Genomic DNA, 72,089 nt, shown 5'->3' on the forward strand with positions numbered 1-72,089 from the left:
GTCTCCAACGTATCTATAATTTTTGATTGTTCCATGCTATTATATTATCAACCTTGGATGTTTTATATGCATTTATATGCTATTTTATATGATTTTTGGGACTAACCTATTAACCTAGAGCCCAGTGCCAGTTTCTGTTTTTTCCTTGTTTTAGAGTATCGCAGAAAAGGAAAAATCAAAGGGAGTCCAATTGACCTGAAACTTCACGGAACTTATTTTGGACCAGAAGAAGCCCACGGAGTATCGGAGTTGGACCAGGAGAGTCCCGGGCTGCCCACGATGGTGGGGGGCGTGCCCACCCCCCTGGGCGCGCCCCCTGCCTCGTGGACAGCCCGGAGGTCCACCGACATACTTCTTCCTCCCATATATACCCATATACCCTAAAAACTTCGGGGAGCACAATAGATCGGGAGTTCCGCCGCCAGAAGCCTCCGTAGCCACCCAAAACCAATCTAGACCCGTTCCGGCACCCTGCCGGAGGGGGATTCCCTCAACGGTGGCCATCTTCATCATCCCGGTGCTCTCCATGACAAGGAGGGAGTAGTTCTCCCTCGGGGCTGAGGGTATGTACCAGTAGCTATGTGTTTAATCTCTCTCTCTCTCTCTCTCTCGTATTCTTGAGGTGATACGATCTTGATGTATCGCGAGCTTTTCTATTATAGTTGGATCTTATGATGTTTCTCTCCCTCTACTCTCTTGTAATGGATTGAGTTTTCCCTTTGAAGTTATCTTATCGGATTGAGTCTTTAAGGATTTGAGATCACTTGATGTATGTCTTGCGTGGGATACCCGTGGTGACAATGGGGTATTCTATTGATCCACTTGATGTATGTTTTGGTGATCAACTTGCGGGTTCCGCCCATGAACCTATGCATAGGGGTTGGCACACGTTTTCGTCTTGACTCTCCGGTCGGACGCCCAGCCCAGAATTGCTGTTTTTGCTTGTTTTAGGGTTTCGGAGAAAAGGAATATCAAATAGAGTCCAAACGGAATGAAACCTTCGGGAACGTGATTTTCTCAAAGAACACGACCCAGGAGACTTGGACCCTACGTCAAGAAACAAAAGAGGAGGCCAACGAGATAGGGGGGGGGGGCGCCTACCCCCACCAGGCGTTCCCTCCACCCTCGTGGCCCCCCTGTTGCTCCACCGACGTACTCCTTCCTCCTATATATATCCATGTACCCCCAAACGATTATATACGGAGCCAAAACCCTAATTCCACCGCCGCAACTTTCTGTATCTACGAGATACCATCTTGGGGCCTGTTCCGGAGCTCCGCCGGAGGGGGCATCGATAACGGAGGGCTTCTACATCAACACCATAGCCTCTCCGATGAAGTGTGAGTAGTTTACCTCAGACCTACGGGTCCATATTTAGTAGCTAGATGGGTTCTTATCTCTTTTTGGATCTCAATACAATGTTCTCCCCCTCTCTTATGGAGAACTATTCGATGTAATCTTCTTTTTGCGGTGTGTTTGTTGAGACCGATGAATTGTGGGTTTATGATCAAGTCTATCTATGAATAATATTTGAATCTTCTCTGAATTCTTTTAGCTATGATTGGTTATCTTTGCAAGTCTTTTCGAATTATTAGTTTGGTTTGGCCTACTAGATTGATCTTTCTTGCAATGGGAGAAGTGCTTAGCTTTAGGTTCAATCTTGCGGTGTCCTTTCCCAGTGACAGTAAGGGCAGCAAGGCACATATTGTATTGTTGCCATTGAGGATAAAAAGATGGGGTTTTCTTCATATTGCATGAGTTTATCCCTCTACATCATGTCATCTTGCTTAAGGCATTACTCTGTTTTTAACTTAATACTCTAGATGCATGCTGGATAGCGGTCGATGAGTGGAGTAATAGTAGTAGATGCAGGAAGGAGTCGGTCTACTTGTCTCGGACATGATGCCTATATACATGATCATACCTAGATATTCTCATAACTATGCTCAATTCTGTCAATTGCTCAAAAGTAATTCGTTCACCCACCGTAGAATACCTATGCTCTTGAGAGAAGCCACTAGTGAAATCTATGGCCCCCGGGTCTATCTTCATCATATTAATCTTCTAATACTTAGTAATTTCCTTTGCTTTTTATTTTTCTTTTATTTTACTTTTCATCTTTATCATAAAAATACCAAAAAATTTATCTTATCGTATCTATCAGATCTCACTCTCGTAAGTGGCCGTGTAGGGATTGGCAACCCCTTATCGCGTTGGTTGCGAGGATTTATTTGTTTTTTGCAGGTACGATGGACTCGTGCGTAGCCTCCTACTGGATTGATACCTTGGTTCTCAAAACTGATGGGAATACTTACGCTACTTTGCTGCATCATCCCTTCCTCTTCGGGGAAAACCAACGCAGTGCTCCAAGAGGTAGCAGAGATCCCAGATCCTCTTGTTGATCCACTGGGCTATTCATTAGTTTCTGAGTTTATGATGCATGGCCCGTGTGGCGACATGAATGATAAGTGTGTTTGTATGAAAAAAGGTGTCTGCTCTAAGCATTTCCCTAAGAGTTTTCAAGATATGACAACCATAGATGAAAATGGATTCGCTTTGTATAGGCACCGTGTGTTTAAAAATGGTCACTATCTTGACAATAGACATGTTGTTCCTTATAATATGACCTTACTTAAAAAGTTTCAAGGGCACATTAATGTTGAGTGGTGTAACAAAACACAAGTTATGAAATATCTATTTAAGTATGTCACGAAAGGCCCAGATTTTTCAAAAGTGGTTTTGGAAAGAGCCAATGCTGAGAGCAACGATGATCATGCTTCTGCCTCTGATGGAGTGGATGAGATTAAAGAATATCGAAGCTGTAGGTATATATGCGAGTATAGTGGTTTGTGGCATATATATGGTTTTATTATACACGGAAAGATTCCCTCTATTGAGCGTTTGGTTGTTCATTTGCCAAATATGAACTTTGTTAGTTACAGTGCCCAAGCAAAACTAGAACCAATAGCTAATTCTCACTTCCTAAGAAAAACAATACTCACTGAGTGGTTCAAAGCTAATTTAGAGTTTGAGGAAGGTTTAGGATTGACGTACTATGATTTCCCTACTAAATTTACGTGGGATAGTGCTGATAGGTCATGGCATGTTAGAGAGGGCTGCCAAAAGATAGGCTGCATTTACTATGTTTACCCAACAGGTGGCGAGTTATATTACTTGCGGATGCTTCTTATGATTGTAAAAGGAGCAACGAGTTACGAAGACCTTAGAACCTTTGAGGGTGTTGTTTACGGTACTTTCAAAGAGGCATGCGCAGCTAGAGGTTTACTGGGCGATGATCTAGAATTGTATCGTGCATGAAGCGTCCATCTGGGGTTTTGGGCCAAGCCTTCGACAGTTGTTTGTTACTATGCTTATTCATTGTGGGGTTAGGGATGAGAAATTGTTCTTTGAGCGGTACTGGGTTACGCTTGCTGATGATATTAAACATCGTGTTAGGCTTGCCATGGGTAATCTTGAATATGAAATGCCAATTGACCAACTTAGAGACCTGCTGCTTGAGGAGCTGACTGATGTGTTTGTTAAAAATGGGGCTCAGATAAGCAACTTTAATCTCCCTCCTAAAACATCCTTTGAAATGACTTTCTACGAAAATAGGTTGATCCATGAGGAACTGTCGTATGACTCTGAAAAACTTGCAAAGGAAGCTATAGTTTTGCATGGGATGCTTAATGTTGATCAGCGAGCTGCTTACCAGACTATTGTTGACTGTGTTTTACAAGAAAATTCTGGTGTTTTCTTCGTTTCTGGGTATGGTGGCACTGGGAAAACTTTTCTGTGGAATGCTATAATCTCTCTCCTCAGGGGACACAAAAAATTGTTTTGACTGTTGCGTCTTCGAGTGCTGCGGCTTTGTTACTTGCGGGTGGTAGGACTGCTCATTCTCGATTTAAAATACCAATTTTAATAGACCAGACCACCCTGTGTGATATCAAAAGAGGCACGCACTTGGCCAATCTTATAAGAGATACCTCTTTGATCATCTGGGATGAAGCACTTATGACAAGCAGAAGATGCTTTGAGTGCTTAGATCGAACTTTGCGTGACCTTCTGTCCTGTGATGATCCTTTTCTTGCTGATGTTCCATTTGGGGGGAAATTGTCGTCTTAGGAGGTGACTTTAGACAAATATTGCCTGTTATTGAAGGTGGGTCTAGACCAGAGATTGTCGATGCAACCATAACAAATTCTCCTATTTGGAAATCTGTTTTGGTCCTGCGTTTGTCCATCAATATGCGTCTCTCAATGCCTGGTGCGGATCCTGTGTTACAGCAAGATGTGGCATTGTTTAGTAAGTGGGTGTTAGATCTTGGAAATGGAAAACTCCCAACAACCAAAAGGGAAGGAGAATCTGAAACCACATGGATAAAAATACCTGATGACCTCTTGATTCATACTGACGGAGATAACATTTCTGCCATAGTTTCGTCGACTTATACAAATTTTCTTGCAAACTATGATAAACCTGGGTACCTTCGTGAGCGAGCTATTCTAACCCCAACCAATGAGGTGGCTGAGAAGGTTAATATTTATGTGATGTCTCTTGTGCCGCAGAGTGGTCGAGAGTACTTAAGTTGCGACTCAATATTTGAAGCCGCTGATACTGTGAAAGAAAGCAATGTTTTTTATCCTCCAGAGGTTTTGAACGCGGTTTCTATGATAAATTTTCCTGAGCATAGAATATTCTTAAAACCCGGTGTTCCTATCATGCTTCTTAGAAATTTGAGTCAAGCCAACGGCCTATGCAATGGGACTCGCCTGATTGTTAGAGAGTTGGCTGATCGTGTGATTCAGGCTGTTATTATGACGAGTTCTCATATAGGAAACGTTGTCTACATACCCAGAATAGAATTGACAGGGAAGAAAACCAAATGGCCTTTCATCTTGAAGCGACGACAGTTTCCTATTAGATTGTGCTATGCGATGACGATAAATAAAAGTCAGGGTTAGACCTTATCTTCTGTTGGAATATATCTGAAGCAGCCTGTGTTTACTCATGGGCAGCTTTATGTTGATGTGTCACGCGTCACGTCTAGGAAATCCCTTAAGTTTCTTATAGAAGATAAAGACGAGAAGTACGCGTCTGAGACTCGAAATATCGTCTATCCCGAGGTTTATGCCTCGGCTGGTTCCTTTTGATCTTTCTCGCGTTGATCCTGTAGTGGTTACATATGCCTTTGCTTTTGTTCGGACTGTTTGTAACACTTTATGTTTTCCTACTATGCCTGATTAGCATGTCTGCAATCACTACTGCATGTGCATATTTAATATCGTTGCCTTACTCGTCGTGATACTCTTTTGCCACGCTTCAGATAAACTTGCTGGCCCTGCAGTGTGAATATGCTTTTGGTCATTTCCTTAGGTTCTCTTGTCCTGCTCGATGTTGTGTTTTGAGTGTGCCTGTCCTGTAACCCAGGACTTGGGACATGTCTCGTGTGATCCCGTCCGTCCCTATCGCTGTATCTTGCAGATGATTTTTTTTTCTTCATGCAAGGTTCTTTTCTATATCATTGTCAGTTTGTGAATGTGTGCCATTTGATACCCTCCGTTGCTGTTTTTTCGGCTTTATATATGCTTTCCTTGATGCTCACTCCTTTCAAACTACTGTTTCCTTTTTACAGATGGAGTTTAGCCCTTTGTCTCAGCTTCGCCAGGGTACCACCAACTGGCACATTCGTGTTTACGTCTCTAGGTTGTGGCAGCATCGTGGTGGAACTGACCACGGCCCTATCAAGCATACAGATATGGTCCTTTCGGATGCACAGGTATAGTGTCCACGCCCCTTTTTAATGGTTGTCGTTGTCCGCAGGCATTTACATATCCTTGTTTATATGGTTACTTATACTCTGCTCCTTCGATTGATAGGGCAATCACATGTACGCTGAGGTCCCAGAGAAGAACGTTGATAGCTTTATCGATCGTATTGAAGAGGGGAAGATCTATGACATCCGAAAGTTCCTGGTTTTCCCAAGGAAATACGTTTTTAGACCGGTGGAAGGTCATTCAATGATAAAGTTTACAAAGCGCACTGAGCTTGTGGAGAGGACTGGAATGGAGGCGGAGTTCCCCTTCTGTACGTATGCGCTTACTCCAATAGCTCATCTCCCCAGGCCAGCAGACATGCCTGAGCGCTTTACAGGTGATTCTACAAATGATCAGCTTCTGTCTTCTGTGTTTAGTTGGGGATCTTCGATAACCTCTTTTCCTTCCTTAGATGTCATTGGTTTGATTACTGGAATTTCTGAGGCTGTTTAGTATGTTAGTGCAAGCCGGACTGAGCCTTCCACTAAACGAGTTATTCATTTGAAAGATCTCACGTATGATCCCGATGTTTCCTGTGTCTTCAGAAGCATGTACATTTTGCAAATGGTTCCCTGTACCTAAGCACGTATTGGTTTAATTTACGCAGGGGCCATCAGATCATGGTCATACTGTGGGGAGAAGCAGCCCTGAATTTTGAAGCTGATGAGGTGATGGAGCTCGACAGCACCGACCCTGTCATAGTCATCCTTGTTGGTACATTGGTCAAGACTTATGATGGTGAGGATACTTGATTTTGCTTAGCTAGGTTGTCACATCTCATATTTGGTACCTACTTTGGTTTCTCAGTATCATACAAACAATTGTGGGCTCCTCTTTTAATATAGGTCACAGGGGTGTGAGCGGCAGTGCTGCCTGCCGATGGTACATCAATGAAGACCTTCCTGATATCCTTGACTTCCGCAACAGGTGATTTAGTTTGTTCCTTCCTCTGCATCCAATATTTGTCTGTATGCATGCCTACTGATCGCTGCTCGCCCAATCTTCTTGACCAACTTCGAATGACCAGTGATGTGGGTCATCTATGTTTTAGAACATGATTCTTGTTTGTCGTTGACCTGTAGGCTCCGTGACAATTTCACTGCTATTCAGCATATCAATTTACCTGGACAGACAGCTGCTGAAGTGGATGTGCAGGTTAACTTAGAGACAAAAACGGTTCGAGAACTGGCTAATCTGGATATGTTTGATAACTGGGTAATTAATTTACCATACTGGTCTTTCCGTTGAGAACCGATTGTTCTTCGACTGTTTTTATCTAACACATTTCCCTGCTTTGGTTATAGGATGCCCGGTTCTTTTGCACGACTGTTCTCAGCAGACTTAATCCTTCTCAACGTTGGTGGTTCTCTTCATGCACTACCTGTCACAAGTCTTCCCTTCCAGATGGTACTGCCTACAGATGCTCAGATCCAGCTTGTGCTGGAATAGATGCAATACCAAGGTAACTATCTGTTTGGAGAACCGTGCCTACTACCATGTGAGCTATTTGTTTTGGTTTGTTGCTTTTATTGAGATACATCTTTGCCTTGTCTTGAAGGTACCGGATTTGTTATGTTGCAAGAGATGATGATGCAGAGGTCAATGAGCCTGGCGAGGCTGAGTTTATCTTCTTTGACAGAGTGGGAAGGGAGCTGGTTGGAGCACCACTTGTAAGTCTTTTACGCCATGGGCGATCACCTATTGCCCCGCTTCTAGAGATTGTCCAGTCTGCCCGCGGAGACCCTGTCACACCACGAGAGCTCTCTGCTGTTATCTCAAGGAAATTCCATTTCGTTGTCTCCATATCAAGCAAGTGTTTCACCAGTGATGATGATGAGCTGTCATTCCAGGTGCTTAGGATTGACACGCCTCTAGGAAAGCAGCCACAGTCTTCAGTAGCGTATCGAGCTTCAAGTGTAACAACTGGAGCAACTAGCTCGGGATCTTTGCCAAATGAGAGTCCTCCTCCTTTAACAGCGCCATGTGCATCATCCAACAGTCTACCCCCTGGCAGTTCCACGCCCCCACTTTCGGTTGTCAACACCCCTGAGGTTCAACTCCATTCTTATCGCGTTTGCTCTTATAGATTGGTTATTTGCTCTGTTTCTTTGCTTTGCCCAGTCATTTGATCAGTTTTTCCCTTTTCGATAAGAGCCAGGCTCTGCTTTCTGCTTTGTCATCCCTGCCTTCTGTGACGAAGCCATGTGTGGCTAGGTCAGTGCAGTTACACTCAATTTAACATTTTCCTTTTGTGCTGGTGATGCACCTTTGTGTTTCATACATTTTCTCTATCTTTTACAGCGGTGTGGCATCTCAGGTTAAATCAAAGGCTCAACAGGGACTTTTCAAGGACAATACGCCTGTCTCGGCTGCCCCTGTGATATCTGATCCAGTTGACAATCCTCTTGATGATGAGGACTGCGACGGCTTGGTAATTTCCCCATCATCTATCTTTGCAAATATCTCTTGCCGATCTATACTTATTTATGTGTACATCTTTCCTCTCACAGGGCAGCAGGTCTGTCACTGAGCAGGAGAGATCACCCCTGCTTGCTGGTTCCACCGAGACAGATGCCCTGCCAGTACCTGATCAGGCTTCTGGGCAAAGAAGTAAGCTCTCTTTCTTTACTTGTGTCCGGGCATTTTGCTTCCATTGCAAAACGATTTAATTTGCCTTGCTGTTTTCAGGCCTCGCCTGTCTGTGCCTGCTGATGCTCGAGGCAACCCGAGCAAGCGGGGGAAAAAGAAGTAGGAATACCGCCTGGGTAAGCACATAGCATTCTTTTTCACGATTTCATTTTAGGTGTCTTGTGACCTGCGTTTACACCGACTGTTCTCATCGATGGTTTCCTATTTTTCTGGCTGTTGTTCCAGGAGGCAACGCAACTTTTGGAGATCCAACGCTTTTGGGTAGTGTCATTGTAAATTGGTGGTTCCTTACCGGTATGCTTGTACGAGCGATTCCCCTGCTTGAGCTACCGCTCGCAGGCACTTAACACCACATCACTTGGTTGCTTATGGGTGACAATGACTGCGATCAGTCATGTTGCTGTCCATCCGGACTGTCATGCTACCTGGCTAGAAACCGTCTTTTTGACAGGTTTGGATGACTTGGCTAACTCTCTACAATTTCATTTCCAGGTTTACATATGTATGATGTCTTGTGCTTATTACTTGTCCGTTGCATCTGTCCAGGATACATGATCAATGCATCTGTGCATGCCCTGGACTCGGCGCCTGAGGTGAAATGGGAAGGCGAGTGGCTGGACATGCCCTGTGAAGTACTTTTGGCCCTGTTGTTCCAGTTTCGGTCATGGCAATATCTGTGTGTGGAGGGCAGAAGTACTTGTGTCAGGATTATTACCTTTGTAAATCAAAAGGCGATTGATACACTCTGATCACATCGTCGTGGCTCTGCTTTGTACTCCAGATGTTTATGAATCGTTGAACCTAATCTATGCCCGTGTTGTCTTTCTTATTTTAATTTGTGTAAGCTTTATCTCTTGGCTCCCGTGTGGGTTGTTTCTTATGTCTTGCTCGATTCTGGTGTTAACAGGTTATCCTGATAAATTATTTGGCAAAGTAAGCACTCTGTGTTATCATGTGTATCATGTTTGGTACATCCTCATAGCCCCTCTGGTTCATACCCCTCCTGGAGGACCTCTGCTTATGCAAGGTACCTTGTATTAGCTTTTGCTTCCAAGCAATTGCACCACTATATAGGCAGGGCTGTAATCGGTCTGAACCATGGCCAGGTTCAGAGCTATATAAACTTCTCATGTACTGCCGAGTCTGAATTTTCGACCTACCTATTTAGTTTGAGTAAGTGAACTAGCTGCATTCATCCATATGATAGTATCTGTTTTCTCTTTTGAATTTCCATCATGATATTATAAAACCGTGGCCGATGCATCAACGACCTGCTTGCTATTACGTTGTTGTTTTTTCCATGAGAACCATACGAAGCTTTAACCCTCTCATGGGCTTCTGATTTGGCCCACCTGTATATCGGTCTGCATATACTGCCCGTCTGCTCCGTTAGGTTTCCAGCTTGGTTTTTCCCCCTCCGGTCGGTGGCACATCTAGGGTTTCGCCTTCTCATCCTTCTGGTAAGATTCTTCTTGCTTCCATTCTCCTCTCCTGATGTAATGGCGTGCCACCCCATACTCCCAATGTCCAGGCCTTGTCATTGCTTTCCTCGACGTGCCATTACGTGTTCCTAAGCTTCTGCGTGCCTTCAAAAATCTCCTTGCACGTCTTTTTGATTTTGATTGTATCGATCTAGAGTACCCACATGTTCTTTGCCTTATTCTTATCGCATCTGGAATCTAACAACGGTTATCTTGGTGCCGTTCTTGTCAGATGGCTTGTGTTGCTCTGTCTGACCTGCACGCCGGCTGGGGCGAACAATCTGTCTGTGTCCATCTGTCACGCCTATGGCATTACCGTGGTGGTTTGGAGAATGGACCTGTCAAAGTTGTGCACATGGTTCTTCTGGATGCTCAGGTACAAATTAAAGCTATTTAGAAGTATATTCCTGATGCTCGGCGCTGCTGTCTGTTTAGGATAATGCGTTACTTTTGTAGGGTAACCATGGTTACGCAACTGTCCCAATGGATATTCTTGCCGCTCATATTAACATGCTACATGAGGGCGTGGTGTATGAATTTAGTCGATTTGCCGTGCTTCCTCGGCCAATCATTTTGAACCCCGTCGACGCACCGTTGATGATCAGGTTTACACAATTTACAGTCATAAAGAATTGTTTCCACCTAAACAACGAGTTCCCAGAGTGGACGTTCCACTTGACTCCAATTAACGAGCTGCCCCCTACAAATGATACTCCTCAGAACTACATAGGCGATGGAAATTACACCAGTGGTTCTTCTTATGTTCTACAATCCATTATTCTGCAAAAAATGTTGTCTGTTAAATAGTAGGTTCGCATTTGCTCATGTAGATGTTATCGGAGTCATCATGGCAATCTCTCCTGCCAGAGCTATTCGGGTGCCTCACACACTTAGACAAGTATTTAAGCGACGTGTACTCCTATCTGATCATAAGTATGTGTTCTGGTTTCTTATCTTCATGTATTGTTTTATTTTTCTACTGGCCATTTTTCATAGCAGCTCATCCTATCGGTACCCTTCTGTTCTCATATTATTTTAGTGGCAACGAGCTTGGGATAACCCTCTGGGGTGAAAGAGCTATTCGGTTTAACGGAGAAAGTGTTCATTTCATGGGCCAAACAGAACCAGCTGTAGTTATCTTTGTTGGCGCCACCGTTTTTGTTAATGAAGGTTCGCTAAGAAACAGACTGATGGATTGGTGCACTTCTTTCTTATTGTCTTTGTGTGTTTGACAATTGTGACGTTTTCCATAAGCTAGGATCTAAAGAGTTGTCTGGAGGATGTGCCTGCAAATGGTATGTCAACCATGACATACCAGATATAAATTTATTTAGGAGCAGGTAAGGAGTGTTGGGCTATTCATATGACATTTCTTCTTTCTGGCTTATACTTATGTACTATGTCGTCTTTGTTTGTCAGGCTCCCACCCTCATTCCCAGCAATTGAGCGCCTTCCTGCGCCGTCTAGCATTATCCTCCAGGCCCAACATGCTGATGTCCTTCCTACAGCATTATTAACCCACCTCATGAACATTAATCTATATCACAAGGAGGTAACAATGTAGTCCCTGATAGTATTAACTGTCTTTCTATATAGTGTTTATGATTTATGCATTTGCAAGAATGCTACTAATACACCGCCTTCCTTTGCATCATAGGCAGGCACGTTTCGATGCAATGTGATAATTACAAGGGTTTCGCATTTGAAAAAATGGTGGGCCACCTTCTGTACGTCCTGCCACTATATGTCCATGCCAGCTGCGACGTCGCTCACTCAGCCTGATGTATATACATGTGGGCGCCATGGTTGTTCATCTACCAGTGCAACAATAGGGTAAAAAGAACTCGTATTTACATTGGTTCATAGTATTTCTTTTGCTTCTCTTATAGTTTGTTTGCTAATGACCAGGTACACATTATTTGTCCTTGCAAAAGACCGAAGCGGAGAAGCCGAGTTTGAATTGTTTGGATCGAAAGGGCAACAGATTGTCGGTCGATCTGCTGGTCAGGTCATTCGCAATAACATGTGTCATGACCCTGCTATTCGCAATGTTCATGTGGCGGCCTCGATGCTCAGGAAAACCCCTCCTGGACTTTTAGGCTTGCTTGGCATGAAATGCACGTTTCATGTTCGTGTCGTCTGACGGTTTCTTTGGAAGGTGGCCGGCGTTTCATGTCGATGCTATTGAGTCATTCGAGGCTCTGAAGACCAACCTCTCTGTCATGGATCTGCTTACCCCGTCGTGAAGCCACACCATCGTGCAACTGCTCATGAAATTGATGTAGATATTCCCTGCAGTTGATCTCTGCCCTGCTAACTACCCTCTTGGTCTTTTGGCCTAAACCTTTTTAGTACGATGAATGTAGATACACCAATATGTATGGACCATGTTATATTAGCTACGCCTTTGTTATCTTTTGCCTTAGGCTCAGGCTACTCTCAAAAAGACGATAAGATAAGACGTTTTTGCACATTCCAGTTGGCTAGCTGATCAGTCTATTTTCCTAAATGTACGTCTGCTTGTCCTCATGCTATGTTGATGCTCATCTAAATTGTAGGTTTGTGATGCGACCGTTATATTGTCTACTACTGATGTGATCGGTTATAAGCAATTTATACCATGCCTTTCCATTTGTTTTGCCATTGCATTCTTCGTTGCAAGTGGATTTTCATGAGGTTATAACAGTTTAGACCACGCCTCCAGCCTTGGTTTCTGTTGTACTGGCAGGTGCTATTGATTTTCCCATGGAGGGGCGATGCTCACAAAATAACATTTTTACTTCGGTTACACATGAATTTAGTATCAAGCCAAATCTAGAATGCAAATCTTGGTTAGCGAGTTGAAAAAATGTTCATCACTCTCAAATTTTATTCATCAAATATTAAAAGTTGTTACTCGTTGTTAAAAAATGCTCGTATAAATTTGTTCGTCAAATTAAATAAAATGTTTATTCTCATTTAAAACATGTGCCCTCTCTTGCCATAATGACCGCTTCTTTTACATCGTCCAGTTTTGTTAATATTTTTAACCTTCTTAAATGACGAGTTACTCCTGAGAAAGAAGATACATAAAATCAACAAAAAGCGAAGAGCAAAAGTAATAGAAAATTAATTAAAGAAATTGAAACACTCAGCCTCGTTCATGGCCTGGCCCAATAGGTATTCGGCCGCACGGGATAGGCTGATTTAACATGCAGAGACGCCTGACGCAGTGAATAGGCATGCAGCCCATTTAAATTCTTTTGGGCTTCCATTCGCCAGACCCGTAAGTAGAGGCTTGCTGTATTTCCTTCTTTGCTTTATCCAAACTAGGTCACACCTCGGTCATTTCGTTCGCCTTCTCGACTGCGTTTTGCCCTGGCCTCTTGCCACGCCGCCGCCGCCTGCCATCGAGCCTCTGGTCTGCGCCTGCACTTCCCCCTTCCTGCCTCGACTTCTCTGTGAAGGTACAACCACGCTTCGATTGGCAGATGACCTTGCTTCCTTTTACCGTTCGGTTCATGCTTTCGTCTTCTTGATCTCCAAGATCCACCGATTGCACTTTCAAGTTTCTATGTCTGGCCAGGAGCCCCAAGATCATGGCTCTTCGAGATCGGCTGCCTCCACCAACAATAATCTGCGGGCGCTTGCCCAGGTTGGTCCGGCCATGCTCTTTCCTTTGTTTAGTTTCCATGGTAGGGGCAAAACATTTTCTCTTTGATAGATATGTAGACGACGATATGTACCCTGGACACAGGTTGGGCTAAACGAAAAAGAAACTGAAGTAAGAAATTGGATTTGTGTAGATAGGCAGTTTGATTAAACAAAAATCCATGAATTTTGATGGATCAGACCTTTTAGACTATAGTTAGGTATGCTACCTATGAAAGGTTACACACAGTTCGATGCACCTGCTCTGTCCTTTCCTTCTTGGCTGATTAAGTGTTATATAGTTTTCTTGATTTAGTAAATCGAACCATATATTGACCGCCTTGATATTCTTAAAATCATTCCTATACATATAATAGTGTCCTGCTATTCATCCGTTGGTAATTCACATCCTGTCGTACTGCAGGATGCTACAAGGGTGTTCAAAATCCCACACAAGGTGATACTTGAGATGCTCCTTGCAAACCTTGGCCTAGGCCCACCCCAGTACGAGAATGCTATCCATGAGGATAGTAAGGTTCGCGTTACAGTTAACTTCAGCACTTCTGGTCTGGATCCTGGAGGCTCAATTGTCGACGTGTCTGTGCCAGGAGAGTATTGCATAGACGAGGTCACTGCCGAAGATAGCGCTGCTATCAAAGCAGTCAGATACATAGAGACTATGACCAACACGGTTGTCAGAGACATAAACTATGCAAAAACAAAGTGCCAGGAAAATCGTATCGCCTTTCTTGAAAATCGGATCAAAGAATCAGATATCAAAGGCAAGAAGCTTAGCAGAGGTTGGCATCTATCTACCAGATATATGTACTACTTTTCTGAACAAATGCGAAATGCGGCTGCGATGAACCTCCCTTTTGGAGATCTCCCAGATGTAGTTGAATACAGGAGCGGCCGTCTCGCAAAGGCGCTGCAAAGAAGAATGTGATGATGAATATCCTTTACCCCAGGATATCACCAGCTGCATTATCCGTGGAAATATCTTCTAATTCTGTGCATAGGATGTGCCCGCTTTTGTTTATGTGCTGTCACCATCTAGGTTAAACTAGGCTCTATCGAACATGCCCTTTATCGTTTAATGAGATGAAGGCAGTGATTCCCTCGTTTCGTATTTACTGTTATGTACCATTTTTTACACTGTCATTTGTGCTTGATCTCTACCATGCTTCCTATGCTCAGCCTATTTAATTATGCATGTCCTTTGCCTGACAGAATTATCATAGCTTCATCCTCACCCACTTAATTTCTCTTTTTCATAGATGATGATATGGAGATCGTTGAGATTTCGGGTACATATCTACTCGGAGGTATATTAGATAAGCTCGACCTTCCAGCACCGCGCTATCACTCTCAGACACATCGAAGGGGCCAGTTTGTGACTGATGTTACATTTTATCCCTCGAAAGAGCATCTGCGACACCCGCCTACACCGGTCCAGCTCTCGAGCTCTCCCCTGCATAACTTGCAGAACACAATAGATGTAGTTTCTCAAAAGGCAATACACTATATGGAAGATAACCAAAGCAAGGTTTTGCAAGACTACAACTATATTGAATTGAAAAGATCAGAGGAGGCCAACTTACAGCTTACTGACCTACTAGTTGAGAAAGATGAAACGATCAAAGGGCTAGCAATGACCACTGGTAACTACATAGGTGCTGTCTTTTCAATCTGTGATCGGATATCTTCCTTGGTTGTATCTGAGTCACTTCCAGCTGGGCCCGCGCTAGCCGTTGAGTTGGCTAGGAAGATTTCAGAAGTTGAGCGTGCTGTTGCTCGGCTGAGCAAGCTTTCACATGACGCTCTTCAGCTCCTCAGGGTTGCATTTGGTTATCCAGAGGAACAAAACGATGGTGACTCGGATGCCCACATCCTCGACCTTTAGAATTTAAACGACCAACTATGAAGACAATTTACCTATTGTCCTTTTGGTTCACGTGCTGTAATCCCGGTGATTTGGTGTTGAACTTAATTAGTACATGCGCCTATATAACTGCCTTATTCTATCCTGGGTGTGCTGGGCTAACTCTCTCTGTTAAATTACATTCCTTTAAAAATATCTCCTTCTCCATCGCAGTTGGTTATCGTCGGCCCATCCCAAAAGCATCTTAGATCAGAAGGATAGATACAGCATATTAGCGATGATGGCATTTTCCTTTTTCCTACGTGTTATGTGCTATTGTGTTAAATCACTCTCGCTGCCCGGTGGGCTTCTCTCGACTGGGCCCACCGTATCCCAGTGGATGGGTAGGAGTCCTGGTACAAAAGAACCGGACGATCACTAGACCACCGGTTAGATCACCATCACCAGAAAAGGACACGTGCGGCCTCCCTCCTTGGCTGGAGCGGCGGCTTCTACTGTTCGTCATCGGTGCGGGAGGTGATTCTATTCACTCACCGTCTCACATACGCATCCAACCACTCGCTCTGATCCCCTTCCTCCACTTCACTCCCCTGCTTCTCTCCTCGCAGTTCCCCTCAGACGCATACCTAGATCCACGCTACTGCTCAAATCAACGAGCGGTGCGAGATGAAGAAGAGCACATCTAGCTACGATTGATCTTTACGGCAGGTATTTCTCCTCCCGCCGTTGTATTTCGATCTGGTTCGTCTATGGACATGGGTTTGCTAGGTTTCCTAAGTGTTGTTCCTCCCCGTCTTGCAGCCTGAGCTCTTCCCTTCGATTCGCCGCCTCTGAGAACTCTAGGCCAGCTAAATCATTCGCCAACGCTCGGTTCTTATCAGAAGGTAATTTCTAAAATCTAACCCTGCTTACAATAGATAGGTGTGAGTTAATGGCCCTGAACTTGATGCGAACAGACATGCACCTAGATAAAAAAACAGATCCTATAAATAAAGACACAAATTTGCAATGCCATATGCATACCCACATTTAAATATTATTTGTTTATCCCCTGTCCTTTCATCATTACTGAACCACATCGTCTTGTAGAAATAGTATAATCACCGGCCCTTTTGCATGGTTAAGAATACTGTGAGGACTAAATTAACCGTACTTGCATTTTATTCCAATCCAAGCCCTCTGCTGAATGAGATCCTAGCTCTCACTTCATTTATGCATACAAAATTACAAATAAAGCATTTATAATCCATTGCCCTTCCAAAGAAGGTATCTCATTCTCCATCTTGTTTTGTTAGTACTCCTCTTCCAAGCACAGCCTCGAACCTAACTACATTTTATAAAGTACATACTTGTTGCCTCGCTGAATTTACTGCATGCGTTGATTTCTCTTTCTCACAAACTACAGCAGACAACGAATAAGAATCATATGTTCGATTGCATCCAAAGCATTGGCTTGCTTGCTTACTCTTCCATTTTAAAAATAAGTGTTGTTTCCGATGTCATACACTCTTACTACACTATTATTTTTGGACCATGTTTCAACATGAACCCTGTGGACCTTCCTTCCAAAGTCATCCTGGATGCTATGTTTGACAAAGTCGGCCTTCCAGCGGCCGCGTACTCTACACGTGCAGTTCATCGCGGGTGCCTTGAAGTCACTGTCGCCTTCCATCCAATTGCCAGTGAACTGGAGCGTCCTATTAGTCAGACATATATTTCAACCTCTGCTTTCACTGATCTGGAAGAAGCGTAGAATCATGTTGCGCATAAAGCCATGGAATTCATGGAGCAGGAACACAGTGTGGTCCCAGGTGATTATAACTATAACAAACTTCAATCTGGTAGGCTTAATAACAAGTCACTGCGTGAGCGTCTGAAAGAAAAGGATCGTAGTATCGAAACACTGAAAAAGGTCAATACATCTCTGGCGCAGCAACTGGAAGAGAAGAACAACACTCTTGACTCCATTATGAAGACAAACAAAGACATGATGGAGAAGGTGGCTGAAAGAGATGATGTCATTGAATCCATTAAAAATGTCAATCAAACACTACTGAAGCAGCTTGATGAGAAACAAGATATAATAAAGAAGCTCAGCAAAGGCTGGGATAACTCACTGGATACCGGATTTTCAGCAACCATCCAACTTCAGTGTCTGATTGACGAGGGCATGTCCCCTGGATCAACGCAGGCAGACATTGAGCTCAATACGACTCTCCAGAATGCTCAGCACATATGTGAGTACCTTGAGCAGAACACCATCCTTGCTGTTGAGTACCTGCAGTCCATTGGGACATATCCATATGACCCAAAGTCAGGCTTTACTGATGAGGAAGACAACTGTTCAGTAGACCCCGAACCCGTGCCACTAGAGAATCCACCCTACATGAGAAGCTGGCTGGATGATGAGGAGATCTTTGACAGTGAAGGTAATTGCTCTGCAGACTTCGACACTTTGCTCGAGGAGCACTTCTGATGCAGCATCGCCAACTTGCCGACGCAATCCTCTTGAGGATCACTTGGTGGTATCAACTTGCTATCTTTTACTACGTGGTCTGTGCATCTTACATATGTGCTACGACCGTTGCTCTCCTATGCAATTCCCTACCGAACTTATTATCTATGTAAGCTATGTGGCATGTGCTGCACTACTCTACTCTATTATGCACTACCCCAACCCACTCAACTTATCTATGTAAATTATATGGTGTGTACCAGGGATGTACTCGATTAACTCCCAGCCTATCGAACTTAACTATGTAAATTATATTTGTCGTCGTGCTATTCTGAGCTATGCATGCAATCCTTAATTTGAACATGCTCTGTTGTATGGTTTGCATCAATGCTATGCCATCTGTGATGTGAGGCACTGCTTCTGTTTAATCATGCGCATTGACACTGATTGGCGCTTATATTCCCATCTAATTTACCTTATCACCATTGCCATTTTTTTGACTAACAGCATATAGCATCAACTATTTTACAGGCCACTCAAGGCACCTAGCCCAATGCACAGGCAGCCCACAAGCCACAAGGACGATGGGGCGGCCCATCAAAAGAGGCCCAACCAGCTAGGTTAACTATATACCAGCTCTCTTTGCATACCGTGTTTTCAGATCTGTTTCCCTCTCATTTCCACGACCCTGTTCTTCCAGTCCAGACGCCGCCATGGATGAACCCTCCTCTGCATCGACAACCTCGTCCATCAAGCTGCCCACAGATGATGAGCTGCTGGTCAAGGGCTTTCCTCCGGTTGGTTCCAGGCTGTTGTCATCTCATTCTCCACTTCATTCATCGATTTCATAAGCCTTTGCGGGCTGACAATTAAGTTCTACCTTTTGTTAAATCAAAGCAATCTCCTATCTGTGTCACCATCAGCAAGCAATTCATTCTTGAACAAGCAATTGAAAGAATTGGTGGCACAATCCATCCATTCACTTTCGCGGACATAGGCAGTGACGATGTGGGCATCTCTGTCTCTATTGACCTGCCCCCCGCACAGCAAAAGCCTGTCAAGCACAACAAAGGAATTTCATGGACCAAGCATTGAATCTACATGTGTTGCCGCCCTTGGATACCTGCAGAAAACAGGCATAATCATGGTAGATGATGCAAATTTCGCGGAGCTGAAAAAATGCAAAAGAAAACTTCAGGCTGGGGAGTTCTGGTCGTCGACGCTCTACAATCAGGCCAGCGCCCTGCATAACCAACTCTCTTCGCTGACCGCAATCAACCAGGGTCCCCAACCTAAGCCTAAACAAGAAGCTGATGTGCTACCTTCTACGTACAAGAATACTTCACGGGCCAATTACCAAATCATGTTGTCCGAGGTAAAACCGCACGCCAAAGTATCTTCATTATCGTGTGGTAGCACGTACTTCACGCTCGTTTCTCTTATAAGTTGCTTGCCCCCAGGATACCAGTGAAGAAGAAAGTGCGTCAATCCCAGTCACAGCAAAAAATAATAGGTGCTCTCCATTCCATCTTCTTATCGCTGTCTTCACATACAACCCAGCTGTGGCTTTTGTGTCCTAACTACACAATTACTCATTGTCAGCATCTATCGTCTACCTTCTAAAAGTAACAAGAAGATGAGGACCGCACGTCGCGCACTATTCCCTGGAAAATAGAGCGCCACACACCCTATTGCAGGTAGACATACATCATCTCCTAGAACCGTCTCAAACAACATCACATATTATTGTTCACAATTTCATATGTTTTTCAGGCTTCCATCATTACAACAACATGATGGAATAAGCCATTCTCCGAGTCTACGTTGCATTGAACCTTGCTAGATTCAAGACCCGTCGCTTTTGTCATACACGCAGCTTGATCTTGCAACTATATAGCACTATGTATAAATGCATGAATTCCTCTGTTATGCTACTCCAGATTAGATGCAAATCACATGCTTTTGTACCTCCCCACGTCTTCCTGTCATGTAATGGACATATTATGATCATATCATATATCTATTTACGTCGAACGAAGGCAGTTTACATTCAAACTTTATTGCCCCTGAACAATTAACATTATAATCTATCTTTTCAGCATGTTAGGATCATCTCCATTTAGGGCATCTCCAGCCACGCCCCCAGGAAGGCCTCCTCAGGCGTTTTTTTGCGCCGCCGCCGAAAAATCGGCCCAGTTGCGCTCCCAGGAGCCCGATTTTCGCCGGCATGGGCCGAAAACAGCGCCGGCGGACCCAGACCGAACCCGGCGCGCTGGGGGGCGCCCGGGGGCGCCGGGGCGAACTGTTTTGGCGCGAAACAGCCGCGGGTCCGCCGCGTCAGCGACTCTACCCTCTTCTCGCCCCTTCGTCGTCCTCATCGCCTCGTTTCCCGCGGCGAATCAATGCCAAAGCTGCCGCGCTGCCGCGCCGGTCAGCCTGCGCCATCGATGCCTCACGGGCGGCGCAGTGAAGACCGGATGACGCGCGTCCCTCGCCCTCCCTCGCCCGCCACGCGTACTCACGGCGGCTCACGCACGGGTGGCGCCTCGGCCTATATAAAACGCGCCCCAACGCACTCGGCGACTCGTACTCTCTCGCCGTCGTCGTTCCTTCCTCTCCTCTCTCTCGCCGTCTCCAGCACCCATGGCCGAGCGCTTCCCAGGCGACGGCACGGCGGCGAACGGCTTCGGCCGCCGCCATCTTCACGAGAGCGAGGCTCGCCTCCTTTTCGAGGCCGAGTACCCGGTCCTGCCGGACATGCGGGTACCCGGGGCGTGGAGGATCAGCGCCGGCGGCGTGCCGGTGCCCCCGATACTCACCGGCGCGGCGCGGCGTGCGGAGATCGCACGCATCCGCTCGTCCCTGCCGCGTGCGGCGAGGGAGGGGCCACGGTACGTCCCCGACAACCCGCTCTGGGAGCCTTACTTCCGCCGCCGTCACGCCGAGTAGCTCGAGGCCACCAACGGCGTCAAGCCCTCCGGCAGGCTCAACGCCGTCGGCCGGCGTCGGTGGTGGGGCGTGCCCGGGCGCATGTTGGAGGCCGTCCTCGAGTACATCGAGGGCGGCAACACGCCGCGCCTCGAGTACCCCGCTCCCCCGTCCTTCACACGCCGTCGGGGAAGCTCCTGGACCCCGAGGCGCATGGAGACAGGGGGGTCCTCCTCCTCGTCCGGCGGCTCCCCCTGCCTCCACCTCCGCCCCGTCAAGCCGGAGCCCCAGGGCGCGCCTGTCAGCGCGCGCACCCGCAGCTCCGGCGTCCGCATCGGCGACAACGCCTCCCCCACCGGCCGCTTCGTCCTCGTCGAGCCCAAGCCGGAGCCCAAGCCGGAGCCCGGCCTCCCCGTGGAGTACGAGGAGATTGCCCGGCGTGGCTTCTCCGATGAGGACGCCCTGCGGTGGGCGCGGGACGACTACCTCCGCGACAAGATGGTCCGGCAGCGCCGGGCCCTGGAGGAGATCGCCGCCCGCAAGCGTGGGCGCGAGGACGAGCACGGCGTCGTGGTTCTCAGCGACGACGACGACGACGCCCGGACCGTCCAACCCGCCGCGCCAACCGGGGGAGGGATGCAGCAGGAACGGCGGAGGCGTCGGCGGGGGTGACGACGACGGCGGCGGTGACTACACGCGGTTCTACCGCCTCCTCGGCGTGTAGAATCGCGTGGGCGGGCGGCGACGCGGGCGGCGAGGGAAACGGCGGGGTAGCCCGCAGTAGTTTTTTCCGTTAAATTTGAGTCGTGTTTGCGCCGTATTTGACTTTTTTAAAAATCCATGGGGACCGCGACTAGGAGGCATCACGTCCCCAGTGCGCGATTTAGCGCCGGTGCGTTTCCAGGAGGCGATTTTTTGCCTCTCCTGAAAGGCCAACGGCTGGAGATGCCCTTACATCTCTGTGTGCTGTCGTTTGCCCCGTCGTTCGGCGGGCAACGCGCGGCAAGCCGCGCCCCCTATCTAGTCTCGTATGAAGCGAACGAACGAACAAACCCCATGCGCTTCAGCTGGCTATAGCTAGCCCAGGTGTACGGAGAGGGGCGATTTTTGCAGTATTTATTCATCTCTTTCCACTTGGTAAAAGTGGAACGCGGCCATGGATGCTGGAGTTACCGGCACGTCTAGGGGTGGTGTGCCGGCCGCACGTTCGCTCCGTTGCTTGCCTCGCTCGTGCGCTACTGGGTAGCGGTAGCCAGCTTCGTCCGGGCGCCGGTGGTCCACGCGAACGCGCGGCGCCGGGCCGGCTCACGCGGCCGAACCCGCGCCTCCCGGCCGGGCACGCGCACCGCCTCCGGGTTCGCCGGGGCGACGCGACGGGCTAGCTTTGTTTATGCCTCCCTATGCGCTGTTGCTGCCGTGCAAGGAGCGAGCGGTTGAAAATTCCCAGCTACTACTACCCGCGACCGTCACGCCGCACCCGCCGACTTGGCGCACTCGCGCGCGCGCACCCACCCCGGGGAAAGCTCCACCTGTCCGCTCGGCGCCAGCGCGACGGCTGACCGTGCTCCACGTCGCCTCCGCGCCATCTCTCCTTCAAACCGCGCCATCACTTTTGACGAGCGGAGGACGACCTGCACTTTCTTTCGATTAAGAAAGCGATCTCGGCTAGTAAGATCTTTATAAAATCTTGGATTCTTTTGCTGAAAATATACTGCTATTGGAATTCGTTTTTGGGAGGGAACTATGAGCGGAAGCGAGGATCTCGCGTGAGAGGAGCTGACAATTTGGGCGCTGCCAGCAGAATGGTTTATTCTGTGCTGCACTAACTTCGTACATGCACATTTTTTTGAAAGGACGAGATCTATCACAGAGATTCACCGAAAATACATAGCGCCTCAAACATAATAAAAATTGCATCGAGGTTCATACACCTCCGAACGATCACTTCCGCCATCAGAACGAGTTGTCGACGCACCGTTTTCATACTGGAGTCGGCCTGCCATTATCAATGATAGCGGAAAGTTTTTGTGCATGTGCCCCAAGAAGGAGCCCCCGAAACATCAATCTTCGTCGTTGATCTGAAGAACCTGACACTAAATTTTGAATCGATCTAAAGAACCTGACACTAAGGGCCCGTTCGGAAGCTCGCCGGCTTCCAAAGCTAGCCAGCTTCTGAAGGGAGCCAGCGTAGCAAGCTTCCCACGGGAACCAAGTGCATTCAGCGACAGAAGAGACGAGTTGCACGGGGCGGTGTGGTCAGGCCCACCAGGCTGGTCTTTCAGCGAAGAGAAAAACATTTTGACCAGTACTTCGGGGTGGCATTGGGATGTAATTTTGAGGAACTTCTACTTCTGCCTTTTTCGAAGCTAGTCTTCTGTCGCTCCTCAAAATTGCACTGCACGATATTTTTCTCCGTGGAGTGGGCTTCTTGGAGCAGGAGTGTTGGACTGGCTTCATGCCGTGATTTTACGAAGCTGACTCGTGGAGCACTTTCGAACGGGCCCTAAATCTCGCCGTCACGTATACACAACGAGAAACCATAGCTTCGCCGCCCGAGGAGTTGACGGGAATCTACGCCGGAGCTCTGTCTCATCAGTCCCGAGAGAAGAACTTGACGAGGATCAAATCACCAAAAACTGACTCGAAAAAGAAGCGTCGCCATCCGTTCGAGCGTTGCTCTTGCGAGCACTAAAACCCTACCTATCTACTAGTTGGAGCCAAGGCACCAGAATTCCCCTCCATGCCACCGGACGCATGAGTGGCAGGCGGAGAGGAGAAGAAACAACGGACTCGCTGGAGAAGATTGAGGGGAGGAATGCTTTCTCCTAACCGCCTTGCAGAGAGGGAAAAAAAGACATGATTTCCCTCCCCGCCATCGATGCAGGCATATGGACCATTTTCTTGTATAGCATGTATGCCCTTGGGAGATAGAAAAGTTCATTTGGAGCAAGGGCACTATGAGCCCCCTTTTTTAAGTTCAATTTTTTTATGGCTGAAACTTCAAAAAAATGTGTACATGCATATATGGAGGTGCAGTATAGCTTATACTACACAAAATTTCATCAATATATGTGCTTGTATGTGTATACAAAAAAAGATAATGTGTGCAAAAAATGGGCTTTTGTTTTGTTGATTTTGGGCATTTTTTTTGTGCTGCGTATAATACGACGTATTATTGAACGGAAACTAAAATATATTTGGAACACATGCATATGTATTTGTGTAAAAAAATCAACATTTTTAACAAACTTTTAGGTGCATTTTCTGAGCTGCTTCAAAACCGCGCTTCATTGCTTTTTTCAAATGCTTTGAAAATAAGCCATTCCAGAGTGTTATTTTTTCATGAGCACATCAAATGTTACTGCTTCACTAATTTTTGCTTGAGAGTACAACAATCAAACATGTATGTTACAAACAAATAGAATTTTTATTTTTTACTAACTTTTTAAATTTTATTGTTCATCTAGGTGCATGTGCACGAGCAGAAACTCCATGTTTGATGAGAGATAGCATATTCACATGAAGGTGTTTTTAAAGAATAAGGAACCATCATGACCAATAAACTTCTTTTGAAACAAATATTGTTAAGATAGTAATTGCAGTGCACGCTCATACAAAGTATAGTCGAAAGTTTCATGTGGACTTGCTTGTGAACAATCTAAAGCATGGATGGAGTATTTTTCTTCCGAATAACATTATAGTTTCGTGGCATCCAGCCAAAAGGGTAGGAACCCTTGAAGAAAAATGATAAGGGTGACATGATTAAGTGATCATATTCAATAAAAAAGGACATAGTGGCAAGGTTATATGCGTTGTTATTACAATATGACTTCTATGGTTTTAGTAAAGTTTTGAAATATCAGTTACTTATGACAAAACAAATCTAACATACACAGGATGAAAAATGTATAATCGTGCAATAAATCATTCGGCTTGGAGGATTTTTAGAGGGTTCCACTAAAAGAGAAGATGTCTCCTCTGGTTTAGTTTAGTTTCGTTCACTTGGACATCATGGAATCATAACAAACTTGTGATTGCCTGTGAACATCTACGACAAATCGACTTGTGATTGCCTGTGAACATCTACGACAAATCGACAATGCTACCAGCGTGATTTTTAAACTCATTGCTTTCATGCAACAATGGTTGTTGCTCGCTGGACCCAAGGGTCGGAACTCCACCAACTCATTTGTCAGCAGGCTTCAGGGAGTGGCTCATCATCTTGCGTATGCTATTTAGCGACTTTTGTCTGTTTAATTTGCCTCCTCGGGTCTGTTTATGCTATGACTTCAACGGATTTTGTTTGTGTTGAACCTACTATCTATGTCCTATGTTTAGATCTTGTGGATGCTTGCCTTATCTATAAAGCGGAGTCACACATGCTACTATGAATTTGTTTGGACCAACTAATATGACATATTTTTTTGGAAGGAGAATAGGTAGTGGTACAAATTATATCCACAACGAAACAATATGGAGAATGAGAAATACAAGTCGGCTACTTGATTAGCATGTATAGCTGCTTGAGAGTTGGCAGGGCTAGGTTAAATATTTTAAACCCTTTCTAGATAAAACACAGTCATACTTGCCAACAAGTGAACACTTTAATGTTAAGAAATACAACTCCTCTTGAAATACGCCTTCGTCTCACTTTATAAATAAAACGACCGCCATGTCTATACAAGCAGTGCAAGTGCAGGAAAGTAAATATGAGGTGTTGTGGTAAATGCACAAACAAACACAAAAATAAAAGAATTACAACTCCTATTTGAGATGAAATATACAACATGCAACCCAAAATGCTTTGAAAATGAGCCTTTTCAGAGTATCATTTTTTTCATGAGCACATCAAATGTTACTTCTTCTTTTTGCCTCAGAGTACAACATTCAAACATGTCTATTAGAAAAAAAACAGATTTTTTTTTACTGATTTTTAAAGTATTATTGTTCATCTGGGTGCATGTGCACGTGGGAGCAGAAATTCCATGTTTGATGGGAGATGCCATATTCACTTGAAGGTGTTTCTAAAGCATAAGGAATCGTCATGACTAGTAAACTTCTTGTGAAACAAATATTGTTAAGATAGTAATTGCAGTGCTCGCTCATACGAAGTATAGTCAAAAGTTTTATGTCGACTTGCTTGCAAACAATTTAAAGCATGGATTGAGTATTTTCTTCTGCACAACATTATAGCTTTATGGCATCCAACCAAAAGAGGAGGAACCCTTGAAGGAAAATGATAAGGATGGCAGGATTAAGTGGTCATATTGAACCCAAAAAAAGATCGAGTGGCAGGATTGTAGGCGCTGTTATTACAGTATGACTTCCATGGATTTAGTAAAGTTTTGAAACATCTGATTACTTATGACAAATAAGTATAACATACATCACGGGATGAAAAATGTATAAGCATGCAATTTTAAAATTATATAAGTACTTAGTAGAATATAAGTCATAGACAACCTTTAGGTCATTTGGTTTGAACGATTTTTAGAGGGTTGCTACACTCACTAGAAGGAGAAGACGCCTCCACTGGTGTAGTTTTGTTTCATTCACCTGGACATCATGGACTCATGACAAACTTGTCCCAAGGACCGGACATCCATCAACTCATTTGTCGGCAGGCTTCAGAGAGTGGCTTGTCGTCTATCGTCGGTGATTTAACTGCTTTTGTTTGTTTATTTTGCGTCCTTGGGGTCATTTTACGCTATGACTCCAACGGACTTTGTTTGTGTTGAACCTACTATATGTGTTGTACGTTTAGATCTTGTGGGTGCTTGCTTTCTCTATGAAGTGGATGCACTCTTGCTTTTATGAATTCTTCTGACAAAACAAACTAATACGACATATTTTTTTGGAAAGAGAGTAGCTAATGATACAAATTGTATGCAGGACGAAACCATATAGAGAACAAGAAGTACACGTCGGCAACTTGATAACATCTATAACTTTTTGAGAGTTGCCAGATCAAACATTTTGAACACCTTCTAGATAGAACTCAATCAGAATTGCAACAACTCGAAGACTCGTTGTTAACACCGCAAACGCTTGAATGTTCAGAAATACAACTTATCTTGAAATAGATTTTTGTCCGGCTTTATAAATAAAGCAACTACCACGTCTATATAAGCAATGCAAATGCAATAATAATGTTAATATAAGGTTTTGCGGGGCAAAAGCACAAACAAATCTAAAAGTAAAGAAATACAACTCTTATTTGGAGAGAGAAGTTAGTGAGCAAATTGAGCCCTGAGAGTATGTTGTCAATTTCATCTCCACGTGACCCCGCAAAAAAAAATTCATCTCCACATGTAAATTGTGAATGACTCCAGTGAAATAATAAAAGTGCTGCTTATAAAACAAAAGTACCCCTGGAGCTTTCTTCCTTTTGTGTGTGGCAAACTTATTTACAGCTGGTACACCGGCTCCCAATCCACCGTTTGCTTTGCTTGGCAACAGCCAGAGCTTTACGCAAAAAAGAACCCTCGAAATATGGCACAAAAGCTGTGCACGAAGAGACTCCAGCAATTGGGTGAAACAAGCCCATAATAAAAATACAAAATGCGAGGAGCCGGGGAAAAAATATCTGCCCTCCCAAGCCAAGCGAAGAGCCCCAGCCCAACCATGCTCCACGGAGCAGAGCCATAGAGAAGGCGGAGAGCAAAGCAAACGAGAAATAGTTTCCGCAGAGCCGTTAAGCTCACCTCCTTCGAGGCCGGCTGCTCCACCTCCACCTCCACCCAATCCCCTTCGCCTCGCCTCCCCGCCCACCGCCACCACCCGTCGATGGCGGCCACCAAGCCGCCGCCGCGTGACCCGTCGCCGCAGGCCGCGCGGCTGCCGTCCCCTTCCTCCTCCTCCTCCTCCTCGGCGGCGGCCAAGCGAGGCGGCACAGGCTCCCGCGGGCTGCTCATGGGGCGGTACGAGCTGGGCCGCGTCCTGGGCAAGGGCACCTTCGCCAAGGTGTACCACGCGCGGCACCTGCAGACCGGCGAGAGCGTGGCCATCAAGGTGCTCGACCGGGAGAAGGCCGTGCGGAGCGGCCTCGTCTCGCACATCAAGCGCGAGATCGCCGTGCTCCGCCGCGTGCGCCACCCCAACATCGTGCACCTCTTCGAGGTCATGGCCACCAAGACCAAGATCTACTTCGTCATGGAGCTCGTCCGCGGCGGCGAGCTCTTCTCCCGCGTCTCCAAGGGCCGCCTCAAGGAGGACATTGCGCGCCGCTACTTCCAGCACCTCATCTCCGCCGTCGGATTCTGCCACACCCGCGGGGTCTTCCACCGGGACCTCAAGCCGGAGAACCTCCTCGTCGACGAGGCGGGCAACCTCAAGGTCTCCGACTTCGGCCTCTCCGCCGTCGCCGAGCCGTTCCAGCCAGAGGGTCTCCTCCACACCTTCTGCGGCACGCCGGCCTACGTCGCGCCCGAGGTCCTCGCCCGCCGTGGATACGAAGGCGCCAAGGCCGACATATGGTCCTGCGGCGTCATCCTCTTTGTTCTCATGGCCGGATACCTCCCTTTCCATGACCAGAACCTCATGGCCATGTACCGTAAGGTTTACAAGGGAGAGTTCCGGTGTCCACGGTGGTTCTCCAAGGACCTTACTAGCCTGATCATGCGTTTCCTTGACACAAACCCAAGCACCAGGATCACCTTGCCGGAGGTCATGGAGAGCCGGTGGTTCAAGAAAGGATTCCGGCCAGTCAAGTTCTATATTGAAGACGACCAGCTGTACAACGTCATAGATGCCGAGAATGATATGCTCGACTTGGGTCTCACCGACCCTCTTCCTCAACCATTGCCGCCTCCACCTCCATCTCCATCCCCACAAGAAGTTGATGGAGACGACTCAGGGTCAGAGTCCGACGCATCAGTCGTGTCCTGCCCTGCCACATCGTCATTTGAAGAGCGCCACAGGCTCCGCGGGCCGCTCCCGCGCCCCGCTAGCCTTAATGCGTTCGACATCATATCATTCTCAAGGGGATTCAACTTGTCGGGGCTGTTTGAGGAAAAAGGGGACGAGGTGAGATTCATCTCGAGTGAACCTATGTCGGACATTATAACCAAATTGGAGGAGATCGCAAATGTGAAGAGCTTCGCGGTGCGGAAGAAGGATTGGCGGGTGAGCCTGGAGGGCACAAGGGAAGGGGTCAAGGGTCCACTAACAATCTGCGCGGAGATTTTTGAACTCACACCCTCCCTTGTAGTAGTGGAGGTAAAAAAGAAGGCCGGGGATAAGGAAGAGTATGATGATTTCTGCAACAAGGAACTGAAGCCAGGAATGCAGCATCTTGTGCACCAGATGGTCCCAGTTCCAAATACACCTACCATTTCTGAGTAGGCCGAAAGGTACTATTTTTTCCTTGCTTTTTCTTTTTTGTTGGAGGTAAATATTAAATAATAAAAGGTGTTTCTCAAACATGATATGTTGTGTCGAAAATGGTATTATGTGATACAAAGTTGGGTCATCTATTTTGGAACGGAGGGAGTACTTGGGTATGTAGTTTTTGCATCTTAAAATCGCATGCTCAATCGATTCTATCTTGTGCACCACATGCTAGGTAATACTGTTCTTACCTGATTAAACTTTCTGTATCATAAAATTGCAAATTTTGTCCATATATGTTTTCTTTTGCTAATTATGTTCTCCTACCAAATAATTGTAATTTTAACACAAGTAATTGGAAGATTTTGATCTGTAATCCGATGCAGTTTGATCTACTCACCTCATCCTTTGAAAACTGTCAACGATTGAAATCTCTACTACACACAAGAAAGATCTGAAATAGTTTTTGATTTGATTGTTCGTAGTTCTAATCAGATGTACGGGTACTTGATGAAAACAAAGTGAAATTGATTGTTCGTAGTTCTAATCAACCTAGTTTGTGGCTGTTGAAACGATTACAAATTGTTTCATTTGTTCCTTAAGCATAAGCACACAATATTTGCTCGAGAGAGACAGAGTGGTTCTGCATTTCTCCAACAAAGCTTGTCAATTATACAACAGTGATCCTTTTTCCAATGCATTACCACAAATTTTCGTGGATGTATATTTTTCATCACCTAAGTAGAGTGGAGAATCAGAGGGGTTGCTTGGTTAGTACTCATTAAGGGTAGAAACACCTTTATTTTCACCTAAAGACCTGCGCTTCACATGATTTTGTGCTTTCATATTTACCTCTGAAGAGGAGAGGGGCTGGAGCCACATTTAAATAGCAATAGATTTTTGTGGTGTGGTACGTGTGTGTCTGTCTGCGATCACAATAACTGGCCGCTAAAAGGTCTGCTGCACTCTGTCCACTTAATTTGGTGCAAAGAAAAATAGATATAATTGCATCCTAGTTATGGAAATATCTAGCAAATATAATCAATTATATGGTACTCACTCGATCAAACGTTTTAGTTATTGTTCCCTTCTCTGTAATTGATGATAACATACTGTGTTAGATCCTTATTAACCACTTGATATGATCCGGACGTTGGGTGCACAATTATGATTCGGTTCTGCTGAATTTTTGTTGTTAGTTCGACAAACCTTACATATCTACCCACTGCCCGACACTCTAAAAGTTACTCCTCCATTGTATCCAGCCTGGCAAAATTGATGGTATAGATCCATGACTTTACTCAGATAGAATATATAGAGCTTTCATAAAAAAAGCTGAAGCTAACACCAGGGTGTTCCTGCAAGATTTGTTATTATTCTGGTCGACCTTCATTTGAGAAGCACTTCCGGAATTTGTTGGGACATCTTTGGTTTGAGCCAAGCCTAGCCTACCAAATATTTGGGTAGCTAGAATTTGGCAAATGCTGGCAAGAAAAATGAACCGGGGTTTTGGGCATGCGAAAAATTTGGCACCCATCCGAACAATTACCAAAAAATCGGTAGGGTTGGTTTTAGACCACCGACCAAACACTACCCTTAGCATCCAAACGTTGAACTGTGGTTGATTGCTCACCTGAAGGCTGAGGGTTTTCTTATGGTACATATATACATTGTAGGGGCTTGAATTTTCCAATTTTTTTTTTTGAAACAAGGCAAAAGACTTGCCATTTTCATTTAATAAGAGGTTTCAGAACAGACATCGCCAAGCGGCGGAAAAGCAAAACAATTACTCTCGCGGTATTACATTACGCAAATGCTTAGCGCCTGCAGTGGCCCAAATCGAAACTTCATCTTTGATACGTCGCATGACAATCGCCACCGGCGCCGCTTTGCTCCTGAAGACACGAGCATTCCTTTCATTCCATATCTCCCATCCCACAAGAAGTAACAGGGAAGATAGGGCCTTCATCGGGAGTGTATTATCAGAGAGAACCGCATCCCACCAAGATTTCACCGAATCGAACAGGAGCCACGGAGCCGTGGGGATAGCAAGCCCGAGCCATGAGAAGACCGCATTCCAAATCCGAACAGAGAAACGTCACTTGAAGATCAGGTGTGCTGCAGATTCTTGCACCTGACTGCAGAGTGGGCATTTGTCACAATTTGGCCATCCTCTCCTCTGAAGCCTATCAGCCGTCCAAACTCTGTTGTGGATAACGAGCCACGCTAATTTTTTTTCCAATTTTGAGGTGAATGTGATGTGTTGAAGTATGTGAATTGCCCCATGTATAAGCATATTGCATTGTACATGCTCTAACTGATGTACTGGGAGGTAACATTCATTTCTTTGCTTGATGCAGGCCTTGAAGGTAACAGGCGCCACCGCCCCTAGAGCTAACGGGGATAGGGGGAGCGACTCTCCAAGCTAGAAAGAAACTGGAGTCGGGTGCAACTGACAGGAGCAAGAGTTCTTGTAGTCTCGGGCACTGACGATGATGAGCGCGGTTACTTGGTTAACCCTGGAGAGCATACATAATGTTATCCGAGACGGAGCTAGATTGTGGCTGTATATGGTGTCGCCCTAGCTGCTGTTTAAATGTTGTATTTTCTCTACTTAATTAGCTGATGATTGTGTATGTACTCCCGCTGCTGGTTTAATCAGCAGAACCGAATAATTTTGGGTAATCGTTAATTCAAGGACCGAACTGATTGAGGAATAAATTGGGTGCAACATGCATCGCATGCATGCACAAACCTTTGGCCACCAGGCACATGCAGACGTGCTTGGATTCCGAATCTTGCATTCTCTGATCCGCATAATTGTGTGCAGAAGTCCAGATCCCTGCCATTGCCTCGGACCTGCGCTGTCCGTCCATGGAAATGGCACGCACGAGGCATCGTCGTCGCTGCCGCGCACGTGAATGAGCACTGAGCAGCACGGCGTAGGTGATGATGGATGGCCATGGCCTACCTCGGCAGGTCGGCACGCGTGGTCGACCGTCGGCTGCTCGGGCTGGGGCAGGGCGCGGGGGACAGGCGGGGCCGGCGTTCGGCCACGAAAGCGCCGTGTGCGGCCTGGAGTTGGCGGCCTGGGCCATGGTCGCGCATCATCTGCGTGCGGAGATAAAGATTTCGCATTATGCATCGTCGTCGTGTCCCCATCGTATCTCCGCCCGTGTTCTTTTCCCTGGATCCGACGATGAGCGCCGACAGCGACTGACGGAGACGACAACATCGTTGGACGATGGGTGTCGACCATTAATACGATCGGCAAAATACTACAGCTTGTTTATTTGTGGAATATTTGAAAAGACGTTTGATATATTCATGACCGTCGTGTTTGATGTGTCTCGGCACTGAGAGTGAAAGCACATATCCCGGCGTCTGGGTATTATTGCCGTGGGTTTCCCGTGTGTAAGTTTAGCTTTTCTTTGAAAGCAAGTCACATTTGTGACATTTCAAAAAGAAAAAGAAAAAACACTTGTGACCACTTGATCTGCTTACTTTAGCAGTGTAGTAGCATATGTGCAGTTGAACTTTTTCTTCCAGTATCCAGTAGTTATAAAACAAGAGAACTTTTCTTTCAGTGGCAACACATGAACTTCACTTCAGAGAAAATATCAGGATGTACTGGTCAAGTGAATTTGTAAGGGCATCTTCAATAAGGGCAGTACCATGCCTTAGCCTCGTTAATCCACATTAGAAGAGTGATGAAATATTATTTTCATCTAGTCCTTAAAGAAGTTCTCTCTCCATCCTTTTCACTTTTTCTCTATCCATGGTGGCCCTTTCTTCCTTTTCCCCTCTCACTTCCTCAACAAAGTAGCTACCTTTTCCGTCTTAATTTATGAACACCAATAGTGCGTTGACGTTCCATGGAGGTACCTGAGCGAACGATCATTCTCACAACAAGGTAGACATGAGCGAACATATTCGTTCACTCGCAAATACCCCCCCAACGCGACCCAAAAAGCGCGTGCCCCAGGCCACTCGACCTCTCCCTCTGCTTCTTCCCCTGCTCTGGCAAATGGATTAGTTGGCAAAAATCATGTCTGGTCTGTCAGGGCTGGACACATGCAATTTACCTATACAAAAAATTGATTGCCATTGAAAAAAAGGGAAGATTTTTTTTTGAGGCAAAAAAGGAAGATTAGCAGTGTAAAGATTTGCCATGACAAGAAGCATTCAAATAGATTATAAAAAAAATGGAAAAACATATATCTCCCCCTTACATATTTCATAGTTTGAATTTTGTTAAGCTAATTCTGTTGGAAAATCACACACTTCCTCCTACCCCCTAACCCTACAACCCATGCTCTCCTTCCCCGCCTTCGTGGAGATGAGAGCAGAATTCAAAGATGAGATGAATAGAAAGAAGAAGAAAGGTGATTCTCCCCGTCCCTACATCTTTCCACCCAGAAAACAAGAATCAATGAAGTGAATAATTATTATCCAGATCTAGAGAACACACCCTTTCGTCCCCCGCATCGCCCGCATCTGGCGACACGGGGGAGAACTAGTGACGCCGCCTAGCTCTCTCCCCCACCACCGCTCCCCGCTGCGCCACTGCCGGAGGGCCGGCCGGCGAAGCCACGCCGCGCCTACTGAAGGTGGCGGCGGGGCGGTCTCGTCCCCCCCCCCCCCCCCCCCCCCCCCCCCCCCCCCCCCCCCCCCCCCCCCCCCCCCCCCCCCCCCCCCCCCCCCCCCCCCCCCCCCCTCCATCTGGCCGGAGCCCCTTCACCACTGCGCCCCCAGCGCCGCCTCCCTCGTCTCCGATGACGACACTCATCCCCTCCCTGGCCGGATCTGCGGTGGTGGCACCCCGGTGTCTCCCCCGTGTGCATGGCCCGACCCTGCCCATATTCGTTCTGGAGAAGCTGATCCCCACCCCTCCCTCCGGCTGCTGCGTCCTCCGGCCCGGTGCGGCTGCATGAGCTCGGTCTGCTCCTCCCCAAGCCGCTTCCTCCCGTGCTACTGTTGATGGTGTGAGCGCGGCTCTAGGTGGTGGAGGAGGCAGGCGATCCGAGGCTCTGGCCCTGCCCTGTTGCATGCTACTCCTCATCTTCGCGTGATGCCTTCTCCGAGCTATGGTGTTGTCTCCGTCCGATTTGTGTGGTCACGGTGGTCTCCCTTGGCGGGTCTGGTTGCGGCCTCGTGGTGGACCCTTTGTCGGCACCGCTCTGGTCCTAGCGAGCATGGACTTGCGTTCTCCAGTGTCCACAGCTTGCTAGTGTCCTCTGTCGGCGTGGTTCCGGCCCCGACGGTCCAATTGTTGCGTCCTCTACAACACTTGTCTCACCGGTGTCCCGACAGTTCTATCCCCAGCAGTTTGGATCTGCACTCCTTTTCGGCTCCTAGCTTGTCGGTGGCGTCGGTCGTCATCCTCTCTTCCGCGTCGGCTCTCTTCGCCCCTGCCGCATTCTGACCCCATCCACCGTCACGGCGTGCCAATCCCAGAGCTAACGTCTTTCGCGTCGCCCGGTGCCATCCTCCGGCGGCAAGCGCAATGATACGTCTCCAACGCATCTATAATTTTTGATTGCTCCATGCTATATTATCTTCTGTTTTGAACATTATTGTGCTTTATTATTCACTTTTATATTATTTTTGAAACTAACCTATTAACCGGAGGCCCACCCCAAAATTGCTGTTTTTTTGCCTATTTTAGGGTTTCGAAGAAAAGGAATATCAAACGGAATGAAATCTTCAGAAACGTGATTTTTGGAACGAACAAGATCCAGGAGATTTGGACCCTACGTCAAGCAACCAAGAGGGAAGCCACGAGGTAGGGGGGCGCGCCCTCCACCCTCGTGGGCCCCCTCTTGCTCCACCGACGTACTCCTTCCTCCTATATATACCTACGTACTCCCAAACGATCAGATACAGAGCCAAAACCCTAATTCCACCACCGTAACTTTCTATATCCACGAGATCCCATCTTGGGGCCTGTTCCGGAGCTCCGTCGGAGGGGGCATCGATCACGGAGGGCTTCTACATCAACACCATAGCCTCTCCGATGAAGTGTGAGTAGTTTATCTCAGACCTTCGGGTCCATAGTTATCAGCTAGATGGCTTCTCTCTTTTTGGATCTCAATATAAAGTTCTCCCCCTCTCTTGTGGAGATCTATTCGATGTAATCTTTTTTTGCGGTGTGTTTGTTGAGACCGATGAATTGTGGGTTTATGATCAAGTTTATCTATGAACAATATTTGAATCTTCTCTGAATTCTTTTATGTATGATTGGTTATCTTTGCAAGTTTCTTTGAATTATCAGTTTGGTTTGGCCTACTAGATTGATCTTTCTTGCAATGGGAGAAGTTCTTAGCTTTGGGTTCAATCTTGCGGTGTCTTTTCCCAGTGACAGTAGGGGCAGTAAGGCACGCATTGTATTGTTGCCATCGAGGATAACAAGATGGATTTTTTTATCATATTGCATGAATTTATCACTCTACATTATGTCATCTTGCTTAAGGCGTTACTCTGTTCTTATGAACTTAATACTCTAGATGCATGCTGGATAGCGGTCGATGTGTGGAGTAATAGTAGTAGATGCAGGCAGGAGTCGGTCTACTTGTCTCGGACGTGATGCCTATATACATGATCATACCTAGATATTCTCATAATTATGCTCAATTCTGTCAATTGCTCAACACTAATTTGTTCACCCACTGTAAAATACTTATGCTCTTGAGAGAAGCCACTAGTGAAACTTATGGCCCCCGGGTCTATCTTCATCATATTAATCTTCCAACACTTAGTTATTTCCTTTGCTTTTATTTTACTTTGCATCTTTATCATAAAAATACCAAAAGTATTATCTTATCATATCTATCAGATCTCACTCTCGTAAGTGACCGTGTAGCGATTGACAACCCCTTATCGCGTTGGTTGCGAGGATTTATTTGTTTTGTGTAGGTGCGAGGGACTCGCGCGTAGCCTTCTACTGGATTGATACCTTGGTTCTCAAAAACTGAGGGAAATAATTACGCTACTTTGCTGCATCACCTTTTTCTCTTCAAGGGAAAACCAACGCAGTGCTCAAGGGGTAGCACGCAACCCCACCCACCATATCTTGGGGTGGTGATCTTGACCAGCAAAGCGACTTCCTCATCTCTGGACCCTGATCTGTGGCAATGGGGTCGCTCGGAATTAGGCCAGGGTGAAATCCCTACTCGGCTCGCCGAAGCTGGCAGCGACAGCACCCGCGGATGTCATTTCCCTTCTTGGAGGCGCTGCCATGGCCTCTATCCGTGCCCTTCTTCGAGCAACGGGGAAAAACCTTGGTCCGACTCTTTGGATCAGATGGCGGAGGCGTCACGATATCGCTCCCCTTCTTGAAGGCACCACCTTGCATGCTCGCGGCGTCCCCGATGTTGGATTTAGAGATGTTTGGTGTTTGGCTGGTTTGGCTTGCCCCTCTACTTGGGTCTGGCTTGGTGGTTTAGGTGTGATATTTTCTTTTGTTCGGGGTGAGCATCATGTGTCTCTCTGCTCTGGGTTCCATGTCCATGCCTTCTCATGTATGCGTCCGTATTATGTGTTGTACCCTCCTATGTACTTTTCTGCTTTCCTTCTATCAATGCAATGATACGCAAGCTTTGCGTATTCGCGAAAAAAAATCAATGAAGTAGGAGACACATGTTACCATACTCATATCTTGTGAATAAAACAACCAGCTGGTGGAGGATATGTTTTGTACCTAAGTTTGCCGTATGTAATACACACACACACACACACACAAAACTAGCCATGATGTGTGAACCCAAATAGCCATCAATGAAAATCCAGATTTGCAATGCATGAGAAACTAAAATTGCCATAACTTAAAATGTAGATGAAAAGGTAGCAATGATGTTCGTACTAAAGTAGCCATCCATGCTTTAATTGCCATGTTTTAATTACTAAAAATGACATGCGTTAATTAATAAAATTGCCATCCTATAATTATAAATTACCATGCTATAATTAATAAACTTTCCAGGACCTATGTAATAAAATTGCTATGTTCTACAAAATGAATATAGAATTTCATTATATAAAATGTTGGATTTGTGCCTAGGTGGCCGCTAACAATCATGACACATTTAAGAGAATTTTCATGATTGTAATCTCAACATGGCAAATTTAAGAGAATTTTGTTATCTCAACATGGCAACTTTTGTAAAATTGTAATGGTCACATGACAAAAATTAGGAGTTGCGCTTAAGTGGCTGCTAACAATGATGGCAAATTTAGAAAATTTTGTAGTTGTTCGCATGAAAAAGGTGGGAACTTATTTTGTATCGATCATTAGTTATGTGCAGTGTCATAATGGCAACCAAGACTATGACATAGCTATTCAATGCAAGATCATTGACAAAACGATAACATCAGTTATGGCTTGTTGAGCTCAATTCCAAATTTCTTGTACTTAGTCTAAAACGATGTTCAAATGTTTCACCATGCTAGCCGCTGAAATGACCAAAGTTTTCTCATCATTCTAACATTGCAATGCATGCTCGATACTACGAGTAATACAAGTAGGAAATGGCGTACCTAGCTAATTTGCCCGATAAATCTGCGTCATCTGATGACACATAACTTGACTTTCTGGATGGAATATGTTAGAGCTTTCGGCATAACATAGCGGTGAAACATCTTTGGTTTATCATGTTCATTCACCACCGTTACAAATTTACAATAGTCCAATGTTAATTATCATATTCTACATGAACCGTCTACGTCACCCGCGTCGCCCCTACTTGGGAGACTCGGGCGGAGATCTCAACCCTGCCTCCGGGCCGCCTCCACCGCACCCTCCCCTCTGTCACCGCTGGAGGAAGCCCTCAAGGGAAGCCTCGGCCGACCGACGGCGGCGGCGGAGGACCACTTCCCTACCACGTCTGGATCGGGTGAGGCAGGTCTCCCATCGGTGCCGGGGCGTCTCATCCTGATCTGGTTCATGGCGGCACGGAGGCTCGCCTCTGGCGATGGTGCAAGGCGGCGACATGGTAGTGGGCAGAGGCGGCGGAGCTGCAGGGTGACGAGGAAGATCGGGTGATGCGGGCCGTTGGGCGCGTCTGCGTGGTCACGACGGCCATGGTTGCGGTGGCCAACGGCTCGGTGATTCGGCGATAGCGGAACGTGGCCGGTGGCGGCGGCGATGTTCGGCCTGGATCCCGGGGCGACATCCCTGGAAGGTGGCGGCAGGTGAAGCTTGGGCTGCCCACAACCGCATGGCGTGGCGTTATCCCTGCCTAAAGTGGATCTTCACCGACGATCTGGTGGCCTTGGCTCTGGATTGGTTCGGACCAGAGATGGTGACAAGCGCCCGGGATCCCTCTCGGCGGCTATCACGGTTTGGCGAGGTGGGGTGGCAGCGCTCCTCCCAGGTAGTGGCCGGTGTGGCCAGTGTGTCAGGGCTCCCGCGGTGACAATGTTGTTGTGGATGGTTGCTGATATAGGCAGCTAGATCTGGGGCTTTGAAGGTGACCGATACAGTGCACAGGTTGTCGGCTGAATTTTTTGGAACAGATCCGGGTGAAAACCTGGTCTTCGACCGGTGGCTGGAGCCTGTGATGGCAACGCCCTTGTGCCATTTCCTTTTGGAAGGCATCATTGAGGGGAAGCTCCTAGCTCCTCCCGCTACCTCCAGAGGAAACCCTTGATCAGTTGATCGGATGATGGCGGCACTCTTCAGTCGTTTCCTCCTTGGGGGCATCATTCTTGGAGGTGTGCATTGGATCGAGGGACCAGTAGACGGTTTTAGTGGTGGAGCGGCATTTCATGTCACACATCGACGATGTGGAGTCTCGGCGGCGTGGTGCAGCAAGGTCTTGGCGGCGGATGTGTAATGATCGACGCGCGTAGGAAGGTGGCTTTGTCTGGCACCATGGTGGCGTTGGCTGCAGGCCTGACAATTGATGCGTCGGTACCTGCTCAGAAGATGGACCAGTGAAAGATGGCGGCGGCAACCTCTCAGAGGGCTCCAGACTGGTGTGTGCCCGAGACCTTATAGTCTGGCTTGGTTGGGCCCTCAAGTTTTAGATGTTAGGCTTTGGTGCGAGGTCGGTTTGGTATTCGGCTCGGACTATTGGCACCCCTTCATCAGTTAGTTAGGAGTAGCGACAGATGTTGCGAAGATGATGGCTTCAGACTTACAGATGTATTTCTTTGTAAGGTATTTGTGAATAATTAATAAAATGGCTGCATGCATCGTCCAGATGCAGAAGCCGGGGGCCATCCTCCTTTTATAAAAATTATAATGATAATAAGTCATCATATTCTACAAATTTACAATACAAGAACTTTCTCCATGTAATATAATTTCCCATGCTGCCTTTTTCAGTTAGACGCGTGTATATAATTATTACGCACTCTCTCCATTTTAATGTACTTCACATATTAGCTTTGTCTTGAGTGAAACTCTCTAAACTTTGACCAAGTTTATATATAAAAAAAGTAACATCCACAACACCAAGTTAATACCATTAAAATCATTATTCAATACAGTTTCATATTATATAATTTTTTATTACGAAAGTTTAGATTGTTTCGATAAACTTAGTCAAACTTTATAAAATTTTATTTAGGTCAAACCTAATATGTAGAGTAAATAAAAACGAAAGGAGTACAATCTCCGGCCAGGTGTTATTTGACTAACTTGAATATGAAATGCCAAGTTAGCCGCCTAGCTTTTTTTTTTACGGTAGCCGCCTAGATAGGGGAAGTCAGTGGCGTGAGCTCTAGGGTGCTGGTGGCCCATTAGGTTCGAACAGCCAGTGGTGCCCGCTCAAGAGGGCGGCTACGTCCATGAGGCAGAAGAGATAAGGACCGACGGCTAGAGATGGTGCACGAACATGGGCTGGAGGCCGAGCTGCTGGCTTCAGGCTGAAGCAGCGCTCCAACGAAGGGCGTCGACATGCTCGCAGGGTTGTATAAAGAGAGAAAGATAATAGAAGAACTGAAAAATACTGATGCTATGCGTACAATGCTTTTTTTTAACACGGTACAGACGCAAACACTTATATATATATAAATAATATATATATATATATATATATATATATATATATATATATATATATACACTCATTTATATGAACGCACACCCTTACGTCCTATCTTTATATATGAGCACCTCCAATTAGACCGAGCCGACATATATCTTAAGATTGAATAAAGTCATCGTAGATGCATCGCCGGAAATCCAACTCAGATGAGCTAGGATATTACTGTCCATCTAACAATCCAATTACAGATAAGTTCACCTACCCGTACGATATTTGATGTACGATTTTTTTTTTGCGCAACGTTGTATGATATTTGTACAACGCCCGGTCATGTATTCATCCCCACACCTTACTATTCCAAAAAGAAAAATAAATAGATCATGTTTAACCATGCTATGTCGTTCGCTCCGGAAGAAATGTTAAGATTCAAGAACATGAAAAGGAGATAAGGACCATGTAGGGCCTGCATGCATGCAGGAACCTGGGTCTGTCCAAATTCCGCATTCCACCGCATGTACCACGTGTGTCGACAGTGGCATCAGTTTATTTATCAGTTACACTGTAGCAAATAGTAAGTATGTGTGTTAGCAGGGAGAATATCCAGTGATACCACGCCCTAAATGTTCCCAGGATACCATTTCAAAAAATTCAATTATAAATTTTTCAAAAAATTCTAAAAAAAATCATGAATGTTCACAAGGAATGTGTCTACATCCCCTAAAAATTTTAGCTTCAAATTCGAAATGTACATTGACAAACAAAAAAAAAGACAAATTCAAATGTGAATAGTATCAATTTTGCTTTTGCCCTTTTGTGACACTATTCATGCTAGATTTATCATTTTTTGTTTCTCGATGTGTATTTCAATTTGGATCTGATTTTTTAAGGGGTTGTAGTCACATATGTCGTGAAAATTCACAAAAATATCAAATTGATTTTTTGAAATTGCTATCATGGGAGCATTTTAGGTGTGGTATCACCTGATACTCTCCTGTGTGAGCAGTAGCATTATTTTATCTATCAGGTGTTTGAACAGTTCCTACGTCTGTGCAGTCTAAAGTAGAACACTAGTAGCAATCATTTTTTATTTGGGCTCCCATCATGCACATTTTTTTATTTGGGTTGATGTTGTAGCGGTCTCGCGCCTAGGGTGGTGGTGGTGGTTGGTGAACTCATCACCAACTCAAACTTTTAAGTAGGAAGAAAAACATGGCAATTTTTTGATAAATGTAAATGGGTTACATGAAAAATCTAGAATCTTTTATATTCTAAAAATCATGGCAAAATTAGAGAATATTGTGATGGTCATATGGCATATGTAGGAATTTTTTACTCCGAAGCACAAAAAATTCAGTAAAAAATATTTGTAGTGGTCCACATGGAAAATTTAGAAAATTAATTTCCATGAATGAAAGGCAATGTTGGGAAATTTTGTAAATGGCCACATGGATTTTTTTAGAAAACTGAAATTACTAAATCATGGTAAACTTAGGACAAAAATATGTAATTGTTAGATGGCACGTTCTGGATTTTTTTGCACTATAGTTTTGGAAAATATGTAAAAATGGTTACATGAGAAACTTAGAAATTATTGTGTCCTAAATCATGGCAAAAAATAGAGAATAGAGATGGTAACATGGCAAATGTATAATTTTTTTTACTATGAAGCATGGAAAAACTTGGAAAATGATTGTACTGATAATGAAGAATAACCTATGAAGCATGGAAATTTTTGTACTCATTAATCGGGACAACAACACAAAAAAAACATGACAAATTTTTGTGCTATGAAATTCATGGCAATAACTTCTTTGTTGCGATTTATGATACCATCAATAAACAACAATGTAATTGCCATGAATCAAAAACACACATACATAGCATTACCTGTTATGCAGAGATTTGCCATCAAATGTATTTTGACATCCTAGCCTATATATATAGTCTTACTTATTATGTACATATTTGCCATCAATCTATGTTGTCATCCTATCCTATCATGTGAAAATTTAACAACTATATAAATTCATGTCTCCTAGGAAAATCGACAACTATACAAAGTCCCTAAAGTTGTCATTTGAACATTAAAATAATTTCTTAATTTGTCATGTTATGGAAAAAAATGTTTTGAATTTTCCATGTGGAGATTGCAACCATTCTTCAAAAGTTGCCATGTGTACAAAACAATTTTTCTTAGAAGTTTTCAGGCATTCAGGGTAGAACATTTGCCGTGGTCAACACCCACTACACTGACCCCCCCCCCCCTAAAATTTGTGACCTAGGTCGAAAAAGTAACCACTTTATGAGTAGCAAAATGATTTGTAGAAACATGGCAATATTAGAGGTGACTAGCATCACAAGTTGCTGGAATTAATCTAATCAACACAACATCACAAGCAAGTCTATGGGATTGAGAGAAAGAGGGCAAGGCTGAGAGATTGCATACCCCGGACCTGCAGGTTGTCTTGTCGGGGGGGGGGGGCTCGGAGATGCCGCCGGATACCAATGTGACCAACAATCTACCTGCATCAACAAGCAACGGCTCCCAGCTCGCTGCGTCAATGGTTGTGTTCTCCCTAGCGTCACACGGTGACGAGAGGAGTGGATTGGGATCCGACCGATGCGGCCTCCATCGCGCTGCCAGCACAACATCCATCTTAGGAGGGTGAAGGTCTACTATAGCCGGGGGCACGATAGCCGTTGCGTTCTCCAAAAGTGCGGCAGCCGGGCGTGGTCTCGGGGGACAAGGTCTATGGAGGGCCACAACCACATCCCGCATCCCCTCTCTCCCTGCTCCATGACAACAATGAAAAATGAGAATAAGGCCGCGAATGAGGTGATGGGAGGGTGAACTATAACCAGCATGTTCGCACCATAGAGCGATTTGCATTCGCTGATATGGCAATGGGTCATGCTATAGGATTCGTGCGCCTCATCTGACGGGCAGCACGGGGGCTACTTGAATTGAAGTGAGTTGAATAACATTGTTATAACTTATTAGCCCCTTTGTATTTTAGTCATGAACATAAATTTGACTAGTGAAATATGAGATATACTCCCTCTGTAATAAATGTCATGGTTTTAGTTCATAGTGTCATGGTCTCAATTCATATCTATATCTATACCTTATATACCTTCTATATCTATACCTACTAATAAAGCAAGATGCCTTTCTCAGATTTTTTCATCCGTTCACCGTCGAAATTTATTTTTCTATCCGAGGTGGTACTAAATTTTTGTGCATCCGTCGGTTTTTTTAGCAATCCAGAATTTCGTATTTGCCCCGCACACGCTATGGCCCAGCGAAGCCAGCCCATTTATTTGCCTGCCCGTGTAGCTGCGAAAATCCTACTTCTCGCCATGTGCGGTAGATAGTCAGAGTTCTACAGGGCGCCCAAGTCTGGGCCGGTCCGTTTTTTTCATCAAATTTATTTTTATTTTTAACTTATTTAGTAACTAAATATTTTCAAAAAGTTCATAATTTGAATTATTATCTATTTTTCGAAAAATATTCGAATTACAATATTGTCCTCCCATTTCCCCCTTTTCAAAAATGTTTGGAACATTAATTTATTTTCTCATTTCAATTTTTTAAATTCAGAAATATTCCAAATGTTTTTTTGATTTAAAAAACATGTATTTTAGAAAATATTTGAAATTTGAAAAATATTCTTGTTTTAGTAAAATGTTTAGAGATTCAAAATAATGTCTGCGTTTAAAAACACATTTTATAAAATTGTTCTGAATGTTCAAAACATGTTCCGTTTTCAAAAGTCGGTCACAAATTAAAAAATTGTTTGGATTTTGATACAAGATTCATGTCTTCAAACAATGATATTATTTCAACTCTTGTTCATGTTTTTTTTCCAAAATGGACGAAATATTAAACACATTGTTTCAAAAAAATGACCATTCATATTTTTAAAAATGTTTTAAAAAAAGTTCTGAATCCGACGTTTCACTATGTTCTTAAATATTTACGCTGGCCATGGTTAGCAGTAGGCGTTTGTTGCCGTGGCTAGCGGCACGTGGTCGAGTCTGTAAGGTCATGTGTTCGATCGTTTAGCACGTCGTTTTTTTGGATTATTACTGGCGCCTTGGAAACACAGGTTATTTCGGTGCCTGCCAATGGGCTGGCCCAGACGCGAACCGTTGTACGTCTCACGCGCTATTTGACACAACTAGCGTCATATTGTAGCTCCGCGCAGTTGCCCTACGAAAGGAAAAAACATATGTATAGATTTGTTTGGTCCATTCCACACGCTTCCCAATTTTTTTGGTTACCCCTCGGGTGAGTCAAAGTGGACCTACCACGCATTTCTTTTTCTGTCGGATGAACAAGCAACAAAAAATAAAGGGCGCGAGGGGATTGAACTATGGGCCTTGCCTATTGTGCCAGTGGAGAAAACCAACTCAGTTAGCTTGCAATTATGATAAGAACAGTCCCATCTTGGAACTTATACTAAATCACACCAGTTTTTATATATCCCTAAGTTGTCTAGAAACAAGGAGATTGTGTGAGAATAAAGAAGCTGTCTCGAGAATTATGAGCAGAACGAGGGACTCCATAAATTATTGCTGGAGGTAACTTGCACGTGCAAATAAAAGACAATATGTTGGTTGGCTATATGGAAAAAATTGTAGACACATGCTAATAAGAGAGAATATACTGGTTTTGCTCTAATTAATAAAATTTATGGGCACATGAGTGCAAAAATAGTTGAAGAGAATAAACCTGATAATGAAGGGACATTCATGCCTGGTTATGCGCTAATTATGCTAATGAAACATTGAAACATAATTTATGTGCTGCAATTAGTAATCCATCCGGTTACATCATTGTCGGAAAAATTGGTCGAAGCAACCATGCCACGAAGGTCACCGCGCAACAACCAAATAAGAACACAACCACAACTCCGAAACAGAGGTGGGCCCAGAGGAAAAAAAGGGTACCAGTTGGGTGGTTGCCGCCACACCGACCAACCCCACCACTATCAAGATCTCGCGGGCCAAACATGACCCGTGAGAAGACCGCAGCTCCTGGCTTTGTCGCCCACCGCCGTGGAGACCGTTTTGAATAAACACATTAATTATCTCTCCCGCTGCTTGTTGTAAAAAAAATTATCTTCCCGTTGCAACGCACGAGCATATGTGCTAGTCTAAACTAAAACGATAACATTTATTTAGGAACGGATGGAGTATTTAGCAAAAAATTGCACCCTTAGAAACTTCTTTCGAATACAAATTCAATAGTATAACGTTTTTGACATATAAATTATATTTTGGTAACAAAATCTACCGTTAAAGGCTGACCCAAAACATGAAGGAGGCGTTTAGCTTTGCAAGCATCATTTTTTCTTCTCACTCTCTTGCTCCTCCACATTAGCTACACCTCTAAACTAGGTCAACCGCGCAACTGCGCGCTCCGAGCCAAACCGCAAGTATCACAATTATATATGTGCCTTAAAGTAGGCGTGTTTACATTATTTAGATTTAGTTGATAAACTAAGAACTTCTAAAATTAGCTAAAGGTGTTCCTCATTTGGTTCGCCTCCACCATCACTGGCCAATAATCACCTATCTGTTTGCAGCCACAGATCCCGTCAGAAGATGCATATCAAACCCCAGCTACTCTTTCCGATGATCCTCCATCGTCTTGAGCGCTACGCAGGTGTGGAGTCTCCGTCCGGCCGTTTGCCCAGCCGGACCCTCGCTGATGATCACTTGAAACAACACTCTTTCTCCCCATCGCCATGGCCATGGAGAAGAACCAAGATTCCAAAGTGATCATGGGCCGGTACAAGCTGGGCCGTCTTCTAGGCCGCGGCACCTTCGCCAAGGTTTACAAGGCCCATAACATCTCCACCGGCGAGGTCGTGGCCATCAAGGTGTTCGACAAGGAAGCCGTGCGCCGGTCCGGCACGGTGGACCAGGTGAGGCGCGAGGTGGACGTGATGAGGCGGCTGCACCACCCAAACGTCGTCCGCCTCCACGAGGTGATGGCCACGCGCTCCAGGATCTACTTCGTCATGGAGTACGCGAGCGGCGGCGAGCTCTTCGCTCGCCTCGCCGAGAGCACGCGCTTCCCGGAGCCGGTCGCTCGCCGCTACTTTCAGCAGCTGATCACGGCCGTCGAGTTCTGCCATAGCCGTGGCGTGTACCACCGTGACCTCAAGCCCGAGAACCTCCTCCTTGACGCGCACGGCAACCTTAAGGTCTCCGACTTCGGGCTCAGCGCGCTCGCGGACGGCGCCTCCCGCCATCGCGGTGACGCCCTCTTGCACACGACGTGCGGCACGCCGGCGTACGTCGCTCCCGAGGTTGAGAATATGTTCCACACGCACGCACGTGTTAACTAGCTTGTCCGTTTTCTCTTTGCGTCATTGACGATGCCCAGCCCAATGTGTGCATGTACGTAGGTGATCCTGAAGCGTGGCTATGACGGCGCAAAGGCGGACATCTGGTCGTGCGGCGTGATCCTCTTTGTGCTCCTGGCAGGCCGCCTCCCTTTCCACGACACCAACCTCGTGCTCCTGTACAAGCGGATCGCACGGAGCGACTACCAGTGCCCCGCATGGTTCTCCATCGACGCGCGCAAGCTCCTTGCCCGGCTGCTCGACCCGAACCCCAATACCCGGATCACCATCACCAAGCTCATGGCCCGGACCTGGTTCCAGAAAGACTCCTGCCCCCTCAGCGACAAGCCCCTCGACACAAGCGAAACGGCGGTGTTCCTCGGCCAGGAAGCCGGGGGACATCACGACGACGACCAACCGGAGGGTGCCACCCGGAAGAGGAAGAGATCCAAGGTGACCGCGTCGTCGCCAACCATCAACGTGAGGCCATCGAGCATGAACGCCTTCGACATCATCTCGCGGTCGAGCGTGCTGGACCTGGCCAAGATGTTCGACGCGGAGCACAAGACGTCGGAGGCCCGGTTCTCCAGCAAGGAGACCACGACGGTGATCGTGTCCAAGCTGGGGAAGATCGCGGAGGCGGGGAGGTTCAGCTTTAAGCTGAACAAGGAGAAGGGGAGAGTGGAGCTGGAGGGGAGCCAGGACGGCCGGAAAAGGGCGCTGGCCCTGGAGGCGGAGATCTTCGAGGTGGCGCCGTCGGTGCACGTGGTGGAGATGAGGAAGACGGGCGGCGACTCGCTGGAGTTCCAGGACTTCTACAAGCAGGAGCTCAAGCCGTCGCTGGGCGATATCGTGTGGGCGTGGCAGGGAGGTGACTCGCCGCCACCAACGCTCACGACGGCGGTGCCTAGGTCAAACACGAATTCCTGAGTTCATTCACCAACCGCTTGGCATTTCATGCGTGGGACGAGGATCCTTTGCTTCCGCCGTGACCCTCTTGTGTAACTGATCTGGCCTCTGCCTTGATCGGACGATCGCCACGCCTCTGTCGGGGTTTTCGAAAACGTGAATCGGTACAGAACCGGAGCGTGCTTGCTGTTCTGCACTACTATAGGAACTACGGAGAAACTATTTGAAAAAAAGCGTGGTTAGGTCTCGGTCGGCTCAGATTTAACCAAATCTCAATCAAACGATGTAGTATATAAAAACAAGAAAAAAGCTAAAAAAATAATTGCATGGATCTTGACACAAGATCAAACAAATATAGCATCGCCTGAAATATAATAAGTCTCGGACTTAGCAAAACTGAAAAGAAAAGAGAATCAGCTAAGCTACGGCTGCCTAATTTTTTTTAGATATTCCTTGTGAGCTGTCGGATCGCTCATCTTCCTCCCAGAGAGCAACGGATTATGTCTGGGACTGAGCTAGCTTGAGCAATGAATTTTCATGATTTTTTATACTTTGTAAGAAGGAATCACAACTTCAAAAGGGGTGTTGTTATTAGGGCTAGGGCTATAGCCATAGTTGCCCTATGCATGTCTTCACATTGCCCATATTGTTATTCTTCCCCGAACGCGACCTAAACAATTTTTACTCTTCTCCACCCACCTTCGGCCCAATCTTCTGTTGCCATCACCCGCGTCCGGGGCACACGTGCATCACGGTCCGCCCTACTCCCCCCATGGCCATTACCAGCCATCCCTCTATACCTGCCACGATATGTGTCGCCGTCAACCTCCCCGCACCCCCCGCACACAAACAATCGAACCTCTGATTCGGCTCCACATGCGATGCCTGTGCCGTGTCATAGCTGGCTCCATCTAGTTGCCGGCTCAACCCCGCACCTTGCTCTCACTCATCGTAGCATTCATGTCTCGGTCTCTGGGCTACACACAAGAATATTTTTGAGTGCTCGTTCAAGAACTATGATCTTTGGCTCTAGAAAGTGACGCGGAAAAAAGAAATGTGCCACTCAAAACCGATTCAGTCATTGAAAGAAACAACACTTACTAATCTCGACGAGCACTCGAAATGGACGACGACGTGGTGCTGAGCGAGCGCCAGCAAGGCCCATAGATGTCGACGAGGCCTTGGCCAGGAGGTACCTGAAGCCATCACCGATGCGACAACAACCTGAAAGATGGAGGGGATCGGAGGTGACTAGTTCGAATTGGCGTGCGGGCTCACCCGTGAAAAATTGCCGCCCGAAGAGATTTAGAGGGATTATCAGAGCGGCGGCAAGACGACTAAGGGGGCAACTCGATATAGCGGGGCAGCAAGGCATGTCGCAACAACCACAACGACGACCATCGCGTACCGCTGCTAAGATTCTGGAGAGAACAATGGCGGCCACGGCCTGCTGCACATGCCGCAACAACTGCTATGCAACAAGCATAGGCAGAACCGGGGCTACTTGCCGCACTTCTGCGAAGCAGGTGCCCGAGATGGCTATCGCTCCCCACTGCCTCTGCAATGCAACACCAAGAGGTAGGCCGGAGGCGGGTGCCACTCCTCGTTGGTGCTGCAACGCAACATAAAGATGGAATTGCTAGAGGCGGGCGTCGCTTGTCGCCTGTGCTGCAACGCATTAGGAAGAAGAAGGCCGTTGCTCGACATCAGCGCTGCAACACAACATGAAGAGGGGGCCCAGAGGTGGAGCGACACCCCGTCAATGATGCAACGCAGCACAGAGGGAAGGCACAGTTATTTGAGGGTGCCGCTGCTCGCCGTCGGTGCTGCAACACAACGGACAAGGAAGACAGGGCCGCGACACAAGAGGGAGCCACCTGGTGCTAGGATGTAACTTCGACGACTTGGTGTTGTTGGTGTTGTGATGCAGCACGCCAGACGTTGCGAGCATGTGTCGCTACGACGGCTTGCCGGCGATGATGCAACACAACAGACAAGGAAGGCGGGGGCACGACGTGCTGCTTCTTGAGCTTGCGTTGGTTTTTCCCTTGAAGAGGAAAGGGTGATGCAACAAAGTAGATATAAGTATTTCCCTCAGTTAAGAACCAAGATATCAATCCAGTAGGAGATACAAGAAAGTCCCCAATATATGCACCTACACAAACAATCAAACACTTGCACCCAACACGATAAAGGGGTTGTAATCCCTTCACGGTCACTTGCAAAGGTGAGATCTGATAGAGATAGATATAAAAGATTACTAAAATGTAAAATTAAATAAAAGTAAACAAATTGCAGCAAGATATTTTTGGTATTTTTGATTTATAGATATGAAAATACAAGATGGAAAGTAGACCCGGGGGTCATAGGTTTCACTAGAGGCTTCTCTCTTGAAGGCAAATACTACGATGGGTGAACAAATTACTGTTGAGCAATTGATAAAAAAACGCAAAGTTATGACGATATCTAAGGCAATGATTATGCATATAGGCATCACGCCCGTGTCAAGTAGACCGAAACGATTCTGCATCTACTACTATTACTCCACACATCGACCGCTATCCATCATGCATCTAGAGTATTAAGTTCATAAGAACGTAGTAACACCTTAAGTAAGATGACATGATGTAGAGGGATAAACTCAAGCAATATGATGAAAACCCCATCTTTTTACCCTTGATGACAACAATACAAATACGTGCCTCGCTACCCCTACTTTGTCACTGGGTGAGGACACCGCAAGATTGAACCCAAAACTAAGCCAAACAAAACCGATAATTCGAAGAGAAATACAAAGATATCAAATCATGCATATAAGAATTCAGAGAAAATTCAAATAATATTCATAGATAATCTGATCATAAATCCACAATTCATCGGATCTCGACAAACACACCGCAAAAGAAGATTACATCAGATAGATCTCCAAGAACATCGAGGAGAACATGGTATCGAGGATCAAAGAGAGAGAAGAAGCCATCTAGCTACATGCTATGGACTCGTAGGTCTGTGGTAAACTACTCACGCTTCATCGGAATGGCAATAGAGTTGATGTGGAAGCCCTCCGTGATCGAAGCCCCCTCCGGCAGGGTGCCGGAAAAGGTCCTAAGATGGGATCTCACGGGTACAGAAGGTTACGGCGGCGGAAAAGTATTTTGATGGACGCTTCTGGTCGTTTGGGAATATTTGGGAATTTATAGGCCAAGAATTAGGGTTAGAGGACTTCCGAGGGGCCCACAAGCCAGGGGCCTCCCCTCCTAGGGCGTGCCCTGGAGGCTTGTGGCCTCCCCGGGACTCCACTGATTTCATCTCCAAGTCCTACGTGTGTCTTTTGGTCCAAGAAAAATCATCGTAAATTTTTATTCCGTTTGAACTCAGTTTGATATTCCTTTTCTATAGAAGTCAAAAACAAGGAAAAAACAGAAACTGGCACTAGGCTCTGGGTTAATAAGTCAGTGCCAAAAATAATATAAAATAGCATATTAATGCATATAAAACATTCAAAAAATATAATATAATAGCATGGAACAATTAAAAACTATAGATATGTTGAAGACGTATCAAGCATCCCCAAGCTTAATTCCTGCTCGTCCTCGAGTAGGTAATGATAAAAACAGAATTTTTGATGTGGAATGCTACCTAACATATTTATCCATGTAATTTTCTTCATTGTGGCATGAATATTCAGATCCATAAGGTTCAAAATAAAAGTTTAATATTGACATAAAAACAATAATACTTCAACCATACTAATAAAATAATCGTGTCTTCTCAAAATAACATGACCAAAGAAAGTTATCCCTACAAAATCATATAGTCTGGCTATGCTCCATCTTCATCACACAAAGTATTAAATCATGCACAACCCCGATGACAAGCCAATCAATTGTTTCATACTTTTGATGTTCTCAAACTTTTTCAACTTTCACGCAATACATGAGCGTGAGCCATGGATATAACACTATGGGTGGAATAGAATATGGTGGTTGTGGAGAAGACAAAAAGAAGGAGATAGTCTCACATCAACTAGGCGTATCAATGAGCTATGCAGATGCCCAACAATAGATATCAATGTGAGTGAGTAGGGATTGCCATACAATAGATGCACTAGAGCTATAAGTTTATGAAAGCTCAAAAGGAAACTAAGTGGGTGTGCATCCAACTCGCTTGCTCACGAAGACCTAGGGAAATTTGAGGAAGCACATCATTGGAATATACAAGCCAAATTCTATAATGAAAAATTCCCACTAGTATATGAAAGTGACAACATAGGGGACTCTCTATCATGAAGATCATGGTGCTACTTTGAAGCAGAAGTGTGAAAAAAGGATAGTAGCATTGCCCCTTCTCTCTTTTCTCTCAATTTTTTGGTGGGCTTCTTTGGCCTCTTTAATTTTTTTGTGGGATTCTTTGGCCTCTTTTATTTTTTGTAAAGTCCGGAGACTCATCCCAACTTGTGAGGGAATCATAGCTTCCTTCATCTTTTTCTTGCATGGGACAATGCTCTAATAATGATGATCATCACACTTTTATTCACTTACAACTCAAAAATTACAATTCGATACCTAGAACAAAATATGACTCTATATGAATGCCTCCGGCGGTGTACTGGGATGTGCAATGATCTAGCGTAGCAAATGACACCAAAAAAGTACAAGCCATGAAAACATCATGCTAGCTATCTTATGATCGTGCAAAGCAATTTGACAATGATGGTGCGTGTCATAATAAACAGAACGGTGAAAGTTGTATGGCAATATAACTTGGAATGGTTATGGAAATGCCATAATAGGTATGTATGGTGGATGTTTTGAGGAAGGGTAAATGGTGGGTTTAATGTGCCGGCGAAAGTTGGGCGGTACTAGAGAGGCTAGCAATGGTGGAAGGGTGAGAGTGTGTATAATCCATGGACTCAACATTAGTCATAAAGAACTCACATACTTATTGCAAAAATTCATTAGTTATCAAAAGAAAGTAATAGACACATGCTCCTAGGGGGATAGATTGGTAGGAAAAGACCATCGCTCGTCCCCGACCGCCACTCATAAGGAAGACAATCGATAAATAAATCATGCTCCGACTTCATCACATAACTGTTCACCATACGTGCATGCTACGGGAATCACAAACTTTAACACAAGTGTTTCTACCAATCCACAATTACTCACTAGCATGACTCTAATATCACCATCTTTATATCTCAAAACAATCATACGGAATCAAACTTCTCATAGTATTCAATGCACTTTATATGAAAGTTTTTATTATATCCCTCATAAGTGAAGCATGGGAGTTTAACAATTTCTGTAAAATAAAACTACCGCCATGCTCTAAAAAGATATAAGTGAAGCACTAAATAAAAATTACCTATCTCAAAAGGTATAAGTGAAGCACATAGAGTATTGTAATATATCACGATTCATGCGTGTCCCTATCAAAAAGGTGTGTACAACAAGGATGATTGTGGCAAAACTAAAAAGGAAAGACTCATATCATACAAAACGCTCCAAGCAAAACACATATCAGTGGTGAAGAAAAATATAGCCTCAAGTAAATTTACCAATAGACGAAGACGAAAGAGGGGATCCCCAAGCTTAGGCTATTGCTACTCCTTATTCCATAGTCCATCAAATCTTTACCCAAAACTTGAAAACTTCACAACACAAAACTCAACAGAAAACTCATGAGATCCATTAGTATAAGAAAATAAATCACCACTTTTGGTACTGTTGTGAACTCATTCATTATTTATATTGGTGTAATATATACTGTATTCCAACTTCTCCATGGTTCATATGCCCCAATACTACCCATAGATTCATTAAATAAGCAAACAACACATAGAAAACAGAATCTGTCAAAAACAGAACAGTCTGTAGCAATCTGGAAACTTCCAATACTTCTGTAACTCCAACAATTCTGAAAAATTAGAACAACATAGGCAGATTGTATATCAATCTTGTTCAAAAAGAATCAGTATTTTATCATGCTTCTGTCAAAAATGGAAATTATTTTACTAGGCACAAAAGTTTCTATTTTTCAGCAAGATCAAATCAACTATCACCATAAGCCATCCTAAAGGTCTTACTTGGCACAAACACTAATTAAAACACTAAAACACATCTAACCAGAGGCAAGATAATAAATTTATCTAAAAATAGGAAATAAAAATATCGGGTTGTCTCCCAAGAAGGGCTTTTCTTTAAAGCCTTTTAGCTAGGCATTGAGATTTCGATGATGCTCACATGAAAGACAAGAATTGAAGCACAAAGAGAGCATTATAAAACTCATGAGAAACTCATCTAAGTCTAACATACTTCCTATGCATAGGCATTCTATAAGCAAAAAAATTATCAAGGCGAGCAAAAACTAGCATATGCATGGAAGAAGAGTGAAACTTTAACAATCTAAGCATTAAGAGAGATAATTCAGTAACATAAAGATTTCTACAACCATATTTTCCTCTCTCGTAATAATTGCATGTAGGATCATATTCAAACTCAACAATATAGCTATCACATAACATATTCTCTACATAATCCATATTCGTGCAAAGTTGACACTTCTCCAAAATAGTGGGGTTATCATCAAATAAAGTCATGACCTTTCCAAACCCACCTTTATCAAAAAAATCATAAGATTGAACATTATCCAAATATGTGGGATCTAAAGTTGACACTCTTCCAAACCCACTTTCAACATTATTGCAAACATTATTATCAATCTCATATTCATAATGGGGCTTAATTTTTTTTGAAGATCACAAGAAGAATCGCCCCAATCATGATCATTGCAACAAGTAGTAGACAGAGCAAAATTAGCATCCCCAAGCTTAGGGTTTTGTATATCATTACAACAATTGAAATTAATGGAATTTATAATAACATCAGTGCAATCATGCTTTTCGTTCAAGGCACTGTCGTGAATCACTTTATAATTTTCTTCTTTCAACACTTCATCGCAATTTTCAGATTCACAAATTTCAAGCAAAACCTCATAAAGATAATCTAGTGCACTCAATTCACTAGCAATTGGTTCATCATAATTGGATCTTTTAAAAATATTAGAAAGTGGATGTGGATCCATAAATCTCTTTGCTCCTAAATTTGAATAAACACAATTATGCCAAGTAAATGAGCAAACAAACCAAGTAAGACATAAAGGCAAACGGAAAGAAGGCGAATAAAAAGGAAAATATTTTTGTATTTTTCAGAAAATATTTTAGAAGTGGGGAGAGGAAATGTAACATCCCAAAATTCTAAATTTTGGAATGTTATATTAAATAAATAGTTTTTATTGATTGTTTGATTGTGGTGTGGTTGCTTGTGTGAAACTGAGTGAAATTTGAAACTTTTCGAAAGTTGAATGAGAGGAAATAAAAGGACTTTCCCAAACTTTCATTTTGCATTTATGATCTCCATGGATTCATATTCATTCCATCACAAAACCCTAGAGTGAAGATGATATGTCATCTTCCATTTAATTAAAATGAAAAGGGTTTTTGAAAATATTTGAATTTCATTTGGAAATATTTCAAATTCGGAAACTTTATCCAACTCAATGAGTTTCAGGAGAGAAGATAAAATTACTTCTTCAAATACTAAGAAAAGAGAGTTGGAAGTTTCAAAGAATCAAATTTGAAAGTCCCTTTGAAGTTATTTTAAAACCCACTTTCAATTTGGAGTTGTTTGGTTTTTATTCAAGTTATTTTTCTCCAAAAATAAAATAATTGGAAAATAGGGTAAAATGATTCCCTACATTAGAAAAGTGGAGAAAAATGAGCTTGAAATAATTTTGGTATTTTAAAATATTTTTATTTTGTTTTTAAATGAACCAGTAGCACTATTTGCTTTATTAAATTTTTTGTGGAATTTATTTGCTGCTGAAAATATGTTCATGTTTTAGGAAATCTTTTTCTAAAAAGTTTGATATATAATATGCCAATTTTTTTTATTTTCATTAATCAGTTTTCCTTTCTATTTCTATTAAAAAAATATACATGCAGGCCATACTTATTTGTCGCCCACATGTGTAGCGTAGTGGCAGCGGGCGCCCCATCTTTTTTTCCTACATGGGCCAGGCCCAGGCAGCCATTTTTTCTTCCCATTTTTTTCTTTTTTCCGCTTTGGTCAAATAAAAAAAACCGCAGCGGTGGTGTGTGCGCGTGGTCGGCCGAACCTTTTGGCCCATGATGCACCTCTTCTCTCTTTTCTATTTTTCGTCTACGTTTAGTCCCACATTGCCTAGCCTTTGACCCCTAAGCCTCTCTTCACCTATAAATATAGACCCATAGAGCCTCCAAAAATCATCCGATTTGGATTAAATCAATATTTTGGTTTGACTAAATTCACTAAAGAAAAATATATTTTTTTCTCTCCGGCGAGACTTCTGGAAGTTGTCTCCTCTCTCTGAAGTCGTCTTTTCTGTACCTTATAAAGATATCTTTCTTCGTATTTTTTATATACTCCCGTAGCTTATTATTGAAGGAAATATGCCCTAGAGGCAATAATAAAGTTGTTATTTATATTTCCTTATATCATGATAAATGTTTATTATTCATGCTAGAATTGTATTAACCGGAAACTTAGTACATATGTGAATACATAGACAAACAGAGTGTCCCTGGTATGCCTCTACTTGACTAGCTCGTTAATCAAAGATGGTTAAGTTTCCTAGCCATAGACATGTGTTGTCATTTGATGAACGGGATCACATCATTAGAGAATGATGTGATGGATAAGACCCATCCGTTAGCTTAGCACTATGATTGTTTAGTTTATTGCTATTGCTTTCTTCATGACTTATACATGTTCCTCAGACTATGAGATTATGCAACTCCCGAATACCGGAGGAACACCTTGTGTGCTATCAAATGTCACAACGTAACTGGGTGATTATAAAGATGCTCTACAGGTGTCTCCGATGGTGTTTGTTGAGTTGGCATAGATCAAGATTAGGATTTGTCACTCTGTGTATCAGAGAGGTATCTTTGGGCCCTCTCGGTAATGCACATCAGTATGAGCCTTGCAAGCAATGTGACCAATGAGTTGCGGGATGATGCATTACGGAACGAGTAAAGAGACTTGCCGGTAACGAGATTGAACTAGGTATGATGATACCGACGATCAAATCTCGGGCAAGTAACATACCGATGACAAAGGGAATGACGTATGTTGTTATGCGGTTTGACCGATAAAGACCTTCATAGAATATGTAGGAGCCAATATGAGCATCCAGGTTCCGCTATTGGTTATTGACCAGAGATGTGTCTCGGTCATGTCTACATAGTTCTCGAACCCGTAGGGTCCGCACGCTTAACGTTCGATGATGATTTGCATTATGAGTTATGTGATTTGATGAACCGAAGCTTGTTCGGAGTCCCAGATGAGATCACGAACATGACGAGGTGTCTCTAAATGGTCGAGAGGTAAAGATTCATATATTGGAAGGTTGCATTTGGACATCGGAATGGTTCCGAGTGGTTCGGGCATTTTTCCAGAGTACCGGGAGGTTACCGGAACCCCCGTGAGAAGTTATGGGCCTTATGGGCTATAAGAGGGAAGCACACCAGCCCACAAGGGGCTAGTGCGCCCCCCTTGGTTAGGAGGCTGATTAGGACTAGGAGAAGGGGGCCAGCCCCCCTTTCCTTCTCCTTCTCCCTTTCCCCTTTCGTACTCCGTGTGGGAGGTGGAATCCTACTAGGACTAGGGAGTCCTAATAGGACTCCACAACTTGGCGCCCCCTAGGGCCGGCTGCCTCTCCCTCTCCCTCCTTTATATACGGAGGCAGGGGGCACCCCAAAGACATAGAAGTTGATCTTTAGTCGTGTGCGGTGCCCCCTCCACAGTTTTCCACCTCGGTCATATTGTCGTAACGCTTAGGCGAAGCCCTGCGTCGGTAACTTCATCATCACCGTCAACACGCCATCATGCTGACGCAACTCACCCTCGGCCTCAGCTGGATCAAGAGTACGAGGGACGTCACCGAGCTGAACGTGTGCAGATCGCGGAGGTGCCGTGCGTTCGGCACATGATCGGTCGGATCGCGAAGACGTCCGACTACATCAACCGTGTTACTAAATGCTTCTGCTTTCGGTCTACGAGGGTACGTAGACACACTCTCCCCTCTCGTTGCTATGCATCTCCTAGATAGATCTTGCGTGATCGTAGGGAAAAAAAAATTAAATACTGCATTCCCCAATAATTATTTCTAGACTAGTACGATAGAATAATTAGATTATCATTTAGTCTCTGTATTTACACTTTAGGCGTAGAAATCTTTTAGCAATAGCTCTTTTTCTTCCGTAAAACAGCTTGGTCTTGATTTTTCAAATAGCCATAACTTTTTACTCGTTCATTCAAATTAGATAAAACCAACGCCTACATTTTTGTCTTGATTCCGCCTATCTAGTGAACTTATCAAATAAACTTTTTGCAACTTCCAAATTTCGAAATTTGTTCAGATTCATATTCAAACTTCTTTTGATCATATCTTTTTATTCGTAACTCCGTTTCCGATGAACCCAACTGCTTCGGATTCGTATTGAAGTAAACTTTCCGTTCGCATAGTTAGTGTCATCTTTCCAACATATAATTTTGATCATAGTCAAATTACTCCGCTAGTCCACAAAGAGTTATCACACAACATTCTAAGCAGATTCAATGCTATGTTGAATTACTTGTATCTTTTGATCCGTTATTTCCAATCTAGTAATTCTTCTTCCTACATGTTCCTATTGACTTCCTACATCCAGTAGCATCATTAGTTTCAACTTTGGAACCTTTCAAACTATTTGAACCTTCATTTGATCATATCTTGTAAACGGTAGCGCATTTTCAACTGATTCCTTATTGCAATTGAATCCCTAGACGTAATCTATCATCTTGAGCCATCACCACACTTTTTCACCGAAATTAGGATCTGACCTTGCAAAATAATTTGATTTAGTTCTTTTGGAGTTCTTGCAATCTTCCTTTGCATGTTCTTTTGGGTCTTTGAGTGATTGCTTATGTGTGGATAAAATCGCTTGCTTACGATAGAATGATCGGAGTGTGACAAGTAGAAATATCTGGAATTATGAGTGCGAGAATCTTCATCAACAGTACAAGGCAAGTTCACACATTGATCATACTCTTCCTATACCCATTTTTACTTGCATTAGATACACCCCTCAAATATTTGCATGAGTAGGATTTGGGAACATGTGGTTATGCTATGTCGTTGATGAGGTAGGAACCTATTACCTTTGATCACCCCGGGATTATACGCTATGCTCTTATTGCTTAGCCATGCTCATAGACGTGGATTGGTATGTGAGAATCATGCAAGTTGTGAGAGATAATAACTAAGGGAAACTTTAAGGTGGCAACATTAACACACATCTGGGTGGAATGGTTGGGGCACCCTGGAGAACCCAGTGGCTTGCCCGGGCACCTGGAGAACCCAGTGCTTGCCCAAGGGGATCCCGGAGAACCAGTGTGATTACCCTATGGAATGCCACCCAGGCTCAAAGGGATCATAAGATTATTCATGCTACAAACTTCCGTGTGCAGCCACAAGCCATTATGGGCTCTGGCATAGTTGAGTAAGTTGTGGGAATCCTTTCCATGATGGGCTAGCAGATGTAGGGGAATTGTAGGTGTACCGGCCTATCTATTGGTTAAGGTGACCTCTTCGGAAAGACTGTGTCTCGGTCATCCGTTTCTCAAACATCATGCAATGCAAGAAATACAACGGAGGAGATCGAGTCTTGTGGGGAAAAGTGCGCAAACCTCTGTAGAGTGTACAAACTAATCATGATTAGCCGTGTCTCCGGTTATGGACATTTTGAGTATCTGGTATTTGAATTATGGGTTGATCTCATCACTCTATTTAATGAAATTGTTGGGTTATTAATGATTTGGTGATTTTTGGGATTGATTTGGGGTTACCTTCTCAATATGGGTAATTTAACTTGGTAGTAAATAAAATTTATTCCTTTATTGTAGGAAAAAAATTAGCTTTATGCAAAATTAAAATTAGAGGCTCCATCAGCCAAATATGCATGTAGAGATAGATATTCTCCTTACTATTCTATGGTGTGAAATTGCCAGTACATTCAATGTACTGACCTATATGGCTGCAACATCTCATGTTGCAGGATTCTTACGACGAGTAAGTGATACGTTAGGGTTACGATGTCTACACTCAACTTTGTCGTTGGTGTGGTTGGGACTCCACAGCTTTGTTGTTTCTTCCGCTATATGGATTGAGGTAATAGCATTTATGTTACTTTATACATGTGATTTACCTCTGTTATAAATCCTCGAGTACTGTGTGTGTCAGCATACCAATCCAGGGATGTCACTTAAGCATGGAGACTTCGATCCATTCGGTTCAGGTCGCTACAGGAAAACGAGAGACAAATGGAAAATAATGTAATCCAAGAGATGGGAGTTTATGATGGGTACTTGGTAGGCTTGATGTAGATCTCCCCGGCAACAGCGCCAGAAATTCCTCCTGCTACTTCTTTGGCATGCGTTGGTTTTTCCTTGAAGAGGAAAGGGTGATGCAACAAAGTAGAGATAAGTATTTCCCTCAGTTAAGAACCAATGTATCAATCCAGTAGGAGATACAAGAAATTCCCCAATATATGCACCTACACAAACAATCAAACACTTGCACCCAACGCGATAAAGGGGTTGTAATCCCTTCACGATCACTTGCAAAGGTGAGATTTGATAGAGATAGATATAAAAGATTACTAAAATGTAAAACAAAATAAAAGCAAATAAATTGCGGCAAGATATTTTAAGGTATTTTTGATTTATAGATCTAAAAATATAAGGTGGAAAATAGACCCGGAGCCATAAGTTTCACTAGAGGTTTCTCTCTTGAAGGAAAATAATACGGTGGGTGAACAAATTACTATCGAGCAATTGATAGAAAAGCGCAAAGTTATGACAATATCCAAGGCAATGATTATGCATATAGGCATCACGTCCGTGTCAAGTAGACTGGAACGATTCTGCATCTACTACTATTACTCCACACATCGACCGCTATCCAGCATGCATCTAGGGTATTAAGTTCGTAAGAACGGAGTAACACCTTAAGTAAGATGACATGATGTAGAGGGATAAACTCAAGCAATATGATGAAAACCCCATCTTTTTACCCTTGATGGCAACAATACAAATACGTGCCTCGCTACCCCTACTTTGTCAATGGGTGAGGACACTGCAAGATTGAACACAAAACTAAGCACTGATATTCCACAAGTATAGGGGACCAATCTTAGTCCTTTTGATAAGTAAGAGTGTTAAACCCAATGAGGAGCAGAAGGAAATGAGAAGTGGTTCTCAGCAAGGTAATGTCTACAAGCACTGAAATTGTAAGTAACGAGTAGTTTGATAGCAAGATAATTTGTAACGAGCAAGTAACAATAATAGTAACAAAAGTGCAGCAAGGTAGCCCAATCCTTTTGAGGCAATGGACATGGCAAAACGGTCTCTTATGATAAGCAAAGTGTTCTTGTGGGTACACGGGAATTTCATCTAGTCACTTTCATCATGTTGGTTCGATTTGTGTTCGCTACTTTGATAATTTGATATGTGGGTGGACCGGAGCTTAGGTGCTGTTCTTACTTGAACAAGCCTCCTACTTATGATTAACCCCCTCGCAAGCATCCCCAACTACAAGAAAAGTATTAAGAATAAATTCTAACCATAGCATTAAACTTTTGGATCCAATCGGCCCCTTATGGAATAACACATAAACTAGGGTTTAAGCTTCTGTCACTCTCGCAACCCATCATCTAATAACTACTCCACAATGCATTCCCTTAGGCCCAAATATGGTGAAGTGTCATGTAGTCGACGTTCACATGAAACCACTAAGGGAATCACAACATACATACCATCAAAATATTGAACACATATAAAATTCACATGATTACTTGCAACAAGATTTCTCCCGTGACCTCAAGAACAAAAGTAACTACTCACAAATGATAATCATGCTCAAGATTAGAGGGGTCCCGTATTAAATATCATATTGGATCTGAACATATAATCTTCCACCAAATAAACCACATAGTAATCAACTACAAGATGTAATCAACACTACTAGTCACCCACAAGTACCAATCTATAGTTCCGGTACAAAGATTGAACACAAGAGTTGAACTAGGGTTTGAGAGGAGATGGTGCTATTGAAGATGTTGATGGAGATTGCCCTCCCCAAGATGTGAGAGTTGTTAGTGATGATGACGATGATTTCCCCCTCCGGGAGGGAAGTTCCCCCGGCGGAATTGCTTCACTGGAGGGCAAAAGTGCTCCTACTCAAGTTCTGCCTCGAGACGGTGGCGCTTCGTCCCGAAAGTCCTCCTCTTATTTTTCCTAGGTCAAAATGACTTATATACTATAAGATGGGCATCGAAGGTGGGCTGGGCTGAGCACAACCCACCAGGGCGCGCCCGGGGGGCCAGGTGTGCCCTGGTGTCTTGTGCTCACCGGGTGGCCCCCCTCCGACGGTTATCTGCTCCAATATTTCTTATGTATTCCATAAAAACTCCCCGTGAAGTTTCAACTCATTTGGAGTTGTGCAGAATAGGTAGCCTGGCGTAGCTTTTTCAGGTCCAGATTTCCAGCTGCCGGAATTCTCCCTCTTTGTGTGAACCTTGCATATTATGAGACAAAAGGCATTAGAATTACTCCAAAAAGCAGTATTATGCATAAAAACATTATAAATAATAGTAGGTAAACATGATGCAAAATGTACGCATCAACTCCCCCAAGCTTAGACCTTGCTTGTCCTCAAGCGAAAACCCAAATCGAAAAACATGTTCACATGCTTAGAGAGAGAGGTGTCAATAAAAACAAAATACGGACATAAAAGCATCATGCATATTATTATAACAGCAACAAACTCTAACATAAAAATTTTATCATAGACTTCTCATGAATAAGTAACAATTCATCACAACATCGAAGTATAAAGCATAAACTCTATTGGAAACCAATAAACCATGTTCTCAGTCAACTTTGCAACTACAATTCATCATATTTTCAGGAAGGGTCACGTATCAGAGCCTTTAGGCAAGTCCATATACTCAACCATCATATAGTCTTCTATGATTGCTAACACTCACCGCATACACATGAGAAAAACGTTTCAACTGGACACATAGAAAGATAGGGGCTTATAATTTCGCCTCCCAACGTATTCACCTCAAGGGTGATGTCAACAAAAATAACGCATGCTACTGATATCCAACTGGATATATGTGCCTAGATCTTTCCTCAACACATGATGCTTGCCAAAATAGAAAATAAAAAGGAATATACAGAACTTTGACTCTTGCATAAAAGTAAATACATAAAAGTAAAAGATAGGCCCTTCATAGAGGGAAGCAGAGGTTGCCATGCTCTTTTTGTTTGTATGCTCAATCCCTTAGTGCAAAAGAACGTCACGTTATATTTCCCCTTGGGATAGCAACCTTTATGCAGTCTATCTCTTTTATTCTTTGCCATCACAAGTTCGTACAACGCTCAATTTTGTATTACACTAAATGATCTAACACTTTTAGAAGCAATTTTTATTGCCTTATTGCACTGATGACAACTTACTTGAAGGATCTTACTCAATCGTTAGGTAGGTATGGTGGACTCTTGAAAATAAGATTTGGATTTAAGGGTTTTGGATGCACAAGTAGTATCTCTACTTAGTGCAGAATTTTTGGCTAGCAAAGATGGGGGGGGGCAAGCACCACATGTTAAAGGATCTATGACGATATAACTTCTTTGTGAATATGAACAAACATAAATCATTACGTTATCTTCCTTGTCCAACGTCAACAATTTTGGCATATAATATTTTGATGGGGCCTCAAAATCACGAAAGATTTCCAAGATAGTGTATTTGCATGTGAATCTTCTCTTCCCTCATTAATTCTTTCATGAATTTCATCATTGACTAATGCTATGTTTGTCAATCTCCAATAAAATTTTCTACTTGTACTTTTCCTTATGTGGTGTCATTACTTACCATAAGATTAGCATATGATCCTTTTCATTTATTTCCTTTCTTTTTAATGAAACATGAAAGTAAAGAAAACAAAGCTCAAACTAAACTTTATTATGTATCTCGTACACGATTACAAATATAGATCACTAAGAAAAGTCTTGAAGAGAAAGGATCGAACTAAACTTTTATTCATCTAAAGCAAAAGATAACTATGGATCGAACTAAGATAAGTAAAGGTAAAAGATAGTGGAGGTGATACGATACCGGGGCACCTCCCCCAAGCTTGGCAGAAGCCAAGGGGAGTGCCCATACCTGATACTCAATTTTATTTTGGTGATGAAGAAGGAGGTGGTGGCGATGAAGTGGAGGGTTTGTCCTTCTTTTCCTCCAACTTACGCCGGAGGATAGAGTTATCTATCCTCAACTCATAATTCTCCGTCACGAGCTTTATTATCCTCCTGCATAACGCCTCCATGCTCTCATTCTTGAAACAAGGAAGGACTGGTTCATCTTCATCTTCCTCATCAGTGTACCACATATAGGGATAGGTATCCTTGAAGATATTCTTATCTAGGGGCCGATAAGTAACTGGACAATCCTCCTCAGAACTTTGAGATGACATATTTTCAAATCTGGTAGAGAACAACAAGGAAAAGAAAACAGGAGATTTCTCCGCGATACGGTGGTCAATAGGTTGGGGGGGGGGTATATAAACATTTTTTTATCTTGGGAAACAAGCAAACAGAAGAAAAACAGAGTCTGGAAGGTACTCGAGGTGGGCACAACCCACTTGGGTGCACCTGGCAAGCCTGACGCGCCCTGGTGTCTTGTGCCCACCAGGGTCACCTTCCCGGTAGTTTCTTATTTTCCTAATTTATTTAATATTCCAAAACTGACAAAAATATTTTTGCAGATTTTTCGGAGTCCAATTAGTTACCGTATCACGTACCTCCTCTTTTTCACAATTCTAGAGTGTTACGGAAGGTTTCTTTTATGTGTTCTTCTGGTGTTATTGTTTGGATAATATTACTTTCAACATTAATGGGCGTACCTGAGATATAATGTTTTATTCGTTGCCCATTAACAACCTTCGGGTTAGTACCTTCAGCATTATTTATTTTGAAAGCTCTAGATCGATAAACCTCCTCGATAACATAGGGTCCTTCCCATTTGGAGAGGAGTTTTCCTGCAAAGAATCTGAAACGAGAGTTGTACAAAAGAACATATTCTCCAACCTTGAACTCACGCTTTTGGATTCTTTTATCATGCCATCTTTTAACATTTTCTTTAAATAACTTGGCATTTTCATAAGCTTGGGTTCCCCATTCATCTAGTGAGCTAATATCAAATAACCTCTTTTCACCGGCAAGTTTGAAATCATAGTTGAGTTCTTTAATTGCCCAATAAGCTTTATGTTCTAACTCAAGAGGCAAATGACAAGCTTTTCCATAACCATTTTATAAGGAGACATACCCATAGGATTTTTATATGCTATTCTATAAGCCCAAAGTGCATCATCTAATTTCTTAGACCAATTCTTCCGGGACCTATTGACAGTATTTTCTAAAATTAATTTTCTTTCTCTATTGCTAAGTTCAACTTGATCACTAGACTGAGGATGATAAGGTGATGCAATTCCATGGTTAACATCATACTTGGCAATCATTTTATGGAAAGGACTATGAATGAAGTGTGAACCACCATCAGTGATTAAATATCTAGGGACTCCAAACCTTGGGAAAATAACTTCCTTAAGCATTTTAATAGAGGTGTTGTGATCAGCACTACTAGTTGGAATAGCGTCTCCCTAGTTAGTAACATAGTCAACAGCAACCAAAATATTAGTATACTCATTAAAGGAAGGAAAGGGTCCAATGTAATCAAATCCCCAAACATCAAATGGTTCAACAGCAAGTGAATAATTCATAGGCATTTCTTGACGCTTACTGATATTACCTATTCTTTGACATTCATCACAAGATGAGACAAACTTACGAGGATCCTTGAAGAGAGTATGCCAATAAAACCCAGATTGCAATACCTTGTGAGCAGTTCTGTCTCCCGCATGATGTCCTCCATAAGCTTTGGAGTGACATTTCCATAGGATTTTGTCCCTGTTCATGCTCAGGTACACAACGTCTAATAATACCATCTACTCCTTCTTTATAAAGATGTGGGTCATCCCAAAAGTAATGTCTTAAATCATGAAAGAATTTTTTTCTTGGGATATTTAAATTAGTGCCCCTGGTTCCTTAGTTGTGCTCACTTTTCCCCACGCTCCAAACATTTGCTCACTTTTCCCCTCTTCCTTAGCTGAAACTCTCACAAATGCTCATAGCGGGCGTTTGCCATCTTGACTGTCCATTGACCGTTAGTTGCTGAAGAGTGGGGCCGAGTCTTCGTCTGACTGTTGCTTGCTGATGGGTGGGACCACAAGGAGACACGTATTGGGCAGCTTGTCTGAATCTGAAACAGATCTAGACAGGCCGCACTGCACAGCGCCGCCCCGCCCCCTCCGCCGGCGTCTTGCCGCATCCACCGCAGTTGTTTCTTCCACCCTATGCCCTCGTCCGTTCGTCGGCGACGCCGCGTCCCCGCCAGATATAGCCCACCCCCATATGGGATTACATAGGGATGTTGAGTGAGGACGTCCGGAATGCAGTCGATCATGGAGAGGATTGGGTCGAATCCGCGGGAGATAATTCATGGATTAAACCTGGGTAAGCATTGTTTCCTCTGAAATTGACATTCTCTGTCGTATTGTAGGCCGTATTTGACTTCTGTTTGCTTGAATCATTCGAATTTGTGCTCGATTTTACCCAGCTAACTGAAGCCTTTGTTTCCTTCCCCAACGAAATAGGATTGATCCCGCGCTGGCTTTCTGGCTGGCGATTAGAATGGAAACTAGTATGCTGCGTGGTACTAAACCGCATTTGATTTCATCATTTTTCTATCCCAAAGTGGTAGAAACCAGTATGTATTTCAAAGATTTGCGAGCTGAGCTCTGAAACACCTATCCCTGGAGTGATGCCGATGCTGTTGAACTGAATTACTTCAGCAGTGACGAGCAAAGATTTCTCCCACTAACTTGCGACGATCATATGCCGTTGCTTTTTGCTGGGATTGCTGGCTGCCGATTCGGTAAACTCCAAATCGATGTGCTTCAGTCACGCGCAGAACGGGCGAAGGGGAATGGAGTTCAGACATCATCTGTCTGTGCTAATAGCCAGCACCCCGGCACTCCTTGTAGGTCGACACCAAGTAAAGCAAGTGGTTCATGGAGCCACAACATGCCTGCTGCCAATTCTGGTTCCGATTCAGCTGCTGCTTCTCGTGTACCTTTTGCAGTTGGTGTAGAAGAAGATGCAGAACCTGACGAGGCAGTGCCTACAAATGATGATGAAGACGAGATGATGTTTCCTGAACTGGTCGATGTAGCCAGTCAGCAAGCAGTGGATGATGAATATATGGAGGAGCCCATCAGCCAAGCCAGGTTTGATGACACTGACGATGAAGAGAAGGTGGAGAACATGGACAGCTTAATCGAGGATGAATACGATGGTGATGACATGCCAACAATTGAGTGGAACAGGGAAAAACCTGAGCTTAGTGTAGGTACCATTTTCCAATCAATGGTGGACTGTCGGAATGCAGTGACAACATGGTGCATTATATCTGAAAACACCTATAAGATTAAAAGGAGTGAGCCAGCAAGGTTCATAGTTTTTTGTCCATATCCTACGTGTAGGTGGAAGTTGCATGCATCTCGTATGAGAAAGAGCAAATATATTCAGGTAATCCAAGTTCAGTTAGTAATTTAGTTTCAGATTGTTGAGTAAGGTTTCTTAACTGTTCTTTACCCTTTTATTTTGTTTCAGATAAAGAAAAACCCACACAAGCACACCTGTCCACCTGGAGGGGGAGGGGGGAAGGCCAAAACCAAGCTAGCAAAAACTAGGTGGGTGGCAGATGCTATATTGGATTGGCTGAGAGAAGAACCTGGACTTGGTCCAACAGCACTCCATGGGAAGATTTTTGAGAAGTACAAGATATAAATTCCTTACATGAGAATTTTCAATGCTAGGGAAAAGGCTCTTGACAGAATTAATGGTCAATGGAATGACAGTTTTCAGCTGCTTTACACTTTCAAAGCTGAAGTGGAGATGGCAAGTCCAGGGAGTGTTGTAGAGATTGACAAGCATACAGTTCCATTCAAAATAAAAGGGAAGTCATTTCAGAAGGAGTGCTTCAGAAGGGCTTTTGTTTGTTTCAAGGCTTGCTGGCAGGGGTTTCTAGATGGTTGCAGGCCCTATTTGGCTGTAGATGCTACACATTTGACTGGAAGATGGAGAGGACAGCTAGTAGCAGCTTCTGCAGTTGATGGACACAACTGGCTATTCCCAGTTGCATTTGGTGTGGTGGAGGTAGAGTCTGAGGAAAGTTGGGTCTGGTTTCTGCAGCAGTTGCGCAACATTATAGGCACACCCCCAGGTTTAGCTATACACACAGATGCTTGCAAGGGTTTAGAGAGTGCAGTGGAAATTGTATTCCCTGGAGTGGAGCATAGGGAATGTATGCGACACCTAGCGCATAATTTCAAAAAGAAGTTCAAAGGTAAAGTTTATGATGAGAACTTATGGCCAGCATCATACACATGCAGCAAAAGGAAGCATGAACACCATTTGAGAGTCTTGTATGCTCAAAATCCTCTTGTGAAGGAGTACATGGATGCACATCATGGCAAGGTGTGGTCAAGAAGCAAATTCAACGAAATCTGCAAAGTAGATTATGTGACCAGTAACCTTGCAGAATGCTTCAATTCAAAGTTCAAGTCAGTGAAAGGGCTCTTGTTGTGGCAAGCATTTGACAAGATGAGGCAAATGATCATGATAAAGATGGCTCTTCGCAAAAGAATTGCAGAAACACAATATGTTGGTCATCAAATGCTCCCACCACTAATTAAGGCATTGCACTTGAAGGCAAGAGGACTGAAGATGAAATGTATTCGATCTGGTACATATGAGGGAGAGGTTACCTATACTGACACTAAAAATAGGGTATTGAGGTATCCTGTGAACCTAAGTACTAGAGAATGTACTTGTAGGCAATGGCAGATCCGTGGGAAGCCATGCATACATGCCCTAAATATGATGACCGTTATCGGGGGTGTAGATGGTGAAGTTGATCAATATTGCTCTGAGTATTTCTCTGTTGCCAAATTTATGGCTGCTTATGCTGACAATGTGCCTGCACTATTGGGGAAAGATCAATGGAACATAGTAGATCCAGGGTTCAAACTCCACGCTCCTGTCATTACTAGACCACCAGGAAGACCAAGGAACTAGAGGATTAGAGCAGGTGAGGAGGGTCGTCTACCAAAGAAGCGTGCTTGCAAAAAATGTGGAGTTCTGGGGCATATTGCTAGGCTTTGTACCAATGCAGTGGATGCATCATTTGGAGAGGAGGAAAGATGGACAGCAGCCAATGCCGAGGAGAATGCAGCAGCAATGGAGACTGAAGATGCAGTGGAGAATGCAGCAGCAAATGAAGCAGTGGAGAATGTAGCAGCAAATGAAGCATCTTGGTATGTGCTTGCACCCTTTGTAGAATGCAGCTACCCTTTTGTTTGCATTTGTTCTCTTTTTTGCCTATGGCTTATAATTTTATTTACCAGCTCTAGGGAGAAAAGGCCAAGAGATGAGGAAGCAGAAGATTTTGAAACCATGGCCTTTGATGGTTTTGAATCTATAAGAGAGGAAGAGGAGGGCATAATTTTTCCAATTGTGCCTTTAAAGATTACTGAACCCATAGATGACCGTCAAATGGTCGTCAAGTGCTCGGCGAGTGCAACTACTCCATCAGCACCTCCACGAGGAAAACCCCAAGTAAAGCCCAAGATAAAAAAGAACAAGATTCTGAAAGAAAAGAGCATCTCAACTAGGGAAACCAGTTGCAAGATGGTGAAGCCAGCTGCAAACACAAGGAGCAAGTCGAAAATTTGAATTAAGTTGTTGGGAAATGTTTGTGTTGTCAATTTGAGGGCAAGTGGATCGCTTAAAACTTGGTAGATTTGTATTAAGATGTTGGCATCTTAAAACTTGGTAGATTTGAGCTACTGTGATAACTTATCAGTTGTAATAATGTTTCTTCTACTTTTGTTTCTTATTTGAGTCATAATTCAAATTTCCATCAAAATTTGAATTTAAATCAATATTTCAATTTGGGCCAAAATTTGGATTCGAGTCAAAGTTTAAGTTGAACATTGGAGGTTCATTGCTCTGTGCAGTGTATTTGATCGAGTATTTGAAGTCCAATATTCGTAGGTGAACAGTCCAAATGAGAAATGTGCAGAAACAAGCTCGAAAACTAGGGTAAATAGCCCTATTTGAAATCAAGTTTTTTTTGACCTTGCCTAAATGAGGCATATAAATTTTTATTAACACTTGTTCCATATATATAGGGTAAAAACGAAGTCTCACTATTTATTGATTAATATTCATATTACTACATTTTTTTGAAAAATAATATGCTTTTAATTCAAAACCGTCAAATAACACGTTTTAGATATGAAAATGAAAAAGTAAGTTCAGATCCTTCTTACTCACTCCAAAATGAAGCTATGGAGATTTTTTTGATTTTTTTAATTATTTTGATTTTTTTTCAAACCCTAAACCCTAATTACCCCGTTGACTCGCTCATAACCCCGCAGAAATGCTCCAAACCCTAGCTTCGAACGTGCGCCGTCGGATCCTACCAAGCGCCAAACACCACCCGTCAGATGTGGGGCAGGCATGCGCGATCCGCGTGATGCATCCTGATTGGCTACTGCACTGTCCTTCTCGGGTTTTTTACGATCTGCCCCACTTTACATATGAAATTGTATTTTTCGCACATGACGACCACATGTCAGTGTTAAGAGTTGGTTCAAAAATTGAAACTGCAAAATACAATGTGGCAAATTATCAATATAGCTTCCCCTTCTCCTCTTCTCCATCTGACAGACAAAGGCATCGAGCAGATCGAGCAATTCCTCTGTTTCTTTCCCCATCTTCTCGTTCTTCTTCCTCTTGAGCAATTCCTCTGTTTCTTCCTCTCGGGCGATATGTCAACCTCCTCGTCAGCCCCCCGTTCCACGTGGCCGGTGTATGGTCCAGTGCCGATGACTCGATGCCCTGACTGCCCACGGACTGCGCCACTGAAGCAGTTGACTTCGAAGGAGGAGAAGAATGGGAACTTTGGGCGCGAGTTCGTCAAATGCGAGAGCAAGCTGGAGGGGCAGGTTAGATCTAAGTTTTCCTCGCATCCTTTATCTCTAATTTCTCAAAAAATCTGTCAGATTTGGATTTAGGTTACATGATTTCATTTTCAGATCGTGAAGAAATGCCACCATTTCGAGTGGATGGATGATTACATCCAGAGGCTTCAAGGGTCGGGCTTGATGGATTCGAGGGGGAATGCAATCCGCGAGTCCAATCTGTCCCATGACAGTGCCGCTCCGGCAGCAGCAGCGCGTCCGGAATACCTGACGGTGGTAGATGTCGAACTGAAGACGGAATTGAAGAAGATGAACAAGAACTTCAAGCAGCTGATTGAGTTGAAGAAGCAATCCAATCTGATAGCTTTAGGAATACTTGCTCTAGGAATTTTTTACTTGATGGCCATCTCTCGTTAGAGATGTTTGTCTACTGTTGTTGCCACTGTTTAGGAATCCAAGTCTATTTATCTCAAATGCAACTCTGTTTAGTGCAACTGTCGATCACTGAATGTATGCAGTTTACTGTTAAGTTTCGACACTTTTAGTTTCGGCAGAAAACAACTACCAGTTCAGTGATAGGATTATTTTGTTAGCTAATAACCTCGAGTATTGAATCATACCATAGGTCGTCAGATGAAAGTAAGTATTACTTGAGCAGCACAAGGAATATACATCAAGTTCATCTCTTCTCTCTCGCACTTGCCAAAATTTTGTCCTCGAGTTCGTCAGTTCTGCTAAAAAAAACTAGTTCGCTGGCCCAAAAAGAAGCCCAGAAACAAGCGATGTTTCTTTTTTTGTTTAGGAAGGATTGCTTTGTTCTTTTTTGTTTCTGATTGCTTTTTTCATTAATTTGATTGCCCAATCTCTTCTATCTCATTGAGGAATTTTTTTGGCTTTCCTTTATGGGTCCCTTCATTTTTTAGAATCAAAGTATTTGCAAACCGCAGTATTATTATGCCTAGCGAACCAATACTTCATGATTAGAAAAAGAGGTCTAACCCTCTTTTTTATATACTTCAAACATAGTGTAGTTAAAACTACACTTTTGACTAAAGCAAAATATCTCAAAGTATTTGATACTTCAATATTTCTGAAAACCAAAGTATTCTTTGAATACCTAAAAAATACAGAGCTCTCAAACCAAAGCCGTGTACAAATGTACAATATGTTCTTATTTTTAGAAGGCATCTATAAACACATCATTTAGTTTGTTTGGTTAATTTTTCCCACGCCAATTAGCCGTGTCTAAACTTGGGACAAACAAAATATAAACATGACAAAACATTAATATAACACACATAACTTAACTTAGATAGGGTTGCTAGGGCAACATAAGTTCTTACATAGACACTGATAGATAATAGTTTAACCTTACATAGATAGCTCGGGCAACACACACAC

General features: G+C 44.0%; 2 protein-coding genes across 3 annotated transcripts; both read left to right on the forward strand.

The window, feature by feature from the left end:
- Window positions 1-27,419: 27,419 nt before the first annotated feature.
- On the forward strand, window positions 27,420-31,889 carry LOC125544788 (CBL-interacting protein kinase 19-like). Its single transcript, XM_048708543.1, has 2 exons — window positions 27,420-29,195; window positions 31,533-31,889. Exon 1 carries the CDS (start codon window positions 27,631-27,633, stop codon window positions 29,185-29,187), a length of 1,557 nt encoding a protein of 518 aa, XP_048564500.1. The 5' UTR covers window positions 27,420-27,630; the 3' UTR covers window positions 29,188-29,195; window positions 31,533-31,889.
- A 13,955-nt stretch (window positions 31,890-45,844) lies between these two features.
- Window positions 45,845-47,553, forward strand: LOC125548627 (CBL-interacting protein kinase 30-like). 2 transcript variants are annotated; one of them, XM_048712194.1, is made up of 3 exons: window positions 45,845-46,483; window positions 46,583-46,888; window positions 46,973-47,553. In XM_048712194.1, exons 1-3 carry the CDS (start codon window positions 45,917-45,919, stop codon window positions 47,447-47,449), a joined length of 1,350 nt encoding a protein of 449 aa, XP_048568151.1. In that variant the 5' UTR covers window positions 45,845-45,916; the 3' UTR covers window positions 47,450-47,553. The 2 variants fall into 2 exon arrangements, with proteins under 2 accessions (XP_048568151.1, XP_048568150.1); XM_048712193.1 differs by having other exon boundaries at window positions 46,583-47,553.
- The last annotated feature ends 24,536 nt before the right edge of the window (window positions 47,554-72,089 follow it).

This window comes from Triticum urartu, chromosome 3 (genome assembly GCF_003073215.2).
Source record: "Triticum urartu cultivar G1812 chromosome 3, Tu2.1, whole genome shotgun sequence".
Classification (NCBI taxonomy): Eukaryota; Viridiplantae; Streptophyta; class Magnoliopsida; order Poales; family Poaceae; genus Triticum; species Triticum urartu.

What these genes read in the sequence shown, in the direction of transcription:
- LOC125548627 (XM_048712193.1), top strand. Translation starts at nt 45,917, where the DNA reads ATGGCCATGGAGAAGAACCAAGATTCCAAAGTGATCATGGGCCGGTAC. An exon ending in CGGCGTACGTCGCTCCCGAG is followed by an intron (nt 46,484 to 46,582) that starts GTTGAGAATATG and finishes GCATGTACGTAG; the next exon opens with GTGATCCTGAAGCGTGGCTA.
- LOC125544788 (XM_048708543.1), top strand. Translation starts at nt 27,631, where the DNA reads ATGGCGGCCACCAAGCCGCCGCCGCGTGACCCGTCGCCGCAGGCCGCG.